Below are 68,414 nucleotides of genomic sequence, written 5' to 3'. Positions count from 1 at the left end.
TATTATTGAATATAATAATGCATCTCTGATATATAAATGTTATATTGGCAAGCTACCCTTGACATATTCGATATGCCAAACACAGTAACAATAAGTCTCACAATGGAGATGTTACTGGGAATGCTCAAGCAAATCGCTGAACAATGGGAGGACAGTGACAGTGACAGTATCATTGTAGGCCTTCACTAATAATTTAGGGAAAATAAACAGAATATTGTTAATTGGTATAATCTTAGACAGGCCTTAATAATCCTGTGCCTCAATTTATTCATCTATAAAATGGGAATGATAATAATATTTGCATTCACTCAACAAATAGTTCCCAGTGTTTATGCACCAGGTCTATAAGAATGACAGTATCTGCTGCCAGAGTGAAAGTACAGCAGGTAGAGTGTTTATCTTGCATGTGCTGATCCAGGCTTAACCCCCAGCATCCTATGTGGTCCCCTGAGTACCACCAGGAGTGATCCCTGACCACAGAGCTAAGAATCATCCCTTCAGCACTGCTGAGTGTGAATTCCCCTAAAAAAAAAAAATAAGAAAGGGGCTGGAGCAATAGCACAGTGGCTAGGACATTTGCCTTGTATGTGACCGACCCAGGTTCAATTTCCAGCATCCCATATGGTCCCCTGAGCACTGCCAGGAGTGATTCCTGAGTGCAAAAGCCAGGAGTAACCCCGGAGCATCACTAGGTGTGACCCAAAAAGAAAAAAAATAAAAAGAATGACAGGATCTGAACTCACAGGACCCCATATTGGGCACTGACTAAGGATCCTGGCAGACACTTACCTCTCCTTCACAAAGTGGTAAGTGTCCTCAACAGCACCCATCCTGGAAGTGCTGGTACTGGCAAAGACGTCATTCACTACCAGGGCAAATCTGTCTGGGTCATTGCTTGTGGCTCTGAGGACCACATAGAGAGGTGTGCCAAGGGGAACGGGTCTGTTCTCAAGCGGAGATGAATGCTGAGGGTCTGTGAAGATGCCCAGGATGACAATGGTGTCCCCAGTGCCTGGAACATGGATAGTGCTGTATCTGAAGAGACAGGAGTCAGACCTTCAACATGGACTTCTGGAGGGAGTGACATTAATTCGCTTTTGCCTTACAGCCACGCTCTCTGAGCACCGGAGGCCACAGAGAGTAAGGGGAGGAGAGAAGATACTCACTAACCTTTCCCCTGCACTTCCTAAAAAGTGAAGGGCCACCTCTGAGATCCTCAGATCTAGGAGACTTGAACCCATTTCACCCCACAGAAACTTACATTAAAAAAACCCATAATGCATTATTTCAGAGAAGTCTCTTTTCCTTTCACCAATGATTTGAGTCTCAATTTAAATGGTGCCTGTGACAATTGATTGGGCTTAGAGCATTCTGAAGGGGAGGCTCCTTTCTCTTAGATTGGAGGTGGTCATGAGAACTCAGGCACCTCTGCAGAGCAGAGAGGCTATTGGCAGGGCAGAACTCACGGGAAGGAGACAATTGGGTAGGGGTGGGTCTGGCTGACATTCATCACCAGAGGGTACACGCAGCTGACTCTGAGCAACCTGGAATCAGTCAGGGCAAAACCAGCGAGAACTTGAAAAAGCTCCACCTCCAGAGAATAAAGGGCATGGCTGTTGTTGGTCTAGAAAAAGACAGAAAAGCAGCCATTATTATCTTATCTCTAAGGGAAACTTCCCACCTTCACTGGTTACAAATTATATAATCGGGGCTATAATGGCACCCTGTGATGCTCAGGGAACCCTGAACTTCCACACGCAAAGCTTTGAGCCATCTCTCAGGCTCAAGGTCTTATTTATCATTTCTTTGGTTGATTGGTTTGGTTTGGGGGCTACTCCCAATGATACTGTACAGTTTTCAATGCTGGGAAGTGGGGGTGTCACTCCTAGCAGTGCCTAAGGAACTATTCGGAGCTGAATAGTCTATAACCTAAGCAAACTGGGATACACTGCATGAAAGGGATATGCTTCAGTCCGTTGAGTTATTTTCTCAGTCACCAAAAGATCACTGAGTATGTGCTGTGTGCCAGGCACAGTTCCAACCACAATTCTCTGGAAAGCATTCTGATATGAGTGCTATTTACAGAAAAGCAAGCTGAGGCTTAGAAAGTTGAACCATGCAGAGTGCCCCAAGACAGCCTGAGCACAGAGTCAGGAGGAGCCCTGAGCACCTCCAGGCCTGATCTCCAAACCAAAAAACCAAACACCAACTAACAAAAATCCCCCATAAATAAAAAATTTTGAGTGGTAAGTCTATTGTAAATTATTGTGTCTTGGATTTTAAAAAAATTTAATACTAAATACTGGTTCTTAATTTAAGATTCATATATCCTTTTGGTGTTTTATTATTTTCATAGGAATTTTGAAAAAAGTTAAAATACTGCATTTTTGTTGCTAAATAAAGCAGTTTAAAAAAAAAAGATAATACAGGGTAAGAGCCAGGGACTTTGCTATTCTATGTTGAAACTGCTGACTTAGTCTATAACCTAAGCAAAGACCTTCATAAATCTCTGTGTGGCAGAACCAGAGAAACGGTAGACACTGGGAGTAACTAAGTCACCCTGCTTAAAACTTTTGGCTGGGGAGAGAGTATAGCAGCCAGGAGCTTGCCTTGCAGGCTTTCCTATGTTCTATCTCCAAGAATACCCCTGGGATCCCTGAGCAAAGAACCAATAGTGAGCCTGAGTACCACAGAGAGTCACCGCCCCTCACCAAAAAATAAAAACTAAAAACGCATATTTTCAAAGTGAGCCTGAGGGTCACCTTTCAGAGCTGCTCTACTATTTTTGTCATGGTATTGTTTCATGTTGGGGTACCTCCCAACAGTTCAATAGGACCCAAGGATGCAGTGCTGCAGGGGTTCTGCAGTGCTGGGGACCAGTAGGCCATCCTGGCAGTGCTTGAAGACTCCACCAGTGCTATTTTGGGGCCATGTGCTATTGAGGTTCAAACTTGTACCCCAGCACATGCAAATCATTCACCCCAACTGCTGAGTTACCTCCATGGCCCTATTGTGTTATTTCAATATTCAACTTTTTTTATGTAAGATCTCTTCCGAAGAAAGGGGGAGCAGCATGGCTGAGCAATGAGGTGCACACAACAACTCTGCTCTTCACTAGCTCACTCAGGAATTCCCTCTTCTCACCTGAACCTTAGATTGCTCATCAGTAAAATGGGAACTTCTCGGGATTGTTATAAAGACTGAATGAGGTAAAGTATATAAAAATATATTTGCACATGGTAAGAAATTAATATATTAGTTACAATTGTTATTACTTTAAGGGTATTTTTGGGGGGGGGGTAAGCACACCCAGTAGTGCTCAGATTCTGCACTCAGAGATAACTCCTGGTCGGCTTGGGAAACTATATGGTGTCCTGGGATTGAAGCCGGGTCATGAAAGCCAAATGCTCTACATGCTTTCTTTCTGAACACCTGCACTATAGCACTGTAGCACTGTCCTCCCAATGTTCATCGATTTGCTTGAGCGGGCACCAGTAACATCTTCATTGTGAGACTTACTGTTTTTGGCGTATCGAATATGCCATGGGGAGCTTGCCAGGCTCTGTCGTCTGGCCAAGATACTCTTGTCGGGCTCTTCGAGAGGGATGGAGGAATCGAACCTGGGTCGACTGCGTGCAAGGCAAACTTCCTACCCGCTGTGCTATCGCTCCAGCCCTCTGGACCCCAGTTATCATTATTATAAAAGAATTGATAGCTAGAGAAATTGAAATCAACCTTTCAGTCTATCTTTATAAGGCCAACGGTGGGGGGGAGGGGTTGCAAAATGGCATCCCCCCTACCAAGACTGTTGTCTGAAAGCCAACATTTAGCTCCATTGTGGAGAATTCCTCAATCTAATGGAAAGAAGACACTACCAGTGCCCAGTCACCTGTTCCCCAATCCCTCTCTCCCTCCCCTCATCCCGAGCTGGTGGCCATTCCCAAACGGAGAGACCCCTACAGAGAGCCGGAGTCCACAAGAACCCTCCTTCTTCTCCATCATGAAGCTCTGGACACGGTAGCCCTCCTCAATCTTGCTGATGCTGGAGCATCCTGAGAAGGCATCGTTCCTTAGGATCCAGTGGTGAGTCCTCAGGAAGCAGCTCCTCAGAAGCACCTCAATTTTCTGTGGCTGGCAGTGAAGGGTCACCAACATCCTGGACAATTCTACAGGTGAACAAGAGTTAGAACAGACACCTGCAGAGACCATGGGGACAACGACATGGACAGGGCTACTAGTTACAATCTGGTTGGAGGGGGCATTGTGGGGATATTAGACCAAACCAGAAGAGCACCCTTAACCGAAACTCCCCTTATAGGACGTGAGTCCCTTCCAACAAGACTATATTGGGGGACCCTGAAACGTGTCTTTAGCTGATCCACTCAAAATCTCTTTACTAAGATTTAAGGCTTAGAGGCCTGAGAAATAGTATGAAGCTTGCTTTGCATTCTGCTGACCTGGGTTCTAGCCCTGGCACTACAAAAGTCCCCTCAGCCATCCAGGTATGATCCTTAAGTACAGGGCCAGAAGTAAGCCCTGAGCATCACTAGATGTGGTCCCCAAGACCAAAACAAGAACCACTAAGCCTCAAAGGAGGCAGAGCTTGAAGGTTGTGAGCCAGTCAGGCACTTCAGGGGATGCTAACTGAGAGGCAGGAAAACTGGAGGCAGAGAGGGTGCAACACAGGTGCAGCTAAAGAGAGGGATAGGCAAGATGGAAAGAAGAGAGAGCAACTCCCTGATATCTGCTGCATTTCCAGCTCCAAGTCTTCATCCTTTCTGATCTGGTTGGAGCCTGTACACTTCCTGCAGCCCTCCTGCTTGAATTCTGTTACTTGTCAGGAAAGAGTTCTTGTTTGCAATGTTAATTTTGTTGTTGTTGTTGTTGTTCTCCTGACTTTTCTCTCCTTCCAAAATGATAGCATGAACCTCGGGTGTTTTTGTTGTTGTTGTTGTTGTTTTGTTGTTTGTTTGTTTTTTGCTTTTTCTTTTTGGTTCACACTCAGCGATGCACAGGGGTTACTCCTGGCTTTGCATTCAGGAATTACACCTTTCAGTGCTCAGGGGACCATATGGGATTTATATGAGGATGGTGTAGGGTGGGCGTGAGAGTTGGCTGGTCATGTCAGGACTCTTAATTTCGTGACCCAATAACTTTTGTTTTCTATTGTTCCATGTCTGCGATTTCAATCTATTGCTGAAGTCAATTACTATTGGTTTTTCTGCTACTTCCAATACAAGAAGTCTTTTTTTTTTTGTTTTTGGGTCATACCCGGCAATGCACAGGGGGTTACTCCTGGGCGGTGCTCAGGGGACCATATGGGATGCTGGGAATCGAACCCGGGTTGGCCACATGCAAGGCAAATGCCTTACCTGCCTAACCCGTGCTATCTCTCCAGCCCCAAGAAGTCTTGATACATGTGAAAGGACTGTATTTTGGGTATGGTGAATGAAAGGAATACCTTTATTTTTGCACTTGCCCTTCCCATAATTTATATGAATTTTAAATAAATTGCTTAAAAGTTAGTCATTAAGGAGCCAGATAAAGAGTACAGGGGTAAGGTGCTTGCCTTGCATATGGCTGACCCCAGTTTGATCTCTTACATGGTCCCCCAAGCACTGTGAGGAGTAATCCCTGAGCACAAATTCAGTGTAAGCCCTGAGAACCACTAGGTGTGGCCCAACACCTCCCACTCCTTCCTCCTCACCCCAGCAAAAATTAGTCATTATGGATCCAGAGAGATAGCTCAATGAGCTGAGTGCATGTTTTGCAAGTGGGGGACCCAGAGTCAATCCCTAGTACCACATGGTCTGCTAACTACTGCCAGGAATGACTCCAAGCATTGAGCTGGGTGCAGCCCAAACACAAACTAACTTAAAAAGCAGCATGTAGCAACAATATTAATGTAAAACATTTTTGGACTTGTTTTATTACCTTGTTTTTGTTTTTGTTAGGGGCCACACCTGGCAATACTCGGGGACTGCTCCTGGCTCAGTGCTTGATGGCCCCAGCAATGCTTGTGAGGTCACGCAGTGCAGAGGATCAAACCCAGGGCTCCTGCATGAAAACATGTGTTCTAGCTCTTTGAGCCACTTCCCTAACCCTTATTATTTGAATTAAAAATTTTATTTTTCCCAAGTTCACAGTTGTTACTTGGCAGGCATTTGGTCAGAGGGCTGCAGTTTTTTTTTTTTTTTTTTTTTTTTTGCTTTTTGAGTCACACCTGACTATGGATAGGGGTCACTCCTGGCTCTGCACTCAGGAATTACTCCTGGTGGTGCTCAGGGAGCCAAATGGGATGCTGGGAATCGAACCCAGGTTGGCCGCATGCAAGGTAAATGCTCTCCTTGCTGTACTACCACTCTGGTCCATAGAGGCAGTTCATGATACTGCCAGGAGTAAGTCCTCACCAACACCAGTGTGACCCCAAAATCAAAACCCAGTTCCCCTACCCTGCTCTCCAGACCTCTCCTGGAGCTTGTGTTTACCTTAGGTATGTCATCTGGTACTTCTCCCAGAAAGGTTTACTCTCTGACTAGGAGCTAGAATCCTAGGAACTGGAGGTTGAAAAATTGTTAGTTCTACCCCTGTTAAAGTCTGAATTTCTGTATCTCATTCCAATACATATGTTAAACTTATTTTGGAGGGACACCTCCAGTGGTGCTTGAAGACTATTTTCAAGAGTGCTCAGGGAGGGGCTGGAGCGATAGCACAGCTGGTAGGGCATTTGCCTTGCACGCGGCCAACCTGGTTCGATCCTCGGCATCCCATATGGTCCCCTGAGCACTGCCAGGAATAATTCCTGAGTGCAGAGCCAGGAAAAACCCCTGAGCATCACTGGGTGTGATCCAAAAAAAGAAAAAAGAAGAAGTTCTCAAGGAACCACATAGTACTGGAAATCGAACCCGGGGGTCTCACATGCAAAGCACGTATTCCAGCCCTTTGAGCCATCTTACAATCCTCCACCCATATTTTTAAACTGTGCCAGGAATTAAACCTGGAACCTCACCTTTTGTTACTGAGTCATATGCCCTGCCTGAGGGGAAGGGGGACCTTTAGAAGATGATTAAGTCATGAAGTTGATGCCCTTATAAATAGAATTAGTGACCTTACAGTAGAGACCCCATAGAGCTCCCTAGTCCTTTCCACCAGAGAGAATAGACATTTCCCAGACAATCCATCTATGTCAACCTACCAGTGCTCTCATAGAATTGCCTCTAAGCAGAGGGGCTACTTAGATGCTAAAAATCTGGCCATACTTTACTGGTTATCCCCTGCTCTTTGGACATGTGTTTGTCTGGGCCCTTTGCACAATTGTGAAGTCCATTCTACCTCCTTCTGCTCTTCTTTGCTGTATTGACATTAATTCATCAAACTTACCGAAGTTGGCATAGTAGCTCTCAGTGCACATGCAAACACCTCCAGTGGCTGAGGACTCATCCAGAGCACAAACTCCTGCCACAGAACTATTGTTCTGAGTGCTTCCAGGGGAAGTTTCACTGGTCGAAGTCATGCTAGAGGATTTTGTTATTCCTGAGGAACTGAAGGTAAGGCCTGTTAAATGAGCATCTGAACTGGGGGTTGATTCCATTGGATGGAAAGGGGTGTATGTGGCTGGACTGTGTGATGTTTCAGTGAGCGTGCTCACCATCGAGGCTGTAGTGGAGGCTATAGTTTCTTCTTCCTGAATCCCAGACATAGGTGTTTCTGGAGTTTCTGTCCGTTGGGTGGGGTGGGTTTCTAAAATATTGTGGATTATTGCACTGGTTGTCATGGGAAGAGGTACTGTCCTGTCGGTGCTTTTGTTCAGTGTTGTGACCATCTCTGTGGCTGAGTTATCAGAGGCAGTGTTTGTCATGGATCCTGATGATAGAAAGCCATTGTCTGGTGTGTTTAATGCTGTTCGAACTGTGGTCATGGTTGATGTCCGAGAGTCACTGGACACTGATGATTCCCATTCATCCTCTCTGGAACTAGATGCTTTTTGGGTTGCTTTCAGGCTTTGTTTTGTGGTCTTAGCTAAAGCGGCCATGCCAGATGAATCTGTGCTTCTGGATGGTCCTCCTGGATTCTTCAAGGTAGAATTGGAGAGCTCTATTCCTTTGGAGGGAGTAGTTATAGCTGCTTCTAATGCCTTCACCTGAGTCTCATATACTGGGGTATTCTGCTCAGCCAACCCAGCAGAGCTGCCCATTCCAGATGAAGTTGGAGGAGTAGTGGGTGTTCTATTCTTCAGGGACTCAGATATTGCTCTCCCCATGGTTGCAAGTGGAATCTGAAGTGTAACTACAGAGACATTGTTTCTCCCGTTGTTGCACATAGTTGTGGGTGAATACACCTTCATCCTTCTAGGAACAGAGTCATTTGTGGAGGCAGCTGATTCTGACTCAAACTCCCAGGTTGTCATGATGCCTATAAAACAAACAGAAGTTCTCCTTTCCTGCATCGATCCAGAACTCTTAGATATTCTCACTTCCTAAGTATTATTACTATTGGGAGATTCAACAAAAATTAATATTAATAAAGTAGGCAGTCAGATGTGATGGAGGTAAGAAGAGAGGGCTTGACAATAAATTTTGGGAAGCAATAAAACTAAGAAATATTTGGAGAGAGGAGATAAAATCTATGGAGGAGACATCCTGCCCCCAGCTCCATACTCAGGTCCCAGTCTGATATCAAAGGATAGAGTCCTTTAGGAGACAGTTCATGATAGGTTCAAAGGCCCTGATAAGACTCAGAAAATGAATATATTATCCAAGTTCTAAGTCCTTTTACTTGAGTCCCAAGCTCAGGCAGCTTAGAAAAAATAAAGACAATGTGTGCCAGAGAGATAGTACAGGGCTTAAGACATTTGCCTTACATGTGGTAGATACCTAGTTTAATCTCCACCATTGCATATGGTCCCTAGAATGATGCCAGGAGTGATCCCTCAGCACTGAGCCAGGAATAAGCCCTGGGCACTGCTTGCTGATTTTGATTTGAAAACCAGAAAAAAAAAACTCAATATCTATATAATTAGCTTCCCCAAAATGGAGCCAACAACACTGCTGGTCAGCTGAGCAGACTACCCCAACCTTTAAGACTCAGAAAAAGATATTAATAGCAGCTATTACTACAGCCTCCAACAGTATGTCAATTCTACCTTGAAGAATCAGGGAGGCCCATCCAGAAGCATAGCCTCATCTTTCATGGCCACTTTGCAAAACAGTGAATTCCATTCTGGAGTTGCCCACAAACCTATATATGAGTATAGAGTATCTTTTAATTTTACTTTACAGAATTCTCTCCTTTCTGAAGAAGCTCAAGTTCTTTAGTTTTGTTTTAGGGACACACCCAGCAGTGCTCAGGGTTTACTCCTGGTTCTTTGCTCACAGATCACTGCTTTTGGGCTCAGGGTACCATGTGGGATGCTGGGCATCAAATCCGGGTCAGCTGTGTGCAAGGCAAATGCCCTATTCACCATACTATTGCTCCAGTCAGTCCAAGATGGCTTTTTCTTTTTAATGTGCTCATTTTTCCTTTAATAAAACTACTCTGCTCCACTGTCTTTTTCTGAGAATTTTTTCTATGAGAAAGACAAAGAACATGGAACCTGAGTGGAGGTTGGGACTGACTTCTTTTCCTGCAAAGACAATTTTTTGTGGGGGCCTTGCCTGGCAATATTCAGGACTTACTCCTGGTTTTGCGCTCAGGGCTTACTATTGGCAGTGCTCAGGGGATCATATGTCAGGAATCGAACCTGGGTCTGCCATATGTAAGGCAAGTGCCTTACCCTCTCTGCTATAACGCCAATCCCAGAATTTTCCTTCTTCCTGAGAACTGCAGTTCCTAAAAGTAGTGTGGCAGGGACCAGTTTCCATGCTGTGTATAGCAAAAAGGACTCAGGTGCAGCCTAATGACTGCTTGAGTAAGGATGTCAGGTCCTTAGGGTCTAGGCTGTGCAGGAACTTGTGCAGACTTGACCAATCCTGACTTCCCTGGCACTAACTCCATAACAACATTATAGCTAGCCAATCAGGAGTAAGGAAAATTTCTCGTCCTCCCACCCTATGACTCCCCTTTTCATTTCACCTACATTCTCCACTGACTACATTATTCTAGGTTCATATTTATGTTCCAGCTCTATCCCAAGGGAGCTCAGCTGAAGCATGCCAGGGACAGGAATTTTATTTATTTATGGTGCCATGGGCTAGAGAGAAAAGTACAAGGATTAAAGTCCTTGCCTGGCATCATATATGGTGCCAAGCACTATAAGGAATGACACTGTGTACCATCAGTATGATCCAAATTCTACTTCCACCCCTCAGATATTTCTGTTACCTGGAATTCAAAGCCTAACACATACCAAGAGGTGTGCGCTCTACCTCTGAGCCATGTCCTTAGACCCAGGACAATGAATTAGTTCGATAGATTGCCTTATTTTCTTTCTTACCCCTGCTCCCGAAATGCTGGGACAATGTATTTAAAAATAGACATCTTTCATCTTATTTGATTTTTGGTGTCTTGATACCTTTTAAATTTTTTTTTTTTTGCTTTTTGGGTCACACTCGGCATTGCTCAGGGGTTACTCCTGGCTCATGCACTCAGGAATTACTCCTGGCAGTGCTCGGGGGACCATATGGGATGCTGGGAATCGAACCTGGGTTGGCCATGTTGGCTGCGTGTAAGGCAAACGCCCTACCCGCTGTGCTATCACTCCAGCCCGATACCTTTTAAATTTTTATTAAAATTTTTCTTTTCAGTTTTTGGGTCACACCCAGCTGTGATCAGTGCTTACTCCTAGCTCTGTGCTCAGGGATCACTCGTGGTGGTACTCAGAAGACCATATGAGGTGTCAGGGATCAAACCTGGATCAGCTGCATGCAAGTCAACAACTTTACCCCTTGTGCTATCTCTCCAGCTCCTTGATGCCTTTTTGTTTGTTTCTTTTTTTGAAGGGGCCTTGCCTGGCAGTCCTTAGGGTTTACTCCTGGTTCTGCACTCAGGGATCACTCCTGGTGGGCTCAGGGGACCAGAGTGTTGGGGATAGAACCTCAGTCAGTCACATACAAGGCAAGTGCCCTACCCACCTTACTATAGCTCTAGACCCAACTTGATGCTTCTTTTTATTGTTGTTATTTTAATTTTGGTTTTGGGTGACACCTGGTAGTGCTGGGGGTTACTCCTGACGATGCTGGAGTGGACATGTAGTCCTAGGAGTTGAACCTGGACCTCCTGCATACAAAGAATACTCTCAGTCCATTGAGCTCTCCTGGTCCTCATTTTTTCTCTTTCTTTTCAGTTTTAGGACCACACCTAGCAATTTTCAGGAGTTACTCCTAGCTATGCTCTCAGGAGTCACTCTGGGTGGTGCTCAGGGCACCATATCAAATGCCAGGGATGGAACCCAAGTCAGCAGCATGCAAGGCAAGTGCCCTACTCACTGCACTATCACTCTGGCCACAGCAAAGCTTTATTCTTATGGCTGAGTCAGTTACTCTTGAGAGTGAGCCTGACTCATCTATGCTGAGCTGCATCCCTTGGAAACCTCTTTTCCCTGGTCAAAAACAAAACCATTACCTGATGTTATCATTATATCCTTGGCAGCTGTGAAGAACACTGGAGGTGACCCAGCCTGGGTAATGGACTCATCCTTCCCACAACCTTGCTTTGTAGAAGCATTTACTATTGTCTCCAACCCTGGCTCCATGTCTGGTACCTGTTCCTTCCATATTTTTGCTTTCACCCTGTGCACAGCTAAGAGGTCACACTTAAGTAGAAGGACTCACCAGGATACACAAAAAAGTCAGGGCCTTGGCTCTGTACCTGGCCCTATCATTGACCTGCTATGTGACTCTCTTAGGGCCTCCATGCCCCCATTCGCATAGTAAGTGACTTGGGTGAGTATCAAAGGAACCCTCAAAACTCTAGTTATCACACCTTTTTCCTCCCCAGCAGCAAGGTGGCCGCCACCTCAGAGCTTATTGGAAAGCCAGGTATGAGCTGGCGGTGACGGGGCAACTGCAGTCTCATGGGAAGGAGGGCGGTACCGGCTCGTCCTTCACGCCCTACCGAGGTCACGAGTTGCCCCCCACAAGCGGCTCTCTGGCCATGGCCATGGCTCCAGAGGCAAAAGGACTTAATCCAGAACCCGGCAGCTTGCGGCAGAAAAGTGGATGGACCATGAGTTAAACTATTGCACCATGCCTCCCTGGGAGGGAAAGGGTGTTGCTCCCTTCCACCTTTTCCCCCCTAGCAGCAAGGTAGCCGCCACCTCAGAGCTTTTTGGAAAGCCAGGTATGAACCGGCAGTGAAGGGGTAACTGCAGTCTCATGGGAAGGGGGATGGTACCGGCATGTCCTTCACGCCCTACCGAGGTCATGAGTTGCCCCCCACAAGTGGCTCTCTGGCACGGCCATGGCTCCAGAGGCAAAAGGACTTAGTCCAGAGCCCAGCAGCTTGCAGAAGAAAAGTGAATGGACCATGCGTTAAACTATGGCACCATGCTTCCCCAGGAGGGGAAGGATGTTGCTCCTTTCCGCCCTTTCCCCACCTGGCAGCAAGGTGGCCGCCGCTTCAGAGTTTATAGGAAAGCCAGGTATGAGCCAGCGGTGACGGGGCAACTGCAGTCTCCTGGGAAGGGGGGCAGTACCGGCATGTCCTTCACGCCCTACCGAGGTCACAAGTTTCCCCCCACGAGCGGCTCCCCAGCACGGCCATAACACCAGACACACAGAAACAATCTTGTAATTATCTGGCTCTTTGCAGAAATCCAAAATCGTGGCAACGTGACATTATATGATTCTCATAACCAGCTATAGAAAACAAAATATTTCACAATGCCTTTTCAGCAATTCTGATTGTTTGGGGGGAAATTCTAAACAATAATGGTGTATCTTTTGTCGAAATAATGAATGTAATCAATGTAGAGAAGAGTTAAGTAGAAATCATCTGCCTCACAGGCATTTGGAGGGGTGGGGGGTATACTGGGGTTCTTGGTGGTGAAAAATGAGTACTGGTGAAGGGAAAGGCGTTTGATCATTGTATGACTGAGATTTAAACCTGAAAGCTTAGTAACTTTTCCCACGGTGATTCAATAAATAAATATTTTTTAAAAAAATGTAGCTGGAGCGATAGCACAGCGGTAGGGCGTTTGCCTTGCACGCAGCCAACATGGCCGACCCGAGTTCGATTCCTCCGTCCCTCTCGGAGAGCCCGGCAAGCTACCAAGAGTATCTCGCCCGCACGGCAGAGCCTGGCAAGCTCCCCGTGACGTATTCGACATGCCAAACACAGTAACAACAAAGTCTCCAATGGAGACGTTACTGGGCCCGCTCGAGCAAATAAATATAAAAAGAAAAAATAAATAAAATTTTTTAAAAAATGGTGGAGTTCATGCCCAATTCAATCAGCTAATCGGTGGCTGAATAAATAGCAGTACTCCTACAAAAAAAAAAAAAAAAAACTCTAGTGACCATGCAGTATTTGCAACAAAACATCAGACTAAAAGAAACATATTTGGGGGGAGGGGAAATCAAGCAGTGTTCAGGAGGATTAGGGGTTCCACTAGTGATTCTTGATCAATCGAGCCACTGATTCAGCATAAGGGCCTAAGGATGAGCGGTTGCTTGGGCACTCTAGGGCCAGGGATGCCTGGGCCACCTGGAGATGCTGAGGGCCTCCAGAGCTGCATATAACAATGCTCAGGGAACCATGTCATACTTAGAATCTAAACTGGGTTATGTACTTGGTTACATAACGTAGTATGTGCACATATCTAGTATGTGCGCTAACCATTGTACAATCTTTCAGCCCCTAAACAGATATGGCTTTGTTTCTGGTCCACACCTAGTGGTACTCAGGGCTTATTCCTGGCTCTGTACTCAGGAATAACTCTTGGTAAGCCCCAGGGAACTTTTGGGTGCTGGGGATCAAATCTGGGTCAGCCATATGCAAGATAATAGCCTTACCTGCTGTATTATCTCCCCATTCCCCTATTGTGATATTTTATCAGTGGTTTGAACCCCTTTGAAACCACCCTATCTCTGGCATCCCCACATCTCTTTCACTGATGGTCATGAGGATTAAGTGAGATGATATCTGTGAGGGCTGGAACGATAGCACAGCGGGTAGGATGTTTGCCTTGCAAGCAGCCAACATGGCCGACATGAGTTCAATTCCTCTGCCCCTCTCGGAGAGCCTGGAAAGCTACCGAGAGTATCTCTATGAAGAGTATCTCGCCCGCACAGCAAAGCCTGGCAAGCTACCCGTGATGTAACAATTGTCACAATGGAGATGTTACTGGGCCTGCTTGAGCAAATCGATGAACAACGGGAGGACAGTGACAGTGATATCTGTGAAGCACTTAGCACATAGCACCAAACAGAATTTGCTTATTTGTAATGATCATTCCCTTCTACTTCTCTCACTGGAATTATTGTCTGCTTCCTGGGTGCTTTGCTAAGGATGCTCTGTCCCCAGAAAAAGTCATGGATTTATAGGATGAGAAGACAAGTGATCCCTTGCCATTTCCCAATATCCCTCCCAAAACTGTTGCTAGATGTCAGGGTTTGGGGCTGTACTCCCCGCTCAGGTTCATTGAGTTACTTGGGTAGGGAGTGGTGACTTTTCTGGAGTAGAAAAGGGAAGGGCAGCAGGGTCCAAGTCCCTGGGCCTCTGTTCTAGGTCAGATCAGGAGGGAACTAGACTGTGGAATTTCCAAGCTATTGGCCTGGCCCAGTTGGGAAAGATTTCAATAAAGGGGAAGAGGACAGATCCAGAAGCCCCTTGGAGGTCAACCCATCCTACTACTCTCTCTAACCTCATTGGAGCCCCCAAGGTCTTCGGAGTATTCAGGGAAGAGGCAAAGCATGGCTTGTGCTTACTTTATAAGCTCATTCTAGGAACACTATTTCATCTTCCTCTGCTTCTCTGACTAGACAAGAACAGGGTCTCTGGGAGTTTTCTGGGAATAATAGATGAATGAAGGTACTCACCAGGCAGATTGAAAGTTCCATCTTCAGTAAATAGCAGCAGCAGCAGCAGCAAAACCCACGAGCTACCCATGACCCTACAGATGGTCCTAATAAGTGCAAGGAATCCTGGCCCAAACGAGAACTATAAAAACCGAGAGATGTTCTGGTGACACCTCTCACCTGTTTGCTGAGTGTAACACCCAGTCCCTGTGGTTCTAGACCCATTCCCAGAGGGCTTTTCAGGACTGGAAACTATGCTGATAGGAGAAGAGATGGGAAGAGGGTAGAGTTTCCCATCAACTGCAATCAGCAGACCTTTGGGGACTCTCATTCCAATTGGTGGATCTCCCCAAAGTCCCCAAGGCTGAGTATTTGCCAAACAGCTGAGTTGAACCCTTGTTCTTTGTATTTTTCTCCTAATTCCAAGAAACTAGAGTCAGGGACCTGCTTATCTCATCAGTGTCCCAATTCATTTGACTTCAGAGCTGGAGATCAATCTCACCGTCTTCCCATTGCACAAATGTGTAAAATGAAGCCCAGAGATTCACCCGCTAATGAAAAAATGGATCTTCTGTCCCTTTTTTTAACCACCAAAGTATGATTCATTTTCTTTTTTTTCTTTTTTCTTTTTTTATTTTTTAATGAATCACTGTGAGATAGTTACAGACTTACAAATTTTCATGCTTACATTTCAGTCATACAATGATCGAGTACCCATCCCTCCACCAGTGCCCATTCTCCACCATCAATGTTCCCAGTATCCCTCCCACAATCCCCCCACACCCCTCCAGATCTTCTGTCCTTAACTCTTCCTTTAACCCATGACTGCCACAGCTTTGGCTCAGGAACCTCCCATGGCTCTTGACAATCTTTGGTGTGAAGGGCCTAAAAGGCCTCATGGGTCCCAAGTTTCCCACAAGACTTCACTTATCAGATCCATAAACTCCCCCAGCCATCTTCCAACAAGTTTCGGGGTGCCGCTCCTCTAGGAAGCCCAGTAATTCTGCAGTGTCCCCAGATGGACCTGCTTGTGTCTCCATGACTTGGTAACCCCATCAGACTAGGGCTCCCCAAATCAGGAGCATTCTCATTCACCTTCACCCAGAGAGAGTTCAGTATAGTCTCACTATGCAGGAGTTCCCCACCATAAGCACTGGACATTCATCCTTCAGCATTTAAAACCCTTGGGGTTCAATATCTCTACCACTAAGTCAGAACTGTTCAGGATGCAAGCCCTCTCACCCATTAGACTGGACGATATTGTAGTGCAGGCAGTTATCTTCACACTAGATGAAGAGGCCGTGGAGGACAAGATCTGACTCATCCATTGGACATTGGCGGGGGCATAAGGGTATAATTGCCTCAGGGCTTGGAGATTCACCCTTCACACAGCTGATTGCAACACAAAACTTTATTGTTAATACACAGGTGTCTGGCCCAGCTGGCCTCACCTTCCTCTTTTTCGGTGCTTGAGCCCATTTAGGTACCATCTATCTCTGGCCTAGAGCTGAGAGCCAGGGGTACCCATCTTGGGGCCAAATCCTGGCAGCCTGGGCCAGCACTTCCTTTCTGCTGTCATCCGTGCTTCTAGGGCTCCCACTCTCATTCAATACCCTTCTTCATCCTGGCTCCTGTGGGCCTGGCACTCAAAGGCACAAGCCCCACACCACCACCAAGGCTTCTCTCCAGGTGTGAGGGAGAGGACGGGTAAGCCAGGATGTCGCAAGTCATGCTAAGAATGCACGGAGCAGCAGTGCTGGATGTACACTTGCAGAACCCTTGGCTCCTATTCAGCAATCTCAAGGGCTGAACTTGCGTTTAAGGATTAAATTCGTTGTGGATTCCTGAACCTGCAAACCAAGAGATCTTGTCAATCCCTCCCACTCTGGGGGCTACACCTAGAGGTGCTCAGGACTTACTCCTGGATTTGCATTCAGGAATCACTCCTGGTGGGGTAGAATGGAGATGTGTGTGGAGGGGAAGCCATATGGAGTGTTGGGGATTGAATCTGGGTGAGTAATATGCAAGGCAAATAGCCTACCCACTCTTTCTCACTCAGGAAACTTTTTTTTTTTTTTTTTTGCTTTTTGGGTCACACCCAGCGATGCACAGGGGTTACTCCTGGCTCTTGTACTCAGGAATTACTCCTGGCGACCATATGGGATGCTGGGAATCGAACCCAGGGTGGCCACGTGCAAGGCAAATGCCCTACCTGCTGTGCTCTCGCTCCAGCCCCAGGAAACTTCTCATAAGTGTAACTCTAGCCTGCCTAAGAACCCCTCAAAACTTAAGAGCTGATGGAGCCGGTGCGATAGTACAGTGGGTAGGGCATTTGTCTTGCACACAGCCGACCTGGGTTTTATCCCTGGCATCCCATATGGTCCCCAAGCACTGCCAGCACTAATTCCTGAGTGTAGATCCAGTAGTAACTCCTGAGCATCGCTGGGTGTGACCCCCCAAATAAATATATTCTTTTTAAAAATAAACAAACTTGAGAGCTGAGAGTTCAGGCTGTGGACATTCACCAGGGTTGAAGATATTTTAGCCCTGTCAGTTGGTGTGGTAAGTGGAGAAAGAAACGCAATCACCTTGGCAGGGCCCTTTTACTCTCTAGAAAACTCCTCCCTTTTTATTACCATTATTGTTTTAGATCACCACACCAAATAACAGTGGTGTGTGCTCAGCGGAGCACGTAGAGCCAGGGTTCAAATCTGGTGGCTCCCGCTTGCAAAGCATACACTCCAGTCCTTCAGGCTATTTCTCCAACCCAGAAGGATGGCACTTATGTACCCTAGACAAGACCCGGCGGCCCTGTGCCCCAGTATATCTAAGCATCTGCCACGAGTCACAAACTGTGTTGGTTCAATTCACTTTCAGGTTAGGTTTCAGAGACTGAGACGGGAAATGACTCAGAGCAGAGACTGACAGGAAGGGGAGGAGCTTCTGGAGGAGGAAAGGGTGGGAAATAGGCAAATTAGCAGTTACCTCTAGGGTAGGTGGGAATCGAGGAGAACCTGACCTGACTAGAGGGAAGTCTGAAACAGTAATAATACAAACACCGTAATAAGGCACAGACGGTGGGGCAGGGGCAGGGCAGAGTAAAGAGGGTGAGCGCTTATTGGGCAGGAGAGGGAAAGGCACCTTTTCTATGTTGACCAGCACAGTCATCAAGTCTTGCTGCTTGTCAAATCCGGCCAAAGACCCACTGTCCCGAAATTTCGCCATCGATGCTCTCACTGACAAGTGCCTGCGCAGTCGCTCTTCCTCCTGCTCCTGGTTGAAGCGGATGGAGCGTACCTCGTCCACTATTCTGGGGGCGGAGGGGTGAGGGTGTTCCAAAGGTTGGGGCAGGGGAGGATTGGGGAGAGAGGGACTGTCCTCCCGCTTTTTCCTAAGTGTCCACCCTGGTCTTGCCCTCCCTCTTACACTGGGAGGGAGACCCAGACTGAAACACCCTTAGGAGTGCTACAGGAGCAACAGGGCGACTTGGATTGCAGTTTCCTTGGCCTCCTGGACCCAGAGCATGCATTATGAAAGGGTGACAGTCAAAGATTTGGAGGTCCCCCCTACTTGGTGAGCTCATCACGGATCTCCTTGTACTCTCTCAGGTTGTCCTGAATTGCTTCCAGCACCAAGCAAAAGTTGTCGCACTTGTTTTCTGAGAGGTTATGCAGGGCACTTTCCTTAAGTGAGGAGGTGTGCTGGCTGCTAGGCTTCTCTGACCACACCATCTCACAGTGCACCAGCTGTAGCTCCTCACTTTTATCCTCTCTCAGGTCATCTTCCTGGGGAGGGAATGAGGGAGAGCGGGTTCAGCTGGTACACCTCGCTGGAGACCTTCCTGCTTGGCCTCAGGGAAGAGAAGTGCCTGGACACGTGGATTCTAACATCCTTCCAGCTCCAACCCAGGTTAGCCTCTCTCCCTTGTCCAAGCTCTTCCCCCACCTCTTGGGAAATTCTCAAGACCTTTCAAAACTTAGCCCCCTGATTCCAATTTCCTAGACCCCCTTCATCAGTCCTACTGAGCAAACTAAAGCCTTATCTGTTTTCAGGTCATAGGCCACAGCCCCACTTTGAGAAATAGTCCTCCCTCCCCACCTCATTCTTTGGGAACTTCTGCCCCATGCAGGAGTAACACCAGAGCTTACATGTAACTATATTAGTATGTGTGCCAAGTGCCATTAACTCTTGGAATCACCATAGTAGCCCCTTAAGGTTAAGTGTTATCATTTTTCTCACTTTACCAAAGAAATTTAGGCTTAGATTGGTGAAATGCCTTAAGATCACACAGCCACTCTGTTTGGAATCACCATAGAAACAAGACATCTAGAAAATTCACACCCCTCAAAAACCTCTTGGTAAGGTGACACTCAAGCAAGGGAAAGGCTTCCCCCAGGTCTCAGGCCCTTGAGTATGTGAGCACATGCCCACATATGTGTGCACAGTCAACCAGAACTTACCCTCTGTCCCTTCTCCCTCTCTCCCTCCCAGCCCACTCACCTCATTGAGGATGATTTGGTGCTGCTGCTGCCGCTTTCCTTCCTTCATCATATGCTCCAAATTGGTGATCACCACAACAATGGACAGGTTGACGCCAATAAAGGCACCCAAGGTAATGAAGATGGCAAAGTAGATGGCAGCCCCAACCTCTAATACATAGTCCCTTGAGATGTTCCTGGAGGTAGCAGGCAGGGACCCTATCACCTTCTGGCCTTTGAACCTCAGCTTCCTTATCTGTTAAGTGCAGGCATTATTCCAAGACCTACTGGGAGGTTCTGCTGCCTCACTTCTGTTGTGCAGATGATTCCATGGTTACTCCTAACTGTCCTAACAGCTACTCTACTGAGCACCTGCTAAGCATGGGCAGGACTACAGTTAGCCTGAAAGGTGGAGAATCTGTATTTCAACAGTACAAAAAAGGGAAGAAATATGTATATGAAAAAACTATACCACTGTTAATTCCTTGTAAATCTCCCATAAAATATTTTCCCAACTCTATATATATATGTATGTCATATATTAATATATATGCTAGTCTCTGTTCTAGCTTTATATAGAGCTTCTATATAAATCCTCACAGAAATTCAGGCATAGTTAATATTGCATTGTAGTTCTCATTTGACAGATGAGGAAACTGAGACAAAAAAGATAGATGAAGTGAAGTAACTTGTCCAAGGCTGCATGGTTACTGTTTTGGAGCAAAAATTCAAAAGCACAGTTTGCCTTTATTATGCATGTTCCAATGTTTCTACTTCCTATGTCATAAAGGCTGAAAACCACAGGATAGGATTCTACTCTCACATGAATAGCACTGTAGCACTGTAGCACTGTCATCCTGTTGTTCATAGATTTGCATTTGCTTAACATCTCCATTGTGAGACTTGTTGTTACTGTGTTTGGCATATTGAATACGTCATGGGTAGCTTGCCAGGCTTTGCCGTGCGGGCGAGATACTCTCAGTAGCTTGCCGGGCTCTCCGAAAGGGGCAAAGGAATCGAACTCTGGTCGGCCGAGTGCAAGGCAAATGCCCTACCGCAGTGCTATTGCTCCAGCCCCTCACATGAATAAAGAGGTTAAAATTATCAGTCAGGATGGAAACACAGGGTTGATATACAATGGGAAAGGGGCCAGAGTGATAGGACATGTAGGGCACTCGCCTTGCACACAGCTGACCCAATTTTGATCCATGGCATTGCATATGGTCCCCCAAGCCCCACTAGGAGTGATCCCTGAGCACAGAGCCAGGAGTAACCCTGAACACTGCTGGGAGTGGCTCAAAAACCAACCAAACAAAGAAGATACAATGGGGAAGAGGCAAAGAATAAGGGCTGGATAGACAAAACAGCAGATGAGGCATTGGCCTCACAGGTAGCTAACCTGGGAGGCTGACACTGCATATGGTTCCCCAAGCCCCATAAGGAGTGATCCCTGAGCACCGAGTCAGTAATTAGCCCTGAGCACAGCTGGATGTGGCCAAAAACAACAACAAAAGAGAAGAAGAAAAATAAAGAGGCAAATAATAGAGCTCAGACTTGAGAGATAGCCACAAGGGTTGAGATCTAGAGGCCTGGGTTCAATTCCTGGCATCATATGACCTCTTAAGCACTTCAGAGAGGGACCTAAATGTGGTCAGGAGTAGCCCCTGAGCACCATCAGATTTGGCTCCAAAACAAGCTAAGACCAAAAGCACTGACAATTGTGGCCCCAAAACAACAGAATCCAGCAGCCATCTATGACAAAAGTGACCCGTAGGCAATGGGTCTAAGATTGTATAAAATGTTTTAGAAGTGCAAGCAGTTTGTTGGGCCCCAACCCAACAAACCAATGAGCAAAATGAGACAAACAGATGAGGAAACTGAGGGCTCCAGTTTGAGCTGGAAGGCTGCCATGCAACCTCAGGTGCAGCCACAGTTCTGCCCACTTGCACAAGACCTAGGGACTGGAGAGCCCAGAGACCCAGCTGATGGGAGGAATCTCCATGAATGGGGTGCGGGGGGTGATGACATATACAATTTCAAGGGGGAACAAAGCGGGGGCTAGAGTGATAGCACAGAGGGTAGGGCATTTGCCTTGCACACAGTTGACCCGGGTTCGATTCCCAGCATTCCATATGGTCGCCTGAGCACTGTCAGGAGTAATTTCTGAGTGCAAAGCCAGGAGTAACCCCTGTGCATTGCTAGGTGTGACCCAAAAAGCAAAAAAAAAAAAAAGGGGGGGACACAAAGCTTCAAGTAAACAGAGGGCCCAGAGTCAGGGGTCTGCTCTGCCCCACTAAAAGTGTCTGACATTGGCCAGAATGTAGCTCATTGGCAGAGCATGCATACAGCTCTGTACAGATGTATAGCTTTGGATTCCATCCCTGGTATTACAAAAAAATTAAAAATTGAAAAATAAAGGTACCAGGCACCTCTTCTATACTTAGCTGGTTTTCATCTGGAGCCCAAGTTCCATAAAAAACCCTTTTCTCTCCTGAATCCATTATCTGCCATATCGGAGTTCCAGCCCCTGCTTTGCCTTGCTAGGCTAGAGGTCCAGAAGCCCCATGGATACTCACTGAAAAGAATCGTAGATGTCTGCCCAGCCGTCCTGGGTCAAGCAGATGAAGAGAGTGTACAGAGAAATCTGCAAGTTCTGGAAATGCTGAGGCAGGAACGAACCAAAGAGAGTGACCCCAAACACAGCAAACACCTGCCAGAGAGACCAAACATGCAAATGCCATGCAAATGAGCTCTGCTAAGGCAATCAAAGGAAGTGCGGCTCAAAGGTCTCTTCTCCAGACACCCTGTGCCCCCCACCCCCGAGACCCAGGGACCCTGTTCAATGGAGGGGGCAGTTGGTTGGTGATGGGGCAGGGCACTGACCAGCATGAAGAAGAGGATGAGGGCTATGATATTGGCCAAGTCCGGCACCGACTGCAGGATGACGCGGATGATCCGGGCCAGGGGCTCCACCGCCAGACAAACAGGTATCAGACGAAGCACCCTATGGCAGAACTTCTCAGGGGAACCCCTTGGTCCTTCCCACATACCTCCTCCCCACTACCCCACTCATGCCAGAGAGGCGGAACTAGTTCCCAGCTGGTTAACCCCCCACCCCCATATCTTTCCCAGGGTCCTGATGGTCCCCCTCTTTTCTCCAGAGTTCCCAGCTTACCTGAGGGTATAACAGATACAGATGTGATTCATTTCATTACCGAAGAACCCCAGGAGTAAGACAAAGACGATAAGGAAGTTGAAAATGTTCCAGCCGTCCTGGGGGAGGGGGTGGGCCAGTACTAGGTCCATCCCATAGTGCACCTGGGTCTACCCTTCCCACACTCTAAGGATGAAGGAATCAGTGTTTCTTCCAGAGCAGGGCAAGTCATCTACCATTAACTGCTGCCCTCCAAACATGACCCATAGTGCCCCTGCACTCGTTGTCCCATGCGCGGGGCAGTGGCCACTCTAACGCACACATAGCTGGTACCTGAACTCAATGCCCACCTCATTTGGCACACTGCTGAACAGGGTCCCATCCTGAGAATATTGAAATATTTTAGCCTTTAGATGTTACGCACTTTATCAAGCAACAGTACTTCAGAAGTCAGGGATGTAGCTCAGCAGTAGAACACTTCCCTTGTATGTCCTAGGATCGCTCCACCAAAAAAGATAGGGGCTGGAGTGATCGCATAGTGTGTAAGGTGCTTGCCTGCATAAGGATGACTCAGGTTTGATTCACAGCATTGTATATGGTCTCCTGAGTATGTCCAGGAGTGATCCCTGAGCACAGAGTCAGGAGTAACACCTGAGCATTGCCAGGTGTAGCCCAAAAAACAAAATAGACAATCATTTCAATATATAGTTCCAGAGGCACAGGCAAATCTTGCCAGCCTTTTGTCCAATATGATATAAACTCAAATACAAGTGGGGATGGGGCCAGAGAGATAGTACAGGGGTTAGGACACTTGCCTTGCATGCAGCTGACCCCATTTCGATCCCTGGCACCGCATATAGTTTCCAGAGCACCGCCAAGAGGAACCCCTGTGTATAGGGCCAGGAGTAGCCCCTGAGCACTGCTGAGTGTGGCTCAGTTCCCCCCTCCCCCAAAAAATTCAAAAAAAAAAAGAGAGTAGGGGTGGGAGAAGGAAATTCTCAGGTATGAAAAATTCAAGTGCAACTACTAAGAAGGGGCACCTGTTCCGTGAACAAACAACAGAGTGTTCCCTTTTGACCAGCAGGCCCCTTCTAGCAGGCTGATCCCACAGATACTTGGTACAAGTACAAAATGACATTTGCATAAGGTTGAAAACAACCAAAGTGTCTCACAGGTGACCCCTGGTTGAATATACCTGGAACATTCATTTAGAGGCTACAAAGAGAAAGAAGAAGGGTAGCTGGATAGGGAGACAGAAAGGCTTCCAGGACCCATTAAGCAATAAGAAAAGCAAAGGGCAGACTAGTGTTCCAGGAAGCTACTTCTAGGGAAGGAAAGACTAAAAATATACACATATTTGCGTATGGTGTCAAAATTAATACTGGTGGGGAAAAAAGAGACTATAAGTATAATAGATTACTAGAAGTAGAGGTGGGGAATGGAGGGAGGGAAAGGCATGAAAACAAGAATTCTGAGTGTGCCTCTGTATACAGGTTGAACAAATTTGTATGGTCTAAAGAAAATTTTCTTCCCCCCTCGCCTTTCTTTCCCTTTGCTGTAGTTGCAGTGATTGCTGCATACTTGGTTGCTGTGCCAGGGTTCCTGAATGGTAGAGCCCAGTGTAGTTGGCATGTGCGGCAGCATTGGGGTGAACTCATTACCACTGGCCTGAAAGCAGGCACTTTATCACTCTATTAGTCCCAGGACCAAGGAAATGACTTTGTGTGTATGCAAGGTGAACTCCCAAGCGATATGCAGGGGCCTAGAGCCACTCCCAGTAATGATCAGTCAACCAGGCTTATGGTTCAATGCTCAGGCTAGTGATGTGAGGCTGCTTTGGTCTAGCAATTCTCAGAAACACTCTGGTGGTGCTCATGGTCCTTCAAAGCTAAAGCCAGTAGTGGTTTAGCAGTGGCCATGTGGTGCCAGGAAATCAAACTTGGGCTTGTGGGCAGTCATACATTTGATGTTCAGTGCTGATAGTTTGGCCAGAGGTAAAAGTTCACAAGCTGGAGCAACAGTACAGAAGGTAGAGTGCTCACCTTACATACAGCCAACCTGGGTTTGATCCCCGGTACCCAATATGGTGCCCCGAGTGACTCCTGTCATGAGTGATCTCAGAGCACCGAGCCAGGTATAAACCCTGAACACTACTGGGTCTAACCCCTACAAAAAACACACACAAAAAAGGAAGAAGAAGAGGTAGAGGAGGAGGAGGAAGAAGAGATGACCATGAACCTCATTTGAATAATAATATTAATAGTAATAAAGGTTATGGTTTGGAACATTAGTTCTCAAGTAGGGGGATTTTGCCATTCTGGGGACTTCTGTAGGTAGTCTGTGTGCCAGGGTGTTGCACACTTGTGGTGCTGGAGCTCACACTTAAGAACATGGGGCAGTGCCAGGAATCAAACTCAAGGGTCTCATCCTTTAAAGCAAGTGCTCTACCGAGCCATACGTCTAGGCCCTGAGGACGATCTTTGTTTTTGTTTTTGGGGGTATTTTTTATGGGGGGAGCAACACCTGACTTATGCTGAAGGCTTACTCCTGGCTCTGAACTCAGGGATCATTTCTGGTAGGGTTCAGGGGACCAAATGGGGTGCTGGGATGAACCCTGACTGGTCATGTGCAAGGCAAGAGCACTTCTTGCTGTACCATCTCCCCAGTCCTGGGGAGTTTTGTCTACAAGGAATGTACCATCTAGTGAGTAGGAGCCAAAAAAACTGCTAAACATCATATAATACATAAGATAGTTCCCCACTTTAAGGTTTATCCAGGTCAGAGTGTAAAAGCTGAGGTAGGGAAACTGGAATTTTATATAAGCAGAGTGTCTAAGAGAAACATAAAATGCTCAAATTAGTGCTGGAGAGATGGTATAGTGGGTAAGACACTTCCCTTGCATGCTGCTGACCTGATTTGATCCGTGGCACCACATATGATCTCCTGAGCACTACTGGTATCACTCCTCAGTACAATGCCAGGAATAAACTCTGAGCACTGCTGGATGTGCCCCATTCCCAAATTAATTAATTAAATGCTCAGGTTTGCCTTGATTCTCTTGTTCTAAATAAAACTTTGGGACTTATCCTTGAAAATGCCTATATTTCTAAGCACTATTGGAAGAACTCTCTGGGGGGCTGGAGTGTTAGTACAGCAGGTAGAGTGTTTGCCTTATATGTGGCCAACCTGGATTTGATCTCCAGCATCCCATATGGTCCCTCAAGCACGGTCAGAAGTAATTCCAGGATAATTCAGAGTAATTCTGAATGCAGAGCCAGGAGTAGTCCCTGAGCATCACTGGATGTGACCCAAAAACAAAGAACTCTCTGGAAGATCTAAAGGAGGAAAGTTCCCCCTTGTGGAATTCACTTTGCCTGCATCCTAGAGCTGGTTCTGAAAAAGTGATAACTGAGCTTTTCGCCCAAAGCATGGCAATTGTTTTCCCTTGGGTGTAGACATTCAGCTCTGTTCCCTCCTCTTCTGATTCTGCTAGCAAACCTCCTGCTGAGAGCTGTTTGCACAGAGCAGCCTTGAGTACTTTAAGACTTCAGAAACTGTTCTAGGCTCTACATTCTGTGTTCTATGAAGTGAAACTTCCAAATCCTCGGAAGCTTGTAACGCTCAATGGTTAACCTGGTCATGATCCTTCTTTTGTTTTGCTTTTACTTTTGTGTCACATCCAGAAGTGTTTAAGGGCTACTCCCTGCACCTGGCTCTGTTTTGGGGGTTACTCCTAGTGGTGCTCAGGGAACCATGCAGTGCTGGGAATTGAATCCAGGCATCCCATATGCCAAGCATGGTTTCAGTCCATTGAATGATCTCTCTGGCCACATGCTTAATTTTTAAATTTTCTTTTTTGGCTTTCAGGCCACACCTGGCAGTGCTCAGGGTTTATATTCTGGCTCTGTGCTCAGGGATCATTCCTGGCAGGCGTCAGGGGAATATATGGGGTGCCAGGATTCAGATCAGCCACATGCAAGGCAATCACACTGCTGTCTGTACTGTTCTCCTGGCCCCATATACTTCTATTTTCATAAGAGGAATCAACACCTTGAGAGCTTGTTTGGAGGTTCTAACAAAGGAATGCAGCTACAAGTGTATGCTCCAGTCAGTCTGTTTTTGAGTCCCTAGTCAGGGAAGGCTGTCTTCTTCCACAACCATCCTATTAGAGAAATGCACATGGAATAGTGAGGAAGAAAGGGAACCCTCGCCTTGTCAGCCTTATCTGCTCAATCAACCTGGTGATCAGTAGGGTGTCTGGTGTTTCAACCAGACTGACTCTCATATCTGAGGAAAACACCCCTAAAACTTTTTTAGTTTTGATTTTGGTGGTGCCAGGAATCAAACTCAGGGTTTCACATATGCCAAGCAAGTGCTATGCAGCATCACAATGCTGAAACCATCTTCCCAGCCTAAGGCAAAACATATCCCTTAAGGGCCAGAGAGAGAGTATAGTGGGCAGGGTGCTTGCCTACACATGGCTGACCTGGGTTCAGGCCCCAATACCCAATATGATACTCTGAGCATAGAACCAAGAGTAAGCCCTGAGCACTGCCTGGTGTGCCCCCAAAACAAACTAGCAAAAAAAAGATCCGTTGGGGGGCTGGAGTGATAGCACAGCAGGTAGGACATTTGCCTTGCACACAGCTGACCCGCATTTGATTCCCAGCATCCCATATGGTCCCCTGAGTACTGCTGGGAGTAATTCCCAAGTGCATGAGCCAGGAGTAACCCCTGTGCATTGTCGGGTGTGATCCAAAGAGAAAAAAAATCTCTTGGTGGGGCCTGAGTGATAGTACAATGTGTAGAGATGTGTAGGGTGTTTGCTTTGCACATGGTGAACCCGGGTTTGATCCCTGAGCACTGCCAGTGAGTAATTCCTGGGTGCAGAGCCAGGAGTAACCCCTGAGCATCTCTGAGTATGATTCAAAAAAAAGAAAAAGAAAAAGAAAAAAGAATCCCGTGGCTAGAAAAATCAAATTCTGGTTCTCTGTCACTAACATAACTGTAAAAGCTCTTCTCACCCTGATAGCTCTTGGTTCTCTCCAGAACAGGGTTGCAAAGTATAGCTGGAGGGTCAAATAGGGCCAGCTCCTCCTTTTTTTGTAAGATCCTCAGACTAAGAATGGTTTTTTATTTCTAAATGGTCATAAAGGAATAAAAAGAATGTTATTCTGTGATAAATAAAAATTACATGACATTCCCTTTCCAATGTCCATGAATAAAGTATTTGGAACACAGCTATGCTCAGTCAACTATGGACTATCTGCGCTTGTTTGTGTGACCACATTAGAGACTTTGGTACGTGATGCTTAACATACTGACCCGGACCTTTACAGGAAAAATTTGCTGACCCCTATGCTCTTGAGCCCTGAAAATTAAGGTTGATAGCCTCAATCCCTTTTCTCAGGCAAGAAAATAAAAGTTTTCTCCAGATCACAGAACTGAAGAAGGTTGGAGCAGAGATTAGAACCCAGGCTGCAGGACCATGGCTGTCTGTCTAAAACACACTTCTAGTACAGTTGTCAACAGACAACTCAAAAATCTCAGAAGTAGTCAGGTTCCCTCTTTGCAAACTCCTGCCCCACACCCTTTAATTTGCAGGGAGAACACACATGGCTTGGGGTGGGACTGGATGGGGAGAAGTCCCTGTGGGGAGCAGGGATGATGGCAGGGAGGGTTCAGGGTCTCACCTTCCAGAAAATCCAGAAACCATTTAACCAGTTGAGAATAACCTCAAAGATAAGGATGGTCAGCACAATGTCATCTATGATAGAGAACAACTCATAGTGTTGCTACACGGAAGACAGAGAAAAAGAGAGGGTTAGAGAGTGCACCTGGCATGGGGAAGGCAGACCCATATTTCCCCAGCATCTTTGTAGCTCCCTTGTACACACTGTTCACACCCATGCCATGTGAACAGTGAAAAGTGCACAGAAATCACTTTATGTCATACAAAATAGATTTGGTTTCTGTCTTACTGAATTAGAGCAGTACCAAGATGAGGTGAGTTAAGAGTATTGTGGCCCTTTCCACTCTGGTAAGGACACATGGAAAAGGAGGTACCAGAGAGGCAGAGCAGACCCCCAAGATGGGGGAGGGGGAAAGCCCTGGCTCCTGAGATGCAGGACACTGAGCCCTGCACTTCCTTCCCTGACTGTCAGGGTCACTCCTGCTGCTCCAGTTCCTTCCATCCCCCGGGGCCAGGCCTGACCAAACTCCTGGTCATCATCCCACTCATGGGTCCTGCTCACAAGTTTATGTAAACTGATGGATGAATAATTTGGTAACTTTGAACTCCATCCCAAACCCAACTCCTGGTCTCCCAACCTGGAATCTTTTCTTTCCACTCTCATTAAACTGTGACCCACTATAGTTTGTGACTCCATTGACAGTCTCCAGACTTCTGACTCCATTCTGGCAATTACAAAATTACCTTAATATCTTCCTTTCTTCACTTAGATGGCCAGAAGATTCAGTGTCCCAAGGTTGGGTGCCACACATGGAGGCCTCCTGTCACCCGTATCTTGTCAACAGTCTCTTCCCCCAAACATGAGGTTGAGCAGAGCTTTATAAGCCCATATTGGAGGATTATGGACTTGAGGCCCATTTCAGTTTCCATAAGGGGTTGCACGACCATGGCTGTCTGTTTAATAATGAAGAACTCTCTTCCCTTCCTGCCTCCAAGTCTGCCCCACCTGGTCACTGAAGGCAATAGGCCTTCTTCTCTTTCAAAACCACTATCAAAAGTCCTCCAATCTACTACAATTCAAGCAGGGGAATCTATAGCTAATCAGATTTATTGTCACTACTGACAGCCTTCCATGGTTCTCTATGGTCCAGGTAAGGTTCAAACTCGGCTCATAGGGCTGGAGTGCATGCTTTGCGTACAAGAAGTCTGTGTTCTATACCCTGTACTGCATGATGCCTGGAGCACTAACAGGAGCATAGAGCTAGGAATAGCTCCAGAGCAATGTCAGGTATGATCCAAAAATATCAAAACTTTTTAAAAAATTAAAAATAAGGAGGACTCGGGCCAGAGCAATAGTACAGCAGGTAGGGCATTTACCCTACACATGGCCAAGCTATGTCTGATATCTGGCATCCCATATGGTCCCCCAAGCACCCCAGGAATGATTCGAGTGCAGATCCAGGAGTAACCCCTGAGAATCGCTGGGTGTGACCCCCCCAAAAAAGGCCAAAAATAAGGAGGGCTGGAGAGATAGTACAGCTGGTAAGTTGTTTACCTTGCTCATGACTGAGTTTTGATCTCTGACACCCCCCCATGGTCCCCTGAGCACCACCAGAAGTGATCCCTGGGTACACATTTAGGAGTGAGTCATAAGCGCTGCGATCTGTGACTCCCCCCCCAAATTTTTTTTTAAAAATTGAAAATAAAGTAAGGGGCAGGGCTGGAGCGATAGCACAGCGGGTAAGGCGTTTGCCTTGCACGCAGCCAACATGGCCGACACAGGTTTGATTCCCAGCATCCCATATGGTCCCCCGAGCACCGCCAGGAGCAATTCCTGAGTGCATGAGCCAGGAGTAACCCCTGAGCATCGCTGGGTGTGACCCCAAAAAAGAAAATAAATAAATAAATAAATAAATAAAGTAAGGGGCTGGAGAGATAGTACAGGAGGTAAAGCACTTGCCTTGCATGTAGCTTGACCCTAGTTTGAACCCCAGCACTACAAATGGTGCCTGGAATGCCACCAGGTCACTCCTGAGCATGAAGCCAGGAATAGTCCCTGAGCACTCTTGGGTGTGGCCCAAAAACCAAAAGAAGCTAAAGAAAAAAGGGTAAACTCTCCATTCTCCTGATTTTGTTGTTGTTGTTGTTATCTTTCATTTTGGGGCCACACCTGACAATGCTCAAGAGTTACTCCTGGCTCTGCACTAAAGAATCACTCCTGGGGCTAGAGTAATAGCACAGCAGGTAGGGCATTTGCCTTGCATGCGGCCGACCCGGTTTCAATTCGCAGCATCCCATATGGTCCCCTGAGTACCATCAGGAGTAATTCCTGATGCAGAGCCAGGAGTAAGCCCTGTGCATTGCCGGGTGTGACCAAAAAAGCAAAAAAAAAAAAAAAAAAAAAAAGAATAACCAGGTATACCCCCCAAAACAAAATTTTAAAAAAAGCAAAGGGAAGGAAAAAAGAAAACAAATTAAAATGTAAGGATGAGACCAAAGTCAGTTGGACACACAAAATTACTTATATGCTGTTTTTTTTTCTCCTCCAATACTCTTCTCCACCTTTCTCAGACAGACCAATTCTTACTCATTTTAGTCTCAAGGAAGACTTCTCTGACCCCACAGACTAGGTTTAAAGTCTTTCTTGGATTCTCATATATTCTAGGTGACATTAAGCACCTGTCACGCTTTTCTTACTAACTCAGACCGACACTGAGCTGGGTCTGTTTGGTTCATCTTTGTAAGACTGAAGTGAGCACTGTGTCTGGCACCTAGTGAGTCTCTCTGTGGTTCAAACAGCATGTCTGGGACCAGGAGATAGCACAGCAGGTAGGGCGCTTGCCTTGTAAGGCGCTAACCCTAATTCCATCTCCAGCATATGCTCTCTGGGCCCTGCCAGGAGTGATCCCTGTGCACAGACCCAGGAGTAAGCTTTGAACACTGCCAGGTGTAGCATCAAACCAAAAACCAATTAAAAAAAGAAACAACACCATAAAACCCCACGCCCTTCCCCTTCACCTACTTATGCTCACACCTTTTTTCTCCCGCCCTTCCTCTACAAATCCACTTCATCCCTCAAAGCTAGTTCCCTTCCACCCTTCAATCTCTAGATGCCTGTCAGAGCTGACAAGACCACGACAGGCCAGTCCTCAGGGGCAGTTTAGTAGCCTGAGGCCTAGCATTGCAGGGCCTTGCCCAGGTCTCTGGTCAGAGCAGCAGGGGCAGAGGTCAGGCTGGGGTCTCACCTGGCTGAGGAAGGCATTGGTGCGCAGCCCGATGGTGACGGCATTGACCAACAGCAGGAAGGTCAGCAGCAACTGGAAAATCGGGTGTTGGAGCAATTGCTTGACATAAATGCGAGTGATGAACTCCTTCATGTCCCAGGCATCCTGGGAGAGGACAGGACCTTCTTCAGGCCAGTGTTACCAGAGAGTGTTCACTCTCAGTGAATGGGGGTTGCCTGGAGGGGGTCGCTCTGGAGGGGTAGAAGTAGCTTGAGAAAGGATCATGGAATCAGGGCATCACTGTAGTAGTCACTATGTCTGGTGGCTGCAAGGGGATGGGGGGCAGGGGGTATCTGCTGATGAGTGACTGTCACTAATCAGGGTTCCAGTGAGGTAGTTACAAATATGTGCTGGGGGGGCGTCCCGTGGAGATGACTGCTGGGGGGCTGTGAGAAGGCAAAAAGGGTGGTGTTTCTGAGGGCCTGCTGTGGCTGAGGGCCGGAGCAGAGGGTCACTGTGGGGGTGAGGACAGATGCAGATCTGGCCTCATCCTTACCTTCCTATTCATGATGTCATGGCGGTTGATGAGCACCTGTTCCTCTAGCCTGCTGAAGGGCTGGATAGAGGCCCTCTGCAAGGGGGAAGAAAGCCTGTAAGTGTGACTCCATCCTGCCAGACCCTCCACGGTCCTCAGGTGCCTCTCCTCTCATCCAAGGGCGCCTGGCATGGGCGGTGCAACTGGGCAGGGGCCACCTACCTTCATGATGGTAATAGGCGTGGTACTGGTGTTGATATCGGTCCATTCCTGCCACCAGGTCCTTTCATAATAGGTCATGGCTGCTAAGTCTCCACTCTCTCCTCCTTTCCAAGAAACTATCTTGCTCCAAGAGGTCGTGCTCCCCCTCGTGGTGAGATCATAGAGGCCCCTGTGACCCCACTGCCACCTGCATTCCACCCAGGAATTCCAGCCCTGAGTTTCAGCTCCTCCTACTGATTCCTGCCTAATATCTGGTACCCGCAAAAGAAGTCAGAGAGTTGAGGGGCTGGGCAAGGGTCAGAGGTCAGAGTGCAGTGATCAAGTCAGACGGTGGTGGCACGGCCTGCAAACATACGTACGGGTTTCTACTCTGGGACTAGGAGTTGAGGTAAGAAAGGGCAAAGGAGAGAAGAGGAGGAAAAAGGACTCACCCCAAGGCCCTCCCTCCTGAAAAATACAGGAGTTAGGAAGCCCCTTCCTCACCAGTCACTCCTGCTGTCACCCCACCCTCCAGGGCCACTCACCCTGCCTCTCCATGCAAGGGTGGTCTGTTTCTCACGTGTCCCTCATTGGCAAAGGCTGGTCTGTTTCTCACGTGTCCCAGGAGGATGGGTCAAGAAGGACACTCTGGTCTCCAAAGGACCAGGAAGAGACAAGCAGGAGTAGGAGCTGCCTCTAGCCCTGGGTCAGTCATGCATCAGATTGGCAGGCACAGCCCAGGCTGGACACTCAGTGCGGTGACCAGTTTGAGACAACTTTCCACACCAAAACCCTCAGGAAGCCAGAGGCACACGGAGACTCCTTTATGGGAAACTTTATTGGACTGAAGCAGCCTTGTGTAAAGGGGCTCAGGAAGGGAGAAGGCAGACTCTGGGCAGCCTTCCTGTCCCACCTCCGGCCAGGGAGGAGACGGTGGCACCACTTCATCTCACTTAATGGCACTTGTGGCAGAGGAGCAGGAATGGCATCACCAGGCAGAAGTGGCGGAGTTTGGGGTGCCACTCTGGGCCAGCACTACTTCCAACCTAGAACACAGTCCTGGAGGCTTGGTCTTACACATATCAGAGGTGGGTGCAGAGGCAGTCCTTCGGGTAGGGGTGCTGGCCGGGGTCAGAGGTCAGGAGGTGGGACATTGCTCTCTGAGGCTGGGGGACAGAGCTGGGTGTGCTCCTCAGGATCGGAGGGCAAGGAAGGGGAAGAACATTCTCTGGAGTCCAAGGTCAGGGCTTGGGCACTGCTCTCAACCTGCGCCACTCCACAGGCCCCCAGGCCCTCTGAGTAGAGCTCCTGGTTCTGCTCCTTCCATCGCCGGAACTTCTCTCCTGTCAGTGCAGGGTCACTCAGCACCTCTTCCAGGGCCTGCAGCTCCTGTAGCTTTGCCTGTTGGGGGGATGGGGCTCAGAGCAAGGATCGTCCAGAGAGGGGCAGAGACTGGAGCTAACTCTAGAGGCCAGGGCCCATCCCCCCATACCCAGCTGAGGTGACAGCTGGCACCAGGCCATGCCCCGTGCGCCCACTGACCTTGAGAGTGCTCTGCAGAGCACGAACGCGGTGCGCCCGCTCATTGAGCTGAGGGTCTCGGTTGCGCCGCATGAAGGAGCTCCGCCACTGCTCATGAGTGAGGGGCTGCGGCTGGCCCAGCAGGGACACACCACCCTGCTTCAGGCCCCGCACTATGCCTTCCAGTGCACCTTCACTGCTGTCTGTGGGAGGGAGAGCGGAGCAGCGTGAGGGTGAGCTTAGCCCGCTCCCCATCTCATCTCCCGGACCCAGCACCCTACCTGCTGGAGGACACAAGGAGGTCCGGGGGCTGCCCTGCGCAGGGCTGGAAGCAGGGGTGGGGTCTCCAGAGGACACACTCCACATGGGTGCAGGACTGGGCTGTGGCAGGGCGAAAAGCATACGGGATTTCAGTCTGAGCCATGCCTAGCCCGTTAATAGGCGGGTCCCCGACTCACCGAGCCTGAACGGGACCCAGTCTCATCATCAGGGTCTTCTGCTTCCGTTTCACTGTAGCAATCTGGAGTGGGCAGGAACAAGCATGGTACCCCACTAAGCTTCCTTGGGTTGTTGGAGGCCAGGGAGTGGGCGGGGGCCTGTGGGCTGACAGCCCCTCCACCAGGAAAGGCAGAGGCCCCTCATGCACCTCAGGCACCCACCTTCCTCTCGGGGCATGGTGGCCCGGCCTGGGGACTGGTACTTGGAAATGCAGGTAATGAGATGACGCACCCACCTGCAGAAGAGCAAAGGGCTTACTGGGGGCCAGGGGCTTGTGCCCCATATCACCTTTCAATTGAATCCTCAGAGCCACTCTGACTTGTGGGGACTCTTTTTATTTTTATAGATGACGGCACCGAGGCCAACAGGAGGGAGAGCCCTGGCCAACAACACACAGGGAGCCAGAATTTGAGGCCAGGCTCCCTGATATCCTGCGGGGCTTGAGGGGCACTCACATGCTCAGATCTGTCAGGGTGTCAGCAGAGAAGATGAAGGGTTTATACACGTCATGGGTGAGCTGGAACACACTGTCAGGGAGCACAGGGGCCATACTCAGTACACGTGCGCGTGGGTATGTATGTGTGTGTGTGTGCGCGCGCCCGTGTGTGTGTATGTAAGTGTGTGTGTGGGGAGGGCAGAACCCCGAGGGGCTGGACTAGGAGCCCAAACACCTGCTGCGCCACCACATACATCTGTGTGTCCCCGACCTTTCCCTCTGCTGCCTACCCCACCGCCTGCCTTGCCCCCAGGACTCACTACTTTTTCTTCGGATCATGCCCACTTTCCAAACTGTAGTTGGAGACATTGATGAGCCCCTCAGCTTTCTCATCCTGAGGGGAAATCACAGGGTGAGGTTATATGGAAGACCCCACCCACCCTCTGGAGGCCCTGGATGACAGGGGTAGGAGGGAAAGGGCATGTGAGGGACACGCTAACCAGGACTCTGGGACAGAAGCGCAGGACTCTGGAGATGCTGAGCCAGGAAACGAAACATGAAAGAGAGGCCTGATCACAGCCCCCTTTGCACAGGCTGTCCTCCCTTGCTGGGGCCTTTCTCCTCCAGCTGTCACTGACCTCCCAGGTCATTTCTCTCAGGGAGCCTTCCTCTCCCCAGGTGGACTGGACCACCCTGCTGGACTCTTCCCAAGCCCCTGGACCCTGTCCTGGAGTGTGAGGACACTCCCAGGCAACCTGGACTTGCAGAAATCACCCGAGCCCTCCCTATGACCCCAGTACCCAGCTCAAAGATGGGTACATGGCAAGTACCTAAGTGTCTGTGCAATGAAGAACTGAGTGAATGAACAGCCCAAATGCCAGGGTGCACAGGAGCAGAAAAGGAAGGAGAAATGGGCAGAAGAAAGTGCCTGCCCCACCCCCCACCCCTGCCGCATCCTTTTCCAGCTGCTTCCGCATGCACAGGGCTCCTTTCTGTGCCCAGCAGGCCCCAGCTTGACAGATGCACAGCCTAGGGCCCAGGTAGGAGTGGATCTGTATCTTTTCATTTTTTTCTTTTTCTGGGGACCACACCCAGCAGTGCTCAGGGCTTACTCCTGGCGGTGCTGGGGAATCAAACTTAGGCCAGGTAAGCGCCTACCCACTATACTTTCTCTCTGGCTCTCAGGGAGTGGATCTTTTTCAGGGACAGGACTCAGGACTGTGGCCCTGAGGTGACTTACCTGCTTACCTGTATGGGGGAGGGGGTTCTCACCTGGGGCTGGCGGTACCAGTAGAGCGTGTGTCCCTTGAGCACAAACCAGCAGCGGCGCCAGCGGGGGCCCATGAAGCCCCCGGGCACCTTCCGCAGCAGCAGCCAACCATCACAGTCGGGGCGGCCCAGCTCCCGGCATGACACCCGCCGGCGGCTCAGCCGCGTCGCCACGCCTGCAGAGGCACAGCACAGGCTGAGGTGAGGGGCACAAACCCAGGCCCTGGGCCCCACGGGCATCCTAGCAGACTCTTCAGAGCACTGCTCCTCTATCAGCCCTCAGGAGCAGAGTGAAGGGAACGGGGTCTGTCTGAACCTCTCAATAGAGCTGTTTGGGGCCAGAGTGATAGCACAGTGGGCAGGGTGTTTGCCTTGCACACGGCCGACCCGGGTTCAATCTCCAGCATCCCATATGGTCCCCCAAGCACCACCAGGAGTAATTCCTGAGTGCAAAGCCAGGAGTAACCTCTGAGCATTGCTGGGTATGACCCAAAAAGCGAAAAAAAAAAAAAATCAAGCTGTTTCCAGGAGAGAATGTGTGCATCTAGCTAGTGGGATGGGTCTGGCCTTGCTTTGTCATGACTTCAAAGAGTGCCTGATCCAGGGGATCGCCTACCCCCTATACCCCACCCCACCCACCCATGCCCACTCACTCAGGTGCATCTCATACCTTTTGATTTCCTCTGACCAGGAACAGGACTCTGAAAGTTGGGGAAGAGGTCAGAGAAGGCTTTGGGCAAGCCACACCCCTCCTCATTAAGCCCCTAAGCTTACCTGGTCAGGGGTTTCTGGGAGCCCCTGGGTCTCTGCTCCCTGTGCTGGGAGCGAGGCTGAAGGAGCAGGAGAGACGGGCAGGGGTTGGGTGGCAGGGGGGATTGAATCTGTCAGGAGGCAGAAGGGAGAGGAGGGTCCATGAGTCAAATCCTGAGCCCAGTGTTGGGGGTGTGGGGTGGTCAGGTCCCTCACATGACCTGCGTGAGGTGTTTGCCCCTGCTGGGGTTTTGAAAGTACCTGTCCAAGCAGGACTGGGCCCAGGGCTTGGGTCTGAAGTCAGGTCAAAGGCAAAGACGTTTCCGGACAGGGCACTGGGGACACAGAGGAAGAGAGGGAAGCCCAAGATAAATGCTGAGGATGATGTGGTGATAGACACGTGGGCCTGGGCAGGACCATGTGGATAGTGCCACCAAGATGCCCTGGGGCTGACTTACCTGGGAGAAGGTGGAGCCGCAGCTGGAGATGGGCTCCTTGGGACCGGGGAGCCAAGGGCCAGAGGGGGAGTCTAGGGAACAATCAGAAACCAGGTGATGGAACTGACCAGAGGGCTGTCAGCAGGCTGGGAAGGAGCAGAGGTGGTACCTGAGGGGGCGTCTCTGGCACTGGGACTTTCTTCAGCACCAAGCTGACCCCGGCTGGCTCCCGAAGCAGTTCCCTCACCACATTCTCATGAGACCAGCCCACCTGGGGACAGGATTGGATGGAGCCAGGCAGAAGGTCCTGAGGTAACCCAACACCCACCCCACCAGCAGTCCCGTCTCAGCCTCACCACCTCCTCCAGGAAGCCTCCCTGGTCCTGGCACCTTGGCTCTGCTGAACCCACTGACAGCTCATGGAAGGCTCTTCCCATGACCCTGGTCTCTCCCAGGGAACCCTCCCCAGCCTGAGGCCTGAGTTCTACCCAGGACTCCTTTCCTTCCCACCACATCCCTCTCTTCCTCACTCACCACCACTTGCTCGTTGATCTGGACAATCTCGTCTCCAGGAAGGATCTGCAGCTGGGGATCAGTGGTGACCTGCTATGGGAAGTGGGAATCCGAGAAAGTGGGCATCAGAGGCCTTTTCCTGGGGCCTCCAGCTGGACTGGATGGCAGGTGAGGGGGCCTGAGGGGCTATGAGAAGGGGGCAGGGCTCTCACCTGGGTGCCCACGCGGGATACAAAGTGCAGGAAGTTGCTGGTGGTGTCGATTTCCAGACCCTGCCAAGACACAGGCAGGCTACCATCACTGAGGGGCCAGGGGTGAGGGGCCAGTGGGCAGGCCCCTGCCAGACACCAGAACTGCAGGTGGGAGGAACTGGGCCCTTGGCTGGGCCCTAGCTAGCACTTCTCCAATGTGCTGCATGGCTTTGGGCTTGGCACCACTCACTGGGTCTAATTCCCCCTCCAGTGTGGGCCCAAGGGAAGCTGGAGCCGCTGACCTCTGAAGCAGGAGAGACTAAACAACACTGACAGGAAACACAGGGCCAGGCTATGCTCTGCTCTTCCCGAATAGTCAGAGACGAGAGTGGCAATGTTTCTGTCCTCTCCCTCTCCCTTTATCTTCAGGGTTGGATCCCAAGTCTGGAATGTGTCCCCGAGATCACACCAGCTACCACCCCCGAAGGACCAGAGCAGGCTCTGAAGGACAGCAAGAGCTGTCACTGTCTCTGGACCTGTGACGCTGACCCAGCAGGTCTGCCTTGCACTGAGTGTGGGACCACGCCTCTGAGGGTGCCCAGAGCTGGTGCAGGCGCAGATGAGACTGCCGAGAGGGGAGGAGAGCGAGTGGAGGGGACGGAACTCACCAGAGGGTCATCCAGTTGCACTCGCTGGAGAACGGCTCTCTGCTCCAGCAGCTCCTCAGGGCTGAAGTTCAGAATGGTGCGGCAGATGCCTGCCACGTGGTTGCACTAGGGGAGGGAGCAGATCTAGCCTGAGCCCCTTCCACTCCTCATCGCCATCCCTAGGGCCCCCACCATGCCCCAACTCACAATCGTCAGCACTCTGTTCTCTTTCTCAGCTGCTGGGCAGTTCTGGAAACAGAGAGAGCCAGAGTTTATCATGAGAAAAAGGGGTCTGCCTTCCCCTGACGGAGGGCTGAATTCTGAGTCCTTCTGGGCCTCTCAACCCTGCCCCACCTTCCAGAACTACAAAACCTGCGAGTTTTAGCTCCAGGGACGCATGCCCTGATATCACCTGAAGTCGCCGCACATGCCTGCCCACCTCCAGGGGGTCAAACTTCATGAGTTACCCCAGCTAGCTGGGAGGCCCCTGTCCCAGCAGCTCCGTACCCAACAGCAGGCCTCTGTGCCATCTCCCTCGTCTCTGCTGATTCACAGGTTATAAAAAGCTCTGGACTGACTTGGTCTCTACAGCCCGGGCCAACCCTCGCCCAGTTCTCCTACCTCTTGCAAGACTTGGCTCAGGTTCCTGCACAACTCCTCAATCTCCTGGCAGGCGGAGAAGTCATTTAAGTGAGAAAAGAGGTACCTGGCAGGGGGAAGGACAGAGCATAGGTTAAGGAACTGTGCTTTATTTAATTGGGGGTGGGGTGGGGAACACTTGGTGGTGCTCAGGGCTTACTCCTGACTCTGTGCTCCAGAATCACTGTAGGTGGGCTTGGGGACCATAAAGGGTGCAGAGGATTGAATTGCTCTGGCCCAGGAATTATGCGTTAAAGTCATTACAAGGCCATCTGAGACTTGGGGATATTTGCTTTGGTGGGTTTAGTTTGGGGGTAAAGGAGATGCTTGATACAGCGAAAGAATTCACACAAGATTAAATTGCCAGGTGCCTAGAATGTGCCAGGACCTGCTGTGTGAAAATAGGGAAGACAGACACTTAAACACATAATTATACCAATCATAATTTCACTTTAATCACTGTGAAACGGAGGGAGCTCTGAGGGTATAACAGGGAAGGCTTCCTTGAGGAGGTGACATTTGAGTTGGAAACAGTGAGATAAGCAGCAGTCAGTGAAGGGGATAAAGAAGCTCTCTTTTTAGCATTGTTAATATGACTTATGATTACAGTTTGGGGCTTGAGGGGGAACCTAGGTGTCACAGTGTCCCTGCCCAGACTCAACTAATCTTTGACCCTAATTTACTTTCTGTGAATGAGAGTCAAGCTGTTTTCCTCTGCTGGATCCTGGAGAAGGCCAAGGACGGGAAGGTTCCCCCAAGCCCTGGGAGAAGCCTAAGATACCTCTTGAGCCAGAAGAGAAGGTTCCGGGCCTCATGTACCACCTCCACAGCTGAGCTGAGCACATCATCGGGGGGCTCGGCATAGTCCTCCAGGCGGCCTTGTACTAAGCTCTGGAAGGTCTGTGTCCCCTCCAGCAGCCCCTGGGTAAGGCTCAGCAGGTTTTCCGTCTGCAGCCCCGAGCTCTGTCCCAGAGAAGGGCAGTCACCTTTCTGGCAGCAGCCAGCCCCCCATAGGCAACTCCCAGGGGTGTGTGTGTTGGGGGGAGTTGGGGGAGTCCAATCACTTACCAGGGCCCGCAGCTGTTCTATCCCATCCAGGATGATCTCCTGGTGGCCCAGAGGCCGCACAGTCAGAGCCTCAAGGTTGCGGGGGCTGAGCTGAAGCAGGTGATCGCCAGATAGCTTCCAGTCCTCAAAAGGATAGTCCTGCAGGCAGTCATCAAGGCCTGAGGGGAGGAGCGGGGTGGCAGGGGGAAAGGACTTTGAGGACAATTCTTGCTTCTCCTTCCCATCTGTTCCTGACAGCAATCCTGAGATCCAGGCTATGGGTCCCCAAGACCCATTTCACAAATGAGGCTACTCAGTTAATAGGAGAGTAGGGTAGTGGAGAGAACCCACAGGGCTGGCATGTGTTTGATCGCTGGCACTGCACGTTTTCCAGGGCACCAAGCATCCCCCATCAACATCAGATGGGGGCCAGGAATGGTAAAGCATAAGCCTAACCTGTATGAGTCCTGTGTTTGATCTTCAGCACCACCAAAAACACAAAAAAGATTAGTCCATGGCTCTCAAATGTGGATCTACAGAGGCAACTTCAATGCACTTGCTAGGAACATGAATTCTTTTTTGGAGGGCCACACTCTGCAGTGCTCAGAGCTTACTCCTGACTCTTCGTTTAGGGATCATTCCTGGTGGGGCTCAGGGGATCACATCAGGTTCTGGGAAAGTAAACCCAGATTGGCTGCTGCAAGGAAAGTACCTTACCGACTGCGCTATCTCTCCAGCCCCAGGAATAAAATTCTTTAAAAAAAATTTTTTTTTAGTTTTCTCCCACACCCATGCTGTGCTCAGGGTTTACTTCTGGCTCTGCACTCAGGGATCACTCCTGGTGGGCTCAAGGAACCATATGAGGTGCTGGGGATTGAGCCCAAGTCAACGGCATGCCAGGCAAGTTCCCGGCATGCCCACTGTACTATTGCTTCAGTCCCCCAGGAATACAAATTTTTCTTTTTTTAAAAAAATTGAATCATCGTGAGATATAGTTACAAAGCTATATGTTGGGTTTCAGTCATTCAATGTTCCAAAATACGCATCGCTCCACTGTGCACATTTCCCACCACCAATGTCCCCAGTTTCCCTCCTGCCACCCCCTCCTCCCCAGCCTGTCTCTAGAGCAGGCACTTGCCTTCTATATGCCTCTTTCCTTCTCTTCTTTCTCTCTCCCACCCCTTTTGAGGTTTGCAATACAGAAGGAATACAAATTCTTCACCATACCTCACACCTGTTGATTCAGAACTCACGGGCAAGGCCCATAATCTGTGTTTTAACAACTCCCCCAGCTGTTCTGCTGCTCGGTGAAGCATCAAAGAACTACCAATATGAGAATTAAGGGTCAGGGTTTTAGAGTCAGAGAGACTTGAATACTAACCTTTGAGCAGAGATCTCAGTTTCTTCACCCGTAAAATGAAGACAATAATGCACCCCCCGCCAATCATGCGTGTACTAAATAACACAATACATTACAAGCACATGGCTCTTTGCCTGGTTTAGTACAGATGGTCAGTAACAACCATTTTATTATTCCCAAGTCTTCACCATGATCTACAAGGCCCTGTTTGATTAGGCCACCACCTGCCTCTCCAGTTCATCTGAGGGCTCTCAGACTCCAGGTACCAACTCCAGGTGCTTCGGGACACTCTTGTCTCAGCATCCAAGCATATGCTTTACCTTCTGCCTGTGAAATCTTCCCAGCTCCTTCACTGCTTCTTATACTCCCAACAAGTCCCCAAGAGCTAGGCTGGGCTCTCTCTCACTCCCCCTTGCACACTGTGCCTCTGCCACCCTCTACCTGAGGACCAGTGCAGTAGACACAACAGAAGAAAAGTCTACTGAGGGAGCTTTTAGTACAGCAAGTAGGGCATTTGCCTTGCACGCGGCTTACACGGGTTTGATCCCCAGCATCCCATAGAGACCCCCAAGCACCACCAGGAGTAATTCCTGAGTGCAGAGCCAGGAATGATCCCTGATCTGTAACCCAAAAAAGCCAAAAGGAAAAAAAAAATCTACTGAATATTTATGAAGTGGCTGAACTTTATTTTTGTTTTAAATTTGTATTGATTTTTTGCTTTTGGGGTCACACCCGAGGATGCACAGGGGTTATTCCTGGCTCTGCACTCAGGAATTACCCCTGGAGGTGCTCAGGGAACTATATGGGATGCTGGGAATTAAACCCGGGTCAGCCATGTGAAAGGCAAATGCCCTCCCCGCTGTGCTATCGCTCCAGCCCTGAAGTGGCCGAACTTTAAGGGCTTTGTGGATAATAATACATTTCATCCTCACTGCTAGGAGTTAGGGACTATTGTTATCCCCATTTTACAGATGGGAAAACTGATATAAGGTTAAGTAGACTGTTCACTGGGTTGTTTTTGTGCCACACCTGGCAGTGCTCAGGGGATCCACAATGCCAGGGACTGAACAGAGGCCTCCCACACACAAAACATGTCCTCTAGCCCTTTGAATTATTTCTTTGGCTCAAACTGTTAACTTTTTTTTTTCTATGCCAGGGATCAAACTCAGGGTATCAGGAATGCAAAGCAATTGCTCTGACACTAAGTTACATCCCAGGCCCCTTGCTCCCTCTTCGGAGGAATTCCTCCCTTCCCAAGTCAGGTTCCTTCACTGGGAATGGATGTGTGATCAAGAGCTTCCCCCATTTTCCCTATGGGCCCTGAAGAGCATTGGAATGGGAGTCTGCCAACCTGCTACTCCATAGCTTTGGATGCTCAAGCAACGCCTTTCTCAAATATAACACTCTGTGGCTCTGCTGCTCCCTCTTAAAAGGGCCCCACACTGAGTGGGGCACCTAGGCACCTGCCAGCGTGGCCTCATTTTCTCTACAAGTACAGCCACCCCTCATTCCGTGGGGAGGGAAAGCAGGCCACATAGCTGGTACGGGCTGGCACCCACCCAAATCCCTGCTCTCACCAGGCTGCTCACCCGAGCTAGTTCTGGCAGACTTCTGCTGTCCCTGGGGAGGAATGCCCTCCCAGCTGCTGGTCAGGTCCGGGGACCTTAAGTAGATACAATCTGAGCTCACAGCATCTCTTTCGGAGGCCCCCAGGGTAAATCTGTTCTAAGACCCCCGCTTTTGAGGCTTGGAGTTCTAGCTGTCTCACTGGGAGCCTGGGCTCCACGGAAGGTCCAGTTTTGAGGTTTGGGTACAGCCATTCCTGGGCCGGGGAGTCTGAGCCTGTTTCCAAAACATGAGTTTAATAACCCACTGGGCCCCGGGGCAGAGGAAGATGAAGGCGATTAAGTGGGCGTGGGCCCCTCTGTTTTCATTGCGCAACTGCTCCCTCCCTACGCCACCCTGTGAACTTCTGGAGATGCTGGGGTGATGGGACACCCCCATCTGGGTCCTCAGGGAGGACTTTTCTCTCTTCTGAGCACCATGACAGGCGCTTACTAACATTTGTTGCTGACCAACCAACTGATAAAGTCGCCAGGTCCATTTTCCTTTTCCTCTGCCCGTCCCAGCTTCGCTCCAGCCCAGCTCCGCACGACCCACCCACCTCTCAGCCAAGCTGCCACCTTCGTGGGGGTCCAGGTCGCGACCGGCTCCATGGCCAAGTTCTCCGGCGGGCTGGGCGCCGTTCCGTCCCGCCGGCGTAGGAATTTCCGCTCCCAGAGCCCAGCCTGGGCGGGTCCGGGTCGGGCCCTGGGCGGAGCCACCGCTCTACCTGGGCTCACGTCACTGGCCAGGTGAGGTCGGCAACCAGCCATTGGCCCAACACCTGTCCGTCTCCTGTCCCACCCTCATGCATCCCAACGGAGCGGAGCAGCCTCGCCCCTGGGCGGCACCATTCGTGGGTGACCCAGGCGACCTCAGAGACAAACTGGGGTCCCAGGACTAGCCTAAAGTGACAGTGCAGAACTCTGACTTTGAGGCTCCTCAAAAGGGGGGCCACCAGGCCCAGATATAGTACAGGGGTTAAGGAACTTGCTCTCTATGCAGCCGACCAGGGTTGGATCTCCTGCCCCCACGCTCTACTCTCATCCTCAATAGAGCCAGGAGTAACCCCAAAACACCGCGGGGTGTGGCCAAAAACCCCAAGGGCCCCCTAACCCCCAAAAGGAAGCCACAGAGCAGTGAATGCAGCAGCAAAGAGTAGAGCTTAGGGAGCTGGAGGGAGGGGCGGAGGGGGGGTTGGGGGGGTGGGGAACAAACCCAGCACAGCTGCAACAGCTTAGCTGTGTGAGCAGTGCTCTGCCGGGCTCCAGAGTATTTGTCACTATTTCGGGCTGCACTAGAGAGTACCCAAGGTAGCAGCTTCCAACCAGGGCTTCCAGTCTCTGTGATTCTGCATGGTGATCCTTCTGGCAGTCTGGTGAGGCCTACAGAAGACTTTCTCAGAAGACTTACTAGTCAACTGGTTTGGTTTTTGGGGGCCACAACCAGTAGTGCTGGGAGTTTGCTCCTGGTGGTGCTGGGGGTGTGTTCACTCTGGGAATACCACATGGAGGGCACCTGCTCTGCCTGTAAAGCTATCTTCCTGGCCCTCAATATTTAAGTATGAGTTTATGGTACAGTAATATGTCTATTGATATTAGACTAGTAACATAAATCCTTCTTCCCTAACATCAGTGTGCTGTCATTCTGCTTTAACTCAGTTGCCACTGAGGGGTTACTCCCGGCCATGTTGGGGAACCATATGCGGTACCAGGAATCAAACCCTTATACTATGTCTCCAGCCCCCAAACTAAGGATCAGGTGATACCCTGAATTCTGAGCTGCTAATTAAGAGACTATCTGGAACAATGTCTGACACATCCTGAGTGTTTGCAGTTATCTAATATTGTTGTCAGGTGGTCTCCATGAGCTTCCATCAAGGTGCACTGTGGCCAGGGCTATGGTGCAAAACTGCCGAAGGTGACAGTGCAACCCATCAACCTCATCTTCAGATACTTGCAAAACAGATCTCAGATCCAGGTGTGGCTTTCTGAGCAAGTAAATATGTGGGTAGAGGGCTGTATCATTGATTTTAATGAGTATATGAACCTCATACTAGATGATGCAGAAGAGATTCATTCAAAAACAAAGTCAAGGAAACAGCTAGGTCAGATCATGCTAAAAGGAGATATTTCTCTGTTCCAAGGTATCTCCAACTAGAAATGATTGGTGAAGTGAGAAATTGTTGAGAAGACACTGTAGTTTGTTTTTTAGGTGTTTTTTTTTTGTGTGTGTGTGTGTGTGTGTGTGTATAGGGAGGGGGCAATTAGTCTTAAAACATTTGTTTTAACTATTACCAAATGCTGATAAATGCTAGGGAACTGTTTCATTTATCATTATCCCAGGACACAGAACTGCCAGGAATTTGGATTCTGTCTCAATTGTTATGTGAGTCCAACTGTTACACCTCTCTGAACCTTTTCCTCTAAAAGAGGAACACCTAGACCTCAGTGCTATAAGGATAGCCTTTAAATATCTTGAACTCTATAGCATGTTAGATTATTGGTTTAATTTAATTGTTTTGATTCAAGAAGACCTTCCCAGACTCCAGGCTTTGTGTTACCTAATTCAGAATCATTGCCAGTGTCACAGGACCCAGCCTTCAAAGCCTACTGCCATCTTTCCCATAGACCAAGAGGCCAAAAGTCTGAATTGGAAGGCTGAAAAAATAGCTCAAGAGGCTTTGCATGCAAGAGGGCTCTGGGGTTTAATCCCAGCCACCACATGGTTCCCAAAGCACCTCCAGAAGTGACCCCAAAGCAAAGCCAGGAGTAGCCCCTGAACCCCACCAAATATATTACCCCCACCCAAACAAAACTAAAAATACTCCAAATTGAATTCAGCCTACAGATGTCTCTGTAGTGTTCAGTCATTATTTTGTATATAAATTGGATTCTCTGGCATTTAGCCAGCTCTGGAGAGCCTATCCAGTCGTCAAACACGAGTCCACTTTATCCGGCTACTCCCATCAAGAGTCTCAGCAGGTCTTGCATCCTCATTGTCAACTATCAGACTCTAAATACAGGCTGCGTTTCCTTGACTGCCTCCCATTCTCATACCTTGTACTATATCCTTCCAGCACAGTCCACCATACTGTCCTCCTCTAATACTTTGCTTCTTCCTGCAACAGCCCCCTGTAACTCTCCAGGGAAGTCCAGGACAGACCTGTTCCCACCAACCTGATCTCATCAAACATTTTTCTGTGCTGGTACAAGATTTAATGGTGAAAACCCAGCCAGCCAGCTTCTGCCCTCCTTGAATACTCAGTTCTGCAGGGGAGAAAGACAAGAGCTTGCCACTTAACTCTGCTAAGGGGAGTGGGGCCCAACAATCACAAGCCTCTACACTGCCCCAGCACCTGGCAGGTGAGGAGTCAGCAAATGCTACTGGAAGATTGGGAGAATGGTTTTCAGTTTTATTTCTCCATATTTGCTGTAAAAATGTTATGGGGATGGAGTGATAGTAGAGATGGTAGGGCATTTGCCTTGCACATGACCTACCCCAGGCTTGATCCCTGGCATCCCACAGAGTCCCCCAGGCACTGCCAGGAGTGATCCCTGAGTGCAGAGTCAGGAGTAACCCCTGTGCATCGCCAGGTGTGACCCAAAAGCAAAAAAAAAAAAAAAAAAAAAAAAGGCTATCCCCTACTCCCATGTCCCTATTCCACTCCCCATTGGGTTACTATCAAGTTTTGGGTGTTTTTCCATTTTCTATATACTCTACATATTATTCTGCACATCTGTTCCCTTTTTCTTTTCATTTTTGATATATCTAATACCAAATGGCATAATACATGTAAAGTGCTTAGAATAATGTGCATTATGCCTGGCAGCCAGCTACTATTTGTCTATTTCAGCACATCACACAGCTTTTTCTCTCCCCACAACTTGATGCTGGGGCTCTGGAAGGGCCTCATACATGCCTGACCTTTGTTCAGCCATTGACCTACATTCCCAGCCTACATAACTTCCTTAATCAGCATATGCAGATCACCTGTTATTGCTGTCCCCAAGGGTAGAGAAGTCCCTGCTGGAACTCCATGTTAGGTTAAGAGGTGAAACATGGCAGATTGAGAGTACACAGTGGGTAGGGCACTTGCCTTGCATTTAGATCCTCAGCATCCCATACAGTCCCCCATGCATCGCCAGTAGTAATCCCTGAGCTTAGAGCCAGGAGTAAGCCTTGAGTACAGTCAGGTGTGGCCCAAAACAAACAAGAGGTGAAATATGAGAACCAGGAGGCATCTCATAGGACTACAGCACACACTTTGCTTGCAGGAGCCCCAGGTTTGATACCTGATACTTTATCACATGCAACCCCCGCCCACCACCACCAAAGAACTTCTGTGAGTAATCCTCACGCATTCTAGTAGCTTGCGAGCAGCAATGGGTGTGGCCCCAAAATAAAAGATGCTCCAAGGTATAGATGGTTGACCTTACAGAATATAGATAAATGAAGAAGTTTGGAGAGAAGGGCTAAAAAGGTACCCTTCTAATACTTGCTGAGAGTCACTGGGACATTCAACAGAGATGGTGATAGGACCAGGCCAGGCTGGAGAACCCCACCTGACTCCCACTGACTGCTGCTAGGCAAGGTCTCCTTGTATCTCCAGCCTCACCACTGGTGTGTGGGGGAGGCGCTGCTCAGGCCTGATGCTGATCTCTTCTGACAGCTGCTCCTGAGGCCAGCAGGGCGGGGAGGGCGGGTAGGAGGGACCAGATTTAAAGGTTCAGCTGTCCCGCCCATGCCAGACCTGGAAGGGCAGTCACTGGTGAGCATCCTGAGGCTGCCGCTCTCACGCTGACGAGCAGCCAGGCACCTTTGTGGCTCAACTCTGCTTCTTTCTACCAGGAACATCTCGTCCTCATTCCTTCTAGCCAGAAGACTTGTGGCACCCACCATGCGATTTCGATGCTTCACTCCTGGCTACTACCGTTTACTCCAGGTAAGTACCTCTAAATAAGGTTGGAAAGAGATGGTTTGGGGGTTGCATGCATGCTTTGCATGCAACCGATCATGCACTGCATATGGTCCTCCGAGTATTGCCAGGAGTAACCCCTGAGCACAACTGGGTATGGATCCAAAACAAAAAAAAATAAGTATCCCTGGGGCTGTAGAGATAGTACAGGGCATGTCACTTGCCTTGTGCACAACTGAACCGCGTTCAATCCATGGCACACTGCTTGATCCTGCACAGGAGTAAGCCCTGAGCACAGCTGGGTGTGCCCCCAAACCGAACAAAACCCACTAAGTATCCGTCACTGTCCCTGTCCTCCCGTTGTTCATCGATTTGGCCTAGCGGGCCTAGTAACATCTCCATCATGAGACTTGTTGTTACTGTGTTTGGCATATTGAATACATCACGGGGAGCTTGACAGGCTTTGCCGTGCGGGCGAGACTCTCAGTGGCTTGCCAGGCTCTCCAAGAGGGGTGGAGAAATCGAACTTGGGTCGGCCATGTTGGCTGAGTGAAAGGCAAACGCCCTACCTGCTGTGCTATAGCTCCAGCCCCAAGTCTTTTTTTTTTAAAGTAATTTTATTGGATTTTTTTGTTTTGTTTTTTGGGTCACACCCGGCTATGCTCAGGGGTTACTCCTGGCTCTGCATTCAGGAATTACTCCTGGTGCTGCCTGGGGGAATTTCTTACGGGGTGCTGGGGATCGAAACCGGGTCAGCCGCGTGCAAGGCAAACGCCCTACCCGTTGTGCTATTGCTCCAGCCCCCTCCCTAAGTTTTCTTGCATGGGCTCTTCCCTCCCCCTATAGGGAGGGACTGGTGCCCCACAATAGCAAGGCTGCCACATTCTCTGCCGCCTGAACAGTCAAGGCCCAAATGGGCAGTGAAGCGAGAGGGATTGGGGTGGCCTCTCCCTGGGGCACAGTGGTGTCCACATCTCCTTCGCAAAGCCTGTACCTTTAACCCTTTCCCACCTCCCACTCCACTGAAGTATCAACTGACTTCTGGGGGTGACTCTGTGTTCCCCCAGATGCAAGTAGACGGGGAGCTAAAGGCAGAGCCCCGGCGCCCACTGGCTGGCCTGACGGCTACACTGCTGGCTGTGCTTGGGCTGAGTAGCTCCTGCTATGCCGTCTGGAAGATGATGGAGCAGCAGCGGCAGTCACAGGCCCACGGCGAATCTGGGCTCTGGTGGTAGGTGATTCGGAGGGCTGAGTCTGGGGAGCCCCCTTCTTTTCTTAAGTCGGTCTCTATCCTGTCTTTATCATAAACAGAATGGTATCAGCCTGATTCTACTTCCCTCCCCACTATCCCCACTGTACTTGGGCTCCCCTAGAGCCCCCAGTTCAGATGTTTCAGATGTCATGACCCCTGAGGTAAGAAAAGGAAGCAGTTCCAAAGCTGGGGCTTGTGGGGATTAAACCCCCTTGGGACCTGTACCCAGAAGTCCAGGGAGCTGGAGTTTTCAGTCAGAAGCAAACCTTCTTCACCCAGTTCCTTTATTGGTGGGGAAGGCACCCAGAAAAGGATCCATTCTCCGAATCCAGGGTCAAAAGAACTTGACAATCTCTCCCAGCCCTTGCACCCCTGTCCATGGGCAGCTCCTCTGCTGTGCATCCTCAGGCGATGTCAGGCAGATGTGTCCATCTCAGGAATATCAGTGGACACGTCTGTGGGCACGGCCAGCCGCTGGGGGGGCACATAGGAGCCCATACCCGCTGCCCTTTCGGCCTCCTCTTGACTGTAGGGCTCCACGCTCAGCTGCTTCAGCCTACAAGAAAGAAGAATAGGAGTCGGAAGCTGACCAGATGACAGCCCTGCCCATCCCCATCCATTTATCCTCTCCTTCTCCTACATACCTTTTCTTGTGGTCTTTGGATCGAAAGTGGGTCCTCAGGTTGGCAGAATCGATGAAGTACCTCCTGCAGGGATGGGTGGTAAGCAGAGTGAGGAGGTGAGGTCCCTTGGGTGTGCCCATCTCCCCATCATCATCTCACTGAACTCCCTGATGACACGCCCCAGCCAGAAGGGATGGGAGGTGGGCAGAACCCTAGGGTCCCAGGAGAGCAGACCCCGCGCGGCCCGGGACCCGGACGTCACATCCCGAGTCCGTACCGCTGCCCCTTCTCTGGCCGGGCCGGAACTCACGCGCAGGCCAGACAGCGATGCAGGCCGCCCCCTGGCAGGTCCGGGTCGGGCGCGGCGGCCGGGTCAGGCTGGGTTCGTGCAGGAGCCTGAGGCCGCAGCTCGCGGTGAATCTCGTCCAGGTCCGGCCGCCGCCGCTTCGCCTTCATCTGGCGGGCCAGGGAGTGTGCTCGGTGCCCTCCAGTGCGGCGGGAGCGACCCATGACCTAGAGCACCCGGCCAGGGATCCACAAACCAGCAGCGAACACACGTGCACACGCTTCCGTGGTCTCCGATTGCGTCACGAGACGCCGGGGGGCGGAGCAGGCTCAGCCCGACCGCCTCTGATGACGTCACTCGCCTAGCCGCGTTTTGCGCGCCCCCAAGCGGCTGTCGGTGTCAGTGACGGAGCGCGGGGTCCAGCAAGCTCGTGAGGACTGTGTGGGTGGGTGGCTGGGTCCCGCCCGAGGTCCCCATCCTCTGCTCCTTACTCCCCCTTCCGGCTCCGGGATCTTGGACCCTGCGGTGGAGGTGGAGGGAGGGGCATGCTTTACCTTTAGTCATTTGCTTAATCTTCAACCACTTGTGGGAAGCGCTGAAAAATGTGAAGTGAATAAAGGTCAAAAGGAATGAGAATGGATGAGTTTGAAATCCTGACACCCACAGAGCTTCCCGAGATACCTCGGTTCCTGACAAAATCCTCACCATTCCTTAGCGTCCCTGTTAATCCCGCGGCTCTCCTGCATCGGTCCACCCCTGGCCAGATCAGTGAGGGCAAGGAGCTATGTCCTGAGGTCAGGTGCACAGGTTGCCTGTCCATTTTGCTCCTCATTCTTTGCTCCTTATGCAGACGGTGGTCCGGTCCATACCGTGTCACACACTCTCACCCTTGCTCCACGGGCACTGATAGCAGAAACAGTGGGGAGAGGGTAAGAGTGTCTTTCCTAGTCCTCAGGAGCCTGGGGCCTTGTAGGCTGACCACAGGGGTTCAGCAATAATTCAGGGGTTGCAACTCATTGGAACCTGTTGCCAGGAAACAGGGAGGCTGGCACGTGCATCCCTGGGGAGAGGAATCAGTTTCCAGCCCAGACAAAGCAATGAAATGTAAGCCCAGGGCCCACCAAGGGTCTAGGGACCTCCCACTCTGATTCCCACAGCTGAGCAGAGACATGGGGCAGGGATCTGCCAGGGTACAATTGGTATGACTAGTCCCAGGGCCACCAGTGTGGGTTGAGGGCCCAGAGACTCTGTAAACAGACTTTGTGAATGGAAGAGAATTTGTCTGGAGCCTTTCCAAGAGATCAAATTCAAGTATTTCTAGGTCCAGGAAGGAGGCCGTGGAGAGGTGTCTTCATTATTTGTGGCTTATATATGGGTCAAAGCAAAGGGTAGAGGCAGCCGAAGCTTGCTCTGTCCCTCCCATCTCTCCCAGACTGCTTGGGATTGGGTTCATCTGCTGGGCACTTTGCCAGTTGGGGTGGCTCGTGCATTTTTAATGAAGTCACCTGATCCTTGGAACAAGCTCTTGGCCTCACCAAGTTCCCAGAGGCAGAACCACTGAATGCCCACTGAACCTCTGAGACCTTCTAGCACCTGGATGCCAGGCCATTTCCCTGACAGCCATGAACCAGGCCTTCTGGAAAACCTACAAGTCCAAAGTTCTGCAGACCCTGAGTGGGGAATCTGAAGAAGACCTGGCAGAGGAGGTGGGTATCATCTACATCTGCTAGGTGGAGCATGGGCAGAGGGACAGCAGAGGTGACAGCTGTAAAGGGTCTGGCAAGAGATATGGAGAGGCATATTGGTGTGGAAGCAGGTGGCACATTTCTTCAGTTATGACAAGTAGGAGAGTCAAGAAAACCGGCAAGAAGACTTAAGAGCCTCAAAGTTATATTTTGCCTCTCCACGGATCTCAAGGGCTGCCTCCAGGAAGATATCTTTTTAGAACTAGAGGACAATAGCCACAGGGGAACATTAACTTTCTAATAGCAGCAGTGGGGTGCCTTGCTTTGGAAGAAAGTCAGCATCCTGGTACCAGGGGGAGGGAAGTGGCACCTGCACTCTCGGGGTCACTGTAGAAAGATCAGATCAGAATGGTCCTTCCTGTAGAGATAGTACAGCAGGCAGGGCGCTTGTCTCACCCACAGGCAATCTGGGTTCAATTCTTTGCACCCCATATGATCCCCAAAGCCCTGTCTGGAGTGATCCCTGAGTTTAGAGACAGGAGTAAGCCCTGAGCACAGCCATGTATGACCCCGAACAGAGTGATCCCTTCCATGTGTATGTTCTGACATGACAATGGAAAAGTCTCTGAACCTGGGAACAGTCTTACATCACAAGCTACTATAAGTGGCAGCTTCAGAAAAAGTGAAGTTGTGGCTAGTATAGGTACTAGGTACGTGTGTGTGTGTGTGTGTGTGTGTGTGTGTGTGTAAGTCTGTGTCTAAACAAGTGGTATCTTGTTGGGCTTATGCAGAAGTATCTTGTATCCGTGGGTCGTATTGGATTGGAATCTGGTCTATGTGAGATCCCCAGGGAAGATGTATATACAGGTGTGAAGTGGGCATAATTATGTGCAAGTAGGTGCTCTGGGAATGTCATACATCTGAGTCTTGGTGACTGGTAGATGTAGGCTCTGTGTGTTGTGGTGGGCCTCTGGGCAAGTGTCTGAAGCAGCATATGTCTGAGTGGTTCACCACGTGTGGTGCTTCACAGCATGAATACATATGGAAAGGGAAAGAGCCGCAACCAAATGGAGGCATGCCCTTATTTTAGGTACATCTACATTGGCAGGTCTGTTTGTTTTGGGGGGTGTAGGGGTGAATGGGGCAGGCTGGTATCATGCTCAGGGGAGTCTTCAAGACCTTACTCTGAAGGTAATTGTGACTGGCAGCTTTCTGTGCAAGTATTCCTTTGTTGTATGGCCTTTAAAAAAATTAAATTGTAGATTCACATCTGGCAGTGCTCAGGGCTTACTCTTGACTTTGTGCTCAGGAATCACTCCTGATAGAGCTCAAGGGACCATATGGGGTATCAGGGATTGAACTCTGGCCAATTGCATGCAAAGGAAGTGTCCTACCCTCTGTACTATCACCCCAGCCCCAATTCTGGTATAACCTTGTATGCAGGGTTAGAGGTGACTAGTTGTGTGCATAGTTCCATGGGGATGGGGTGCTGGAGGGTGCATACGGCTATCAATGGAGGAGGGAAGTCCCCTTCCTCTGGATCCCCTCTCACACTGTGTCTCAGAGGGAGAGCCCAGCATTAGTGGAACCTGAGGCGGCAGAACCCACTGAAGAGGCCTTCAGTTCCATGTCACAGCTGGCCCGCAGGGTAAGTTCATTCCTTCTTCCATCCCATGCTGTGGGGCCTCACAGAGGCTTCTGTGAGCCCGGCCAGATGGCTGAGGGCTGGGGGTTTGCGGTGGGATGCTGGGTCCCTTGCCTGACTCACAATTCCTCCTAGGTTCAGGGGGTTGGGGTGAAAGGCTGGCTGACAATGTCATCTCTGTTCAACAAAGAAGATGAGGACAAACTGCTGCCACAGGAGTCCTGTGCTGACCAGTATGTGGGGGATGGGAAAACTGGGGGGTTAGTATAGACCTGAACCCCCACCCTCCCTTCTCTGTTCTTTCCATCTGGCTGCCTGTCTTTCTATCCAGTGGGTAGAGCCAGTCCCCCAAGCTGTTTGTTTCAGGAAAGAGGCCAAATCAGCAAATCTGAGAGATTAGGTTGGATCTCAGGAGGAATTTGCCAGCTGTTAGGATTGAGGTATTACAGGGCTCTCCCCACCCCCACCCCCCAGCCACGTGGGAGGGATCATCTCCTTAGATCAAGGAATGGACTAGAAAACCTGTAGGAGTTTGGAGGAGAGGGTGCTTAGGTTAGTGGTTCTCACATACTGGTCTGGACCCTTTCCTCCAGGAAGTTTTGAGCTTCCCAGGCTGATTCAACAAGTGCTGGCAGAGGCCTGAGATCGGTATTTTCAGCAAGTGCCTTAGCTTGGGAATGAACCACAGTCTGAGGGCTGAAGCTGGGAGGTTGGTTCCTGTCTTCCTCCTAGTTCCATCTCTACCCTCACACCCTTTGATGCTCCTCTATTCCTTCCTCCCCTCTGGTGCCTCCCCCATCTCTCTCACCTTCCTTCCTTCCGGCCCTCCAAGTTTCCTTCCTAGCTTTCAACAAACTGGGCCCTTCCTTGATTGCCCTTCCCCAGACATCACGCTAGCTCCCCAGTCCCTTCTCCCCAAATTCTCTGATTTTCTTCTTCCCTGGGGGGTCGTACCACCTGTCCTTTTCCCCCCAAATTCCCTCATTTTCCTGGTCTCCCTTTTCCTCCATCCAGAAGTGGCCCAGTGCCCACCTCACCTCTTTCCCCAGGCTGACCCCAGGCCCCGCCCCGAGATCCCATCCCCTGGGCGCCCCACTCGACCCTGCTCTCCCCCGCCTCGCAGTGGGCTTCTCCGCCCAGCTTCCCAGACCCGGGCTTTGGGGTTCGTCCTCCTCCGGGCAAGTCTCTACCCTGGGTCTCTCTCTCCAGGGCCCGTGCCCCTCTCCTCCCACACTCACCTCTAATCCTTTGATGGCCCCCCTTTCCGGCCGGGAACCCCTGCCCTACTGCGGGGATCCCCAGCTCCCAGGTCTACCTGACCCCGCTAGGGCTTCCCGGACCCCTGGACCCCACCTGCTCCCCTCCGCCCTGACTCGCTGCGGTCTCCCGCAGCCCGCTGGCGGCGCGGCCCCCCTCGCAGGCGGCGGCGCCGGAGGCCGAGACGCGCGGGCCCGGATTCTGGGACGCGTTCGCCAGTAGGTGGCAGCAGCAGCAGGCGGCGGCGGCGGCGATGCTGCGCGGTGCGGAGCCCGCCGAGCCCGAGCCCGAATGCGCCAGCGAGGCGGCGGCTGCCGAGGCTGCTGAGCATCTGGAGCCGCGGGAGACCGACCCCAATGCCGGCTTCAAGTGGGGCTTCCTCACCCACAAACTGGCCGAGATGCGGGTGAAGGCTGCACCCAAGGGCGACTAGCAGGCCCCCCTCCCCAAGCAGAACTGGGCAACGCCCACCCCCATAAAAACCTTGGCCCACACTCTGCGTAACAGCGTACTTTTGTCCAGGGAGGCCACCGGAAGGCTGCTTCTCGGGAGACAGCCTCAGGACGGGGTGCATTTGGAGGGAAACTCGCTCCCCACCACGAACATGCATAGGGAGAAAATGACCAGCGACTGCACAGGATGGTGTTTGTTTGTGGGTACAGCTTTTTCAGGAAGCAGAGAATCCCAGAGGCAGGGCGCACCGCCATGTCCAGTCTCAATTCGACATGTGGCTAGTGGCCCCATGGTGTGAGCTGCCCAGCAGATCCCACACCAGGCAGGTTAGACACGAAAACGGGCCGGAGTGACAGCAACGCAGGTAGGGTGCCTGCCTTGCCCACGACCGGTCTGGTTTGGATACTTTGTACTACATTTGGTTCCCGTTATCCCCCAGGAATTACCCCTGATCATCGCCGGATGTGCCCACCCCCACCCCAACTCCCCCAAAATCAAAATCAAAACAAACAACAACAACAAAAAAACAACCAAACAAAAAACAAAAAGAAAACTGGGGATCTCTGAGGAGGTGAGGCTAATCCAGGCTCTGGATGAATTCCTGGGAGAACGCACACATGCAATTCATAAAATGAATGAAGAAAAGGGGACGCTACCCCCAGGGAGGGAGAGGACCCTCGGCCAGGCTCAGCGGTGCGAACGTGCGAGGAACACGGGGGACTTGGGCTTGGTGTCTGAAGCAAAGGAAGCGGGTGGCTGGTTTATGAGGCTACAGAATGGTAAAAATCCTGGTTTGACGTGTCCCTTTTCCTGTCCTGGTATCTCTGCCATTTGTACCTCGTAACCAAAAGAGGGCAGCAAAGTGCCAGGAACTGGGCGTCCTTTAGGGGTCCAGATTTCTGAAGCCGACCCCAGAACTACTCAAACGCACAGTTCCCGCTCCTCGGCGCTGGTTTGGAACGATCCAGCGTAAGGTCAGTGGAACAGACGTAAGAACCGCGTTAGTACCGAGTGGGCAGCGGCCAGGTTGGCTGCCGTTTATGGAGCACTTCCCTTTGCCGGAGCTCTCCCGAAGAGTTTCCCCAACAGTTTGATCCACTGGGCGCAGCTGCTCTTCAAAACCCAGCGCGCGCCCACGCAACGCACTCTGCGCTATCCGCAACGTTTCCAACCTCGCCTGCTGTTCCAAGAACCGTACAAGCGGCCGGAGCCATAGTACAGCGGGTAGGGGACTTGCCTTGCATACAGTCGACCAGAGCTCGACCCCTGACACTCCATATGGCCCCCTGAGCACAGCCAGGAGTAATTCCTAAGTGCAGAGTTAGGAGTAATTCCTGAGCATGGCCAGATGTGCCCGCCCCCCCTCCCCAAAAGAACCCTCAAAAAAAAAAAAAAGAGCGCAAAGAATTTGACTTTATTCAGCAGGCTTTCCACCTTCCCAGCCCAGTTTTCAGTCTTCCGACCCGGCCTCCACAGGAGCCTCGAGGTCGTCCCCACCCTCTCCCTCAGTCTGGCCCGGGAAGGGCCGTCGGGATCCTTTGGTCTCATCAGGTCTCATCACCCGGGAGAGCCAGAGCGAATGGCTTTTCCCAAAGGCACCCTGCGCTCGGGTCCAGCCCGGGACGCACCCCCATGCGCCTCCCCGGACCCCGGGCTCCCGAACGGCGGCGGTCACACCTCGGACTCGCGCGGCGGGCCGCGGGCGCGCTGGCAGCGGTACAGCCACTGGATGACGCGCGCGTTGCGCTCCACCACCGACACCTGGGGGCGCCCGTCCCGCGCCGAGCCCGCCGCCTCCGAACCGCCGCCGCCGTCGTCCGCGCCGTCGGGTCGGTCGGTGCAGCCGTCGCTGGACGTCCAGTCGCTGGTGTCCCGGGAGCCGGGCGAAGGGGATGTCCCGGGCTGGGGGCTGGGGTCGGAACCCCAGCTCTGCGGAGAGAAGCGCTCGGCGCCCAGCAGCTCCACCAGCGCGCGCTCCAGGCCGCAGTAGTTGAAGAAGCGCTCCTTCTCCGACAGCGGCAGCGAGCACGTGGGGCACAGCTCCCGCTTTCCCGCCCCTTCCGGGGGATCTTGGGGCGCTGCCCAATCTCTGGGAGCTGCGGGTCGCTCGGTTGGGCCCGGGCTGCTGGAGGTGGCGTCTCTCGCGGAGCCCAGGAAGAGGCGCCGCACCAGCCCCTGGCCTTTGGCGTTCTCTTTGTTCACAGAAGCCTTGCAGTCCCGCTTCTGGCGGTAGAAGATGAGGGAGTCAGGTCTTGGCAAGCGCCTGCCACTGCCACGGCGGGCGGGTCTGGGTGTCCTGGGCGATGCAGGGGGTCCCAGCTCATTGAAGGGGCGCGGAGTGAGCGGTCCAGGACTCCCGCGCAGGGCCGGCTCTTGGCGTCGCGCTATTACCTGGTGTGTCTTGACATACTTGGCTTTGTCAGCCTCCAACCTCTCCACGGCGCTGGGGGTTCGTCCCCTGGATGGGGTGCAGGGAGAGCCCAGCAGCATCTTAGTGAGGCTGGACAGGAGAGTGCCCCATAAGCCACTGGCTTTAAGCAGCTAGTTGAGCCGAGAACACTTTGGCCGTCCCAGGATCTGCAGGGAAGTAAGAATGGTCATGCGGAAAGTAGATGTCTTTGCCTCATTCCTGCTGCCAGCCCCCACCCCTCACCCCTCAGTCAGCCTGTCTCTTACCCTGAGCAGAGGCTGAGGCTTTTCCCATCCCCTCAAAGACATTACAGAGCTCGCTGGCTACTCAGAAATACATGCCCCTTTGAGGATGCCCTGATCGAGCCTCAGGGCTCACTGAGGAGGCATCAGCAAGCAGGGCATTTGGAGAAGGAAATGGCACTGGTCACTGTTCAATTCTCGAAAGTGGCTTCCACCGGAAAAAATACCTCTTTCCAAGCAAGCAACTCTGAGTCCAAGACAAGGAGGAGGCTTCCCAGCCACAGGCTGACTCCTGGAGGACCCACCCTTCCCGCCTCCAGCGCTGAGGTCAGGGATAGAACCACAGGGCAGCGGCCTCCAGTAATTGCAGCCGGTAGCCCTGCCCAGGCCCAGCAGGGCCATCAAGGAAGGAGGGGGCGGTAGTCACCAGGTCATGTCTGCCAGCTACCTGCCACTGGCCCTGACCCTGCCTTGGGAATTCCAAAGTGTCCAACTCTAGACCCCACTTTGTCTGCCCCTGTGTTTCCCTCTCACAGAAGAGGTATGCGCCCAAAGGGGCTTCCTGAGTCTTATGGGACATAGGAGCCAGATCTGGAAACTGTGTCTCTCACTGAGTGCCTGGTTTCCACAGAGCTGGTACCAATCAGTTCTCTCTCTTGCCTAGAAGAATTTACCCCTGGTATTTTTGCATCTATTCCTGTGAAATACCAAGCAATTTCTGTTAAAGAAGGGTTCCAAAACTTCCCATAACTTCTCCCCAGTAATGGGCACTCTTAGGGAGTAGGGAGATAGGTAAGTGGTGAAACACATACATGCCCACCTTGTGTTTAGAGTTTGATTCCCCAGCACCTTATATCCCCCACAAACATGCTTGGTGCAGCCCTGTGCCCCCAGATTGGGCTAGTTGACCGCTAATTGACTGCCAGCTGAACATTGATTACCACAGGAAGCACCAAACCACCAGGCTCGAATCCCTGGTACTGGTCCTTGGGTGCCCCTCTTAAATTTTCTGGGGTGGGCCTTAGAGAAAAATATAACCTATGCTCCCAGAAATCTACACTCAGGGACCCTGCTCTTTTCGCCTCCTGACACCCTGTGACCCTGCTCCTCCACCCCCCTTCTGCTGAGGGAGCTGTAAATCAGGAGCTGACAGTTCTGTGGGCAGCAACAGAAGGGGCCACCCACATGGCTCATCACACCCCACCCCATCCTTGCCCTCCAGTTCCCCATCCACCCTTCAGCCCATCAGCTGAGACAGACTTAAGGACATATCAGGAGCTAATGCAACACCAGATCTGGGATCTGGAGGCAACAAAGGAACAGAATTCACCTAGGAAACGGTGGCAGTGCCCCCTTGAGAAGGCTTGGGACTGAGATCCTGCCACCCCTGCCCACCCCACCCCCCAATGCGCACACGCGCGCGCACACACACACACACACACACACACACACACACACCATTCCTCTCCCCTCTCTAGACATGTACCCTCTTGGTCTCTAGTAAGCCAATGCACAAGTTTTTGGTGATGGGCAAGCCAGGCAGCCCAAAGAGCCTGTGCCCTCCCTCTATCTCCCACACTGTAGCCAGCAGCTAACTGATCAGAGCCAAGGTCTCAGGAGGGCACTGTGCTGGCCTGACCTCATGGGTACCTCCTACCCCCTCCTTGTCGTCCCAGCTCTGAGCAGCGGAGCTATAAAAAGTCCCTAAATACAGGGACCGAAATAGCCTGCTGTCCTCTGCCTCCTCCTGCCGCTTGCTCTGATCCCAACCACGGCCTCCGGCCAGCCCACCCTCAAGTCTGGCAGCCGTCCTTGTGTCCTCTCTTCCTTGGCCCACTTCTAGTCCTGGATGAGTGACCCGAACCAATCCCAGCTCCTGACTCTGAAAGCAGGTCCGGGGACTCTGTACCCCCATCTGGCCCCCGGCCTGCCTGCCCCTGGCTCCCTGGGTGCTGGCCCCCCAGAGCTGGGCTCCGATGCTCACCTCTACAGGAGGAGGTTGAATGCTGGGCTCCCAGGGCAGGCCAGACTGAGGGTGGCAGGGACAGCTGGGACTGGAAGTAACTTCAGTGGCAGCCTAACCTCACTCTCCACAGGAAAAGGCCTGAGCGCCTCCACTCCCCCTCCCGCCCCCCAGATTAACCCTTGCCTTCCTGACTCAGGGCTGCCTGTTAACTCCTTCCTGATCTGCCTCTGCGCCAGGAGACCTTTGTGCCAAGGCCAGAAACTATATTTCACACATGGTCACACAGACCCTGACAGCCTCAGTGGTTTACCAGGAGGGCACGGTGAGATAGGGCACAGGACCCCTAATGAGGCTTCCAGAAACCTGAGGTGGGGGCAGGGGCCATGGCAGACAGGCTTGTTTGACAGACAAGTTTGGCTGACAGCAGACAGGACTGACTGCTTGGCTCCTTGGCGAGAAGTGGAGGCAGAGCAGGAGCCTAACAGATGGGATTTTTCCTGGGTCACAAGTTTAGAGAGTGGGGATGCCAGGCCAGGAGTACAGTGATGTGCATCAGCTCCTGCCTCAGGTCTTGACAGGAAGGGTCTCGGAGCCCATTGGAGGAGCATCTGCCCAAGATCCTGGCTGGGCTAAAGGGATTGACTGGGGAAGGGGCTGAGGTCAAGATGCTGAGACCATGCCCTAGCCTCCTTTCTCCTGTGCCCTCACTGGGTACTGGAAGAGCCGGCCCTTGCTTATCCACTTACCATGCCAGGAGAGCAGCTTTCTTCGCTGAAAAAGAAAATGGGCGAACACCCAGCGCTCAGAGCACTGCCAAGGGACACCCCCCTTCTTTCCTTTATAACCCTTTTTATTTTATTTTATTTTATTTTATTTATTTATTTATTTTTGCTTTTTGGGTCATACCCGGCAATGCACAGGGGTTGCTCCTGGCTCTGCACGCAGGAATTACTGCTGGCAGTGCTCAGGGGACCATATGAGATGCTGAGAATCGAACCCGGGTAGGCCGCGTGCAAGGCAAACGCTCTACCTGCTGTGCTATCACTCCAGCCCCAACCCTTTTTATTTTAAATTTTTTGCAGTACTGAGGATCCAAGGCCTCATGTATATAAAGCAGGTCAGTCAGTGCTTTATGGTTGAACCACACTCCCAGCTTCTTTCTAGCCCTAGTTCATTTTTTATTTCTTATTTAATTTTTTTAATTAAAAAAATTTTAGGGGCTTGGGCTGGAGTGACAGCACAGTGGGTAGGGAGTTTGCCTTGCACGCGGCCAACCCAGATTCGATTCCCAGGATCCCATATGGCCCCCTGAGCACCGCCAGGAGTAATTCCTGAGTGCAGAACCAGGAGTAACCCCTGAGCATCGCCAGGTGTGACCCAAAAAGCAAAAAAAAAAAAAAATTTTTTTTAGGGACTGGAGTGATAGCACAGCGGGTAGGGCATTTGCCTTGCACGCAGCCTACTCAGGTTCGATTCCCAGCAGCCCATAATGGTCCCCCAAACACCGCCAGGAGTAATTCCTGTGTGCATGAGCCAGGAGTAACCCCTGTGCATCCCCGGGTGTGACCCCAAAAAATTTTTTTGAAGACAGGTTGAAAAAGAGCTTTATTGCAACCTGCTGACAGGGTGGAGAACAAGAATGGTGGACCCATGTCCTTAAAGCAACTGTCTTCTTTGAACCCTTTCTAATTTATGCAAAGCTCTCATGTCTGTGATCTCCCAGCACCTCTTACATCATTCCTTTGACACTCCCAGAAAACCTGCGGGATGGCAGGACGCCCAGCAGCCCACCTCTAAATACACTCTCCCCACTGCACCCTATCTGCCAAATACTGACTTCGAAAATCAGAAAGCCTATTTCCTCCTAAAAGATTGCTTTTATTTGTTTATTTTTATTTTATTTGCGAGAGGGCAGCTTAAGGACTATACTCAGTCATGCTCAGGGGCTATTCCCAGCTCTGTGCTCAAGAGGTTATTCCTCCATTAACAGTGCTCGGGGGACTCTGTGAGGCCAGAGCTCCAACCCAGACCCTCCTGCTTGCATTGCTTGCGCTTGCAGTTAGGTTGCTGAGTTCTCTCTCTCTCTCTCTCTCTCTCTCTCTCTCTCTCTCTCTCTCTCTCTCTCTCTCTCCCCCTAAAAGATTATTTGTATTTATTTATTTTTTTGTATAAATTTATTTTGTTTTAGACGGGTCACACTTGGTAATGCTCAGGGCTGACTCCTGATTCTGTGCTTAGTGATCACTCCTGGCAGGGCTCAGGGTCCATATATGACACTGGGAATTGAATCAAGGTCAGTTCAATGCAAAGAAGTGCCATATACACTGCACTACTGCTTCAGCCAAAGTTTGTTTATACAGAAACCACTCAAGACCAATCTTTTGTGGGGCCGGGGGGCACACCCAGCTTACTCCTAGCTGGGTACTCAGGGATCACTCCTGGCAGGCTTGGGGGACCATATGGGATGCCTGGGATTGAACCTGGGTTAATGGCATACAAGGCAAGTGCCTTATGCACTGCATTATCTCTCCAGTAAGACACTTTTTTTTGGGGGGGGGGGTGTTTGTTCATTTGTTTTTAGAGCACACCCTGCAATGCTTAGGGCTTATTTCTGGCTCTGCACAGGAATTACTCCTAGTGGTTCTTAGTGGACCTTATAGGATGCCTTGGATCAAACCTGGGTTGGCTGCTTGCAAGGCAAATACCCTACCTGAGTTCTATCCCCAGCACTATGACACCAGAAGAACTGACAAGAGTCTTGACAAGAGTGGGGGACCACTCTTGTCAGTTCTTCTGGTGTCATAGTGCTGGGGATAGAACCCAGGGTCTCATACATGCTGGACCTGTACTCTACCACTTGAGTTATTTTCCCACCCCCACAGATTTTTATTACCTAGGTAAAGGGAACCGCTTCCCCTAATAGTCCCATATTGTATTATTCTAGAATGCACCTTTCAAAATGCTTTCATGTACCTTATCACAACTTACCCCCAGAACTATCTTTGGGGAACAGCTTTTGTTATTCTTCCCGTGTGATAGTTGAAGAGATGAACACTCAGAGAAGTGAAACAATTTATCCATGTTTGCACAGTGAGGAATAATAACTAATTTCTATTGAGAAAATATATACTAAGTGCTGTTCTGAGTACTTCACACAAAGATGAACATCTTCCAAACAAGCCCACGAAATAGGTTCTTTTGTTTTCCTAAGTTGATAGGCTATGGTTGGAATTTGCTGGTGGCACTGGGGCTTGGTCAGTGAGGGGTTAAGCGGAGAGGCTGGGCAGGGCTGGACTGGGATGCTGTCAATGGCAGGAAACCTGGCCTGGAAGGAGGGGGAGGATGGGGCTGTTGTGTCTGCCTTGATACAACCCCCATCCCTTTGGTCTTAAAGGAGCATCCGGGCTGGACTGGGCTGGGTTGGGCTGGGTGGAAGGATTGCTGGGGCCCCTTCTTAGCCCTTTGCTAGGGGCCAAAGTCAGATGCTGGGCTATAGAAAGAGGGGATTCTGCAGCCTCCGGGAGACCCCTGATCTGACTAGAAGCGACCCCACTTGCCCTCAGGAGCACTCAGAGGTGGATGATCTTGGTAGAAGAGTCCTGATTTCAGAAGTGCCCAGTCTGAGGGCTGGGCACTCTGCCCACCTCTCCATCAGCCTGTGCCAATAGACACAGCCTCACTGGCTGAGCAGGAGCGTGGAGCGCAACTACGGTGGGGAGGGGAAGTAAGGGTGGGGCAGAGGGTAATAAGGGGACGCTGCAACCCTATGTCTCTTGTTCACAGATGGGGCACCGGATCATCTGTCTTCCTGCTCCTAGCTCTCTAGGGAGACCCTTCAAGTGAGTCCTTCCGGCCCAGGGGCTGGGCAAGGGAGGAGGCCAAATCTGAAGGATGTTTCCTTCCTATTTCCCAGCTCATTCCCGGACCACCTTGAAGATCGATTGGAAAGAACCTGAGTCAGAACTCGGTTTTCCAGAAATTGGGGGTGGGGAGAATAGGGGGAGCAGTTCTGGTGAGTGTGGGGAATAGAGATGAGCCAGCCAGACCCTTCAGAGCAGTCTCAGAACCAAACCCAAACCAGGAGAAATGTGAGTCGCCTTCCAGGACCCTGACACCTGTGGGGGCTGGTTCTAATTCATGCTCACAATGGGGGGGGGGGGGTCTCAGGCAAGAATTAAACCTGTTTTTGTCTGTTTAAATAGGCAACAGTCCCAGCTCTGATAGGGCACAAAGTGGCTGAGACTACCTGGGCGTGGGGACAAATGGTAGAGGAGCCTGGTGAGTCTCCCCCTGGCAGCAACCCCCCTGACACCTCGGATCTAAATCTTTTGTTCTCACCCCTGCAGTGAAATCTTTTGTTCTCACTCCCTGTCTCACTCGCCGCTGCCTTCAACAAATCACCCTGGGCTCAGGGTCAGCAGATGGGTCAGCCGGGTTTGGCTCCAGAGACTCAGCCTGAGGTGGGGGGTTAAGAAGGGGTGTTGGTGTGAAAGATGATCACAGCTCCCATGGGAGCCGAGCTGCGGTGACAGGAACAAAGCAGGGAGTCTGGGAGGGGACGTTTCCGGGCCTGGCCCTCGGAGGGTCAGGCAGGGGCTTTCGAACAGGAGGGGCTCTAGGAGCTGGACCCAGAAGAGATTTGGGGGTGGGTCTTGATGGAGGGCTAGGAGGCAGAAGGGGTGCAGGGGAGGGATGGTGGGAGCGGTGGGCTAGGGGCAGCGTCCTGGAGTCTCCAAGGGCAGTCTCTGGAAGGCACTGTCGAGGTGGGGAGATGCTCGGGGGGCTTAGGGAGAAGGTGGGGTGCAGGGAAGGGAGGGCTTTGTGAGGAGACGGCTTCAGCGAGGTGATGGGGACCCTGAGGAAAGGCAGGCTCAGAGAGAGGGGGGCTCCCGGGGATTAGGGGCCGCGGCGTCAGCCGGCCCCCAGGGGGAGGCTCCCCCGGGCACCCCGCAGAGATGAGAGCGTCTCTGCCCGCGTTTGACGCTTTCCGGTCTGGAAAGAATCTCAGCACAACAATAGCCGGGCTCCCGCGCCCTCCCGCTCCATGGGGTGTGGTCTCGGCCCGCGGGCGCCCTGCACCCCCGGCCCAGCGCGCACTGCTGGGGGCGGGGCGGGGAGCGCCAGGTCACCGACCATCTTTCCCTGAGCACGCACAGGTTGCGGGGACGGATGTTTGCTGGCCCGGAGCCCGCAGCTGGCCGCCCAGGGCCAGACCCACGGCGCGGACGCCGCGTGCTCTGGCTCATCGGCAGGGGAAGCCGAGGCAGCCCCCGGGCCGGCGCCCCCCGGGATCCCGCCTGGACCGAAGCCTGGGCTGGAACGCGTCGCCCCTCCCGCCTCCCGGCCCTGCCCGCCCAGGTCTCCGTCAGCGCCACCTGCCGCTGCGGCCCGCACCCGGGGACAAAAGCCTTCGGGTGTGGATGAAGTCAACCCCGGGGCACGGGATGGAGGGGCGGGGACAGGGGCTTCTCTGGGATCCCTTTGCCGCTCGGACAAAGTACTGCTGCTACTCTCAGTTAAAGGGCCAGCAGTGCTGTTCAAAGAAAAAAATAAAGACCTGAAAAGTCATAAGCTGTATCTTTATTCCATGATGTCTGTTTTTCTTGCTTTGATTTCAGCAAAGTGACTAATTGTGTTGAAACTTTCTTTGTTGAAAGTTACCTTTGTTGAAAGTGCCTCGTGTTACTTGGACAGTAATGCCTGATTAGATAACCTCCGTCAGTTTTTTTTTTTTTTTTTTTTTGCTCTTTGGGTCACACCCGGCAATGCACAGGGGTTACTCCTGGCTCTGCACTCAGGAGTTACTCCTGGCGGTGCTCAGGGGACCATATGGGATGCTGGGAATCGAACCCAGGTCGGCCGCGAGCAAGGAAAACGCCCTACCAGCTGTGCTATCTCTCCAGCCCCAGGTTTTGGTTGTTATTTTAAGTTAGTCGGTTTGGAAATTTTTCAGTTTGGTGAAACTGCTCCCCGAAGTAGTGGCAAGTGGAATTAAAAATTAAAGTTTGGGGGGCTTTCTTAGTGGTTTGGAGGGCCACCAGAAATATCTCTGGCTGCCCAGAAAGTGCCAGTAATGTGAAGGTCAAGGCTGGAGTCCTGTGATTGCCAGATATATGTGTATTTTTGGTTTGGGGCCACACCTGGCAATGTTCAGGGATTACTCCTGGCTCTGCACGCAGGGGTTTCTCCTGACTCAATACTAAGGAATCTCTCCTGGTGGTGCTGGGGGGACCATATGGGATCACAAATCACAAATCATCCTGTTAATCCTCGATTGCCTCGAGCAGGCCCCAGTAACGTCTCCTTCATCCTAGCCCTGAGATTATATTCAAGGCTCTTTAGGAGAATGAGACCCATCATTGTTACTGGTATTTGGCATATTGGATACGACACAGGGAGTTTGCCAGACTCTGCCGTGTGGGCAGGCTACATTCGGTAGCCTGCCAGTTTGTCCAAAGTAGGAATGAGATAATAAGATGTCATAATAGGATGTCATATGGGATGCTGGGGATCAAACCTTGGTTTGCCGCTGCAAGGCAAGTGCCCTATTCACTGTACTATGGCTTCAACTACTATAGCACGTTAAAAAAAAAAAAAAAGGCAATGTCTGGCAATATATTTTGTTTTAAAATTATTTTAAAATTTTGGCTTTTTTGGGGGTGGGGGCACACCTGGTGATGCTCAGGGCTTACCTGGTGGTGCTCAGAGCTCTGCACTCAGGAATTAGAACTGACTCAGGGGAGCATATATAATGCTGGACTCAACTTTGATTCCCCAACGCAAGGGCCCTACTCCCTGTACCATTGCTCCAGCCCCTGAATTTTGTCTTTTTTGGAGCCACCTAGCTGTGCTCAGGGCTTACTCTTGGCTCTGCACTCAGAGATTACTCCTGGTGGGCTCAGTGAACCATACTGGTAATACAGCTTTTTTGACACATCTCCTAGGTCAGATGCCCCACTCTGAGTGGAATGACATCCTCTGACTGCAAGGAAGGTGGTTGTGAAAGACCAGGGTAAGACCGACCGCCAGAAGGCAGATGAGAAGCTGTTGCTTGTCACAGTGCTAGGAATATAAGGGTGCTAGTTATAATACCATGGTGGTATTCGGGATGCAGGTTATAGTACCCAATTGGGGTCATGTCTTCAGAGCCCTCTACCTCCTCCTCTATAATTCTCCCCTTCACATATGCAAGACCAAATCCCTAGGGTGGTGCTATGTCTTAGGATATGTCCACTAAGACACAGCACCACCCTAGTCATAGCTCAGTGCCAACCTGAGTGTGGGCCAGAGGCCCCTCTGTGCCAAGAGCACCTCCTGAGTCAATCATTAAAGACCACGTGGGTTCTGTGCTACGTGATGCACAGTGTAGCTCTGACCCTCAGCAGCTGTTCTCGAACCCAGCGCACTTCACCCCCAGGAAATGCATGTCTCCTGCCCTGTGTCCTTCAAACAACAGACTTGATATCCAGGAAGCTTTGTGATGCTGCTGTCTGCTGACGTTGGTGTGTACAAAGACTGGTGTGAGCAGTCAGGGAAGAGGAAAAACTAGTTAAATTGTCAGGAAGGCATCAGCTGTATGGGTAAGGAAATGCTGAGAGACCAGTTTCCTGTTCCAATCTTCAGCAGGGTAGTAGCAGTCACAGCCTCTGAAGACTGAAGAACATTCTGCTAGACTCAATAATGTATTTCACTCTTAAGTCTAAAAGTGAAAGCGGGGCATGACATGCAAGAAAGCTGGTGCTAACTCTACACTGTTACAAACCTAAATATTGCCTAATGAGATGGTGAATTCTGACATAGGATTCACATGGTTACATTAAAATATATTGTCAGACAGGGTGGGAGTGATAGTACAGTGGTTAGGGGGCTTGCCTTGCACATGGCTGATCTGGGTTCAATGCCTGGCACCCTATATGGTTCACTGAGCCCACATGGAGAAATCTCTGAGTGCAGAGGCAAGAGTAAGCAAGCCCTAAGCACAACGAGGTGGCCCAAAAAAGACAAAATTTGGGGGCCGGAGCAATAGTACAGGGAGTAGGGCCCCGGTCTTAGAGAATCAAATTTGATTCCAGCATTATATATGGACCCTTGAGTCAGGAGTAATTCCTGAACACAGAGCCAGGAGTAACCCCTGAGCATTGCCAGGTATGGCCCCAAAACAAAACAAAACAAAACTAAAAGACCCCACATGTTATACCTTGGACACATTCCAAGGGCTACATAAAAGTTACCACCCGGGATCCTTGTTAACAAGACAGATGTCAGGGCTCCCCGCTTGGAAAACCTAATTTAATAGGCCTGGGGTGGGTCAAGGATCAAAGATGGGATCCCTGAATCTGACTTATTTTATTGATCTGTGTGCCCTGACTAGAGACCTACATCTCCACGAGATTCTAGATTCGATGTGTTATCTCTTGCAGGGGAAAGTAGCTCTAACGGTTTACTTGTTGGTTGGCTGGAACTGTGCTCCACATGACTTCTATTCCGTGAGAAGGCAGTGCCAGCCAAAATGTTGGAAATGGTTTATCC

At 50.7% G+C, this 68,414-nt stretch overlaps 6 protein-coding genes across 6 annotated transcripts; 2 read left to right on the top strand and 4 right to left on the bottom strand.

Annotated features, from left to right (window-relative positions):
* Positions 1-16,753: 16,753 nt before the first annotated feature.
* On the bottom strand, positions 16,754-32,337 carry CATSPER4 (cation channel sperm associated 4). The gene is made up of 11 exons (XM_056122946.1): positions 32,260-32,337; positions 32,059-32,133; positions 31,524-31,667; positions 28,280-28,381; positions 22,608-22,705; positions 22,316-22,436; positions 22,009-22,142; positions 19,451-19,629; positions 18,525-18,735; positions 18,096-18,264; positions 16,754-16,804 (listed from the first exon to the last, which is right to left on the bottom strand). The coding sequence occupies exons 1-11, from the start codon at positions 32,335-32,337 to the stop codon at positions 16,754-16,756; spliced, it is 1,362 nt and encodes a 453-aa protein (XP_055978921.1).
* A 749-nt stretch (positions 32,338-33,086) lies between these two features.
* CNKSR1 (connector enhancer of kinase suppressor of Ras 1) lies at positions 33,087-49,720 on the bottom strand. Its single transcript, XM_056123088.1, has 21 exons — positions 49,544-49,720; positions 40,208-40,345; positions 39,921-40,102; positions 39,122-39,206; positions 38,708-38,749; positions 38,522-38,626; positions 37,875-37,934; positions 37,684-37,752; positions 37,319-37,420; positions 37,171-37,241; positions 36,974-37,047; positions 36,737-36,843; positions 36,633-36,663; positions 35,966-36,138; positions 35,014-35,087; positions 34,713-34,784; positions 34,419-34,492; positions 34,218-34,279; positions 34,041-34,140; positions 33,781-33,962; positions 33,087-33,639 (listed from the first exon to the last, which is right to left on the bottom strand). Exons 1-21 carry the CDS (start codon positions 49,718-49,720, stop codon positions 33,370-33,372), a joined length of 2,250 nt encoding a protein of 749 aa, XP_055979063.1. The 3' UTR covers positions 33,087-33,369.
* LOC130031434 (small nuclear ribonucleoprotein E-like) lies at positions 43,761-45,308 on the top strand. The gene is made up of 2 exons (XM_056122781.1): positions 43,761-43,806; positions 45,019-45,308. The coding sequence occupies exons 1-2, from the start codon at positions 43,761-43,763 to the stop codon at positions 45,306-45,308; spliced, it is 336 nt and encodes a 111-aa protein (XP_055978756.1).
* On the bottom strand, positions 49,586-50,534 carry ZNF593 (zinc finger protein 593). The gene is made up of 3 exons (XM_056123087.1): positions 50,252-50,534; positions 49,963-50,025; positions 49,586-49,874 (listed from the first exon to the last, which is right to left on the bottom strand). Exons 1-3 carry the CDS (start codon positions 50,449-50,451, stop codon positions 49,733-49,735), a joined length of 405 nt encoding a protein of 134 aa, XP_055979062.1. The 5' UTR covers positions 50,452-50,534; the 3' UTR covers positions 49,586-49,732.
* A 1,315-nt stretch (positions 50,535-51,849) lies between these two features.
* CUNH1orf232 (chromosome unknown C1orf232 homolog) lies at positions 51,850-55,247 on the top strand. Its single transcript, XM_056122598.1, has 4 exons — positions 51,850-51,933; positions 53,477-53,560; positions 53,693-53,790; positions 54,950-55,247. Exons 1-4 carry the CDS (start codon positions 51,850-51,852, stop codon positions 55,245-55,247), a joined length of 564 nt encoding a protein of 187 aa, XP_055978573.1.
* A 1,453-nt stretch (positions 55,248-56,700) lies between these two features.
* FAM110D (family with sequence similarity 110 member D) lies at positions 56,701-57,814 on the bottom strand. The gene has a single exon (XM_056123575.1). It carries the CDS (start codon positions 57,755-57,757, stop codon positions 56,939-56,941), a length of 819 nt encoding a protein of 272 aa, XP_055979550.1. The 5' UTR covers positions 57,758-57,814; the 3' UTR covers positions 56,701-56,938.
* Positions 57,815-68,414: the final 10,600 nt, after the last annotated feature.

The sequence above is a fragment of the Sorex fumeus genome, unplaced genomic scaffold (assembly GCF_029834395.1).
Source record: "Sorex fumeus unplaced genomic scaffold, SorFum_2.1 ptg000047l, whole genome shotgun sequence".
NCBI classification, from domain to species: Eukaryota; Metazoa; Chordata; class Mammalia; order Eulipotyphla; family Soricidae; genus Sorex; species Sorex fumeus.
Note: the sequence above shows the minus strand (reverse complement) of the source record. Positions and strands in the feature narration are given on the sequence as shown.

Bases quoted from the DNA above. Each gene is read 5' to 3' on its own strand.
- CATSPER4 (XM_056122946.1), bottom strand. From the start codon at position 32,337: ATGACCTATTATGAAAGGACCTGGTGGCAGGAATGGACCGATATCAAC. The intron at 31,668-32,058 runs GTAAGGATGAGG...GTCCTCTCCCAG, and splicing joins ATGACATCATGAATAGGAAG to GATGCCTGGGACATGAAGGA. The intron at 22,437-22,607 runs GTAAGCTGGGAA...GTTCTGCCATAG, and splicing joins TGTATCTGTTATACCCTCAG to GGTGCTTCGTCTGATACCTG.
- LOC130031434 (XM_056122781.1), top strand. From the start codon at position 43,761: ATGGCCAAGTTCTCCGGCGGGCTGGGCGCCGTTCCGTCCCGCCGGC. The intron at 43,807-45,018 runs GTAGGAATTTCC...GGTCTCCATGAG, and splicing joins CGCCGTTCCGTCCCGCCGGC to CTTCCATCAAGGTGCACTGT.
- CNKSR1 (XM_056123088.1), bottom strand. From the start codon at position 49,720: ATGCACAGCAGAGGAGCTGCCCATGGACAGGGGTGCAAGGGCTGGGAG. The intron at 40,346-49,543 runs GTACAGGTCCCA...GACTGCCTGCAG, and splicing joins CCAGCTCCCTGGACTTCTGG to GACTATCCTTTTGAGGACTG. The intron at 37,935-38,521 runs GTGAGTTCCGTC...GTGTCTTGGCAG, and splicing joins TGCAACTGGATGACCCTCTG to GGTCTGGAAATCGACACCAC.
- ZNF593 (XM_056123087.1), bottom strand. From the start codon at position 50,451: ATGGGTCGCTCCCGCCGCACTGGAGGGCACCGAGCACACTCCCTGGCC. The intron at 50,026-50,251 runs GTGAGTTCCGGC...CCATCCCTGCAG, and splicing joins CATCGCTGTCTGGCCTGCGC to GAGGTACTTCATCGATTCTG. The intron at 49,875-49,962 runs GTATGTAGGAGA...TCTTTCTTGTAG, and splicing joins TCCAAAGACCACAAGAAAAG to GCTGAAGCAGCTGAGCGTGG.
- CUNH1orf232 (XM_056122598.1), top strand. From the start codon at position 51,850: ATGAACCAGGCCTTCTGGAAAACCTACAAGTCCAAAGTTCTGCAGACC. The intron at 53,561-53,692 runs GTAAGTTCATTC...AATTCCTCCTAG, and splicing joins TGTCACAGCTGGCCCGCAGG to GTTCAGGGGGTTGGGGTGAA. The intron at 53,791-54,949 runs GTATGTGGGGGA...GGTCTCCCGCAG, and splicing joins CAGGAGTCCTGTGCTGACCA to CCCGCTGGCGGCGCGGCCCC.
- FAM110D (XM_056123575.1), bottom strand. From the start codon at position 57,757: ATGCTGCTGGGCTCTCCCTGCACCCCATCCAGGGGACGAACCCCCAGC.